The 60,948-nt window shown below is 54.2% G+C and overlaps 3 protein-coding genes across 5 annotated transcripts; 2 read left to right on the top strand and 1 right to left on the bottom strand.

Moving 5' to 3' along the window:
* The first annotated feature begins 546 nt into the window (after positions 1-546).
* Positions 547-22,087, top strand: IGF2BP2 (insulin like growth factor 2 mRNA binding protein 2). Of its 2 annotated transcripts, none has more exons than XM_066556542.1 (17): positions 547-736; positions 1,201-1,261; positions 10,048-10,096; positions 10,420-10,471; positions 10,998-11,061; positions 12,363-12,635; positions 16,226-16,360; positions 16,514-16,636; positions 17,164-17,299; positions 17,472-17,600; positions 18,120-18,140; positions 18,678-18,746; positions 18,930-19,046; positions 19,316-19,390; positions 19,600-19,731; positions 20,026-20,139; positions 20,554-22,087. In XM_066556542.1, exons 1-17 carry the CDS (start codon positions 547-549, stop codon positions 20,647-20,649), a joined length of 1,836 nt encoding a protein of 611 aa, XP_066412639.1. In that variant the 3' UTR covers positions 20,650-22,087. The 2 variants fall into 2 exon arrangements, with proteins under 2 accessions (XP_066412639.1, XP_066412638.1); XM_066556541.1 differs by having other exon boundaries at positions 18,117-18,140.
* Positions 22,088-22,822: 735 nt separating this feature from the next.
* SENP2 (SUMO specific peptidase 2) lies at positions 22,823-32,477 on the bottom strand. Of its 2 annotated transcripts, none has more exons than XM_066556530.1 (17): positions 32,332-32,477; positions 31,207-31,262; positions 30,409-30,539; positions 30,111-30,177; positions 29,360-29,438; positions 28,612-28,741; positions 28,382-28,485; positions 27,878-27,966; positions 27,215-27,272; positions 26,136-26,199; positions 25,647-25,790; positions 25,362-25,493; positions 24,808-25,011; positions 24,622-24,701; positions 23,811-23,966; positions 23,542-23,637; positions 22,823-23,039 (listed from the first exon to the last, which is right to left on the bottom strand). In XM_066556530.1, exons 1-17 carry the CDS (start codon positions 32,475-32,477, stop codon positions 22,997-22,999), a joined length of 1,779 nt encoding a protein of 592 aa, XP_066412627.1. In that variant the 3' UTR covers positions 22,823-22,996. The 2 variants fall into 2 exon arrangements, with proteins under 2 accessions (XP_066412627.1, XP_066412628.1); XM_066556531.1 differs by having other exon boundaries at positions 23,882-23,966.
* Positions 32,478-45,894: 13,417 nt separating this feature from the next.
* On the top strand, positions 45,895-53,980 carry AMOTL2 (angiomotin like 2). Its single transcript, XM_066556525.1, has 10 exons — positions 45,895-45,986; positions 46,935-47,696; positions 48,991-49,213; positions 49,702-49,846; positions 49,988-50,080; positions 50,799-51,094; positions 51,587-51,879; positions 51,994-52,205; positions 52,491-52,646; positions 52,825-53,980. Exons 2-10 carry the CDS (start codon positions 47,023-47,025, stop codon positions 52,881-52,883), a joined length of 2,151 nt encoding a protein of 716 aa, XP_066412622.1. The 5' UTR covers positions 45,895-45,986; positions 46,935-47,022; the 3' UTR covers positions 52,884-53,980.
* Positions 53,981-60,948: the final 6,968 nt, after the last annotated feature.

Here is a 60,948-nt window from a genome sequence, read left to right as displayed (position 1 = left end):
TAAATATAAATAAGTGTTTCTTATATATTTATTTTCTTTGGTTCCTGAGCGATTTCCTCTCTCTGAAGGAACTCCTGAAGGGTTGGGGCTGTTGTGGTTTCCAGGGCAAAGGGGTTGGAGCGGTGTGGGGCAGAGGGAGGGACTGGGGGTGATGGGGTACGGTGGAGTGCAGGGCAGAGGGCTCGGGGATGATGACGGGGTGCGGGGCTTTAGGGCCAATGGGGTTCAGTGGGTTCCAGGGCAGAGGGGTCGGGGTGCGGGGGCCCGGGGGTGCTGGGTGCGGTGCGTTCCCGTTCAGAAGGGCGGGGGGCCCGGGGCCGGTCCCCCCCAGCCCATCCCGTGCCCGCGGGGGTCTGGCGGCTCCACCTGCCCCCCCGCGGGGCGGCCCCGGGGCCGGGCCGGGCCGGGCTCCGCCCGCCGCTGTCGGAGGCTCCGCCGGGCCGGGGCCGGTGGCGCAGAGCGGGACCCTCCCGAGCCCGCGTCCGTCCCGCTCCCGGGAGGGGAGGAGCCGGGGGGGCTCCCGGGGAGGAGCCCGGGGGGCTCCCGATGAGGCGCCGGAGGATGAACCAGCTGTACATCGGCAACCTCAGCCCCGCCGCCACCGCCCAGGACCTCCGGCAGCTCTTCGGGGAGCGGCAGCTGCCCCTGCCCGGCCAGGTCCTCCTCAAGTCCGGCTACGCCTTCGTGGACTACCCGGACCAAAACTGGGCCATCCGGGCCATCGAGACCCTCTCGGGTGAGCGACCCCCCCCGCGCCCCCCACATCATCCCCGCGACCCCCTCATCACCCCCCTCGCCGCCCCCTCCCCGGGCATCTCCCGGTCCCCCCTTCCCTCCCTCCTTTCCCTCCTTCCCTCCCTCCTCCCGCCCCGGCTCTTCCCGACCTCGCCTCTATTTTTCGCTGATTTTTTTCTCCGATTTTATTGGGAGCCCCCGGGGCGCGGCGCCCCCCGCCCCGCCGCCCCGCCGCCCCCCGCGCCCCCCCGGGGACCCGATTACGAGGTGCCCAACCCCAACTCCCCGGGGGCGCCGAGCGGGGGGGACCGGGGGGCGCGGGGGGCGCGGAGACAGCCCGGGAGGGCCGGGGGGTCGGGATGCGGTGGGACCCGATCGGGTGGGATGGGGTGGGACGGGATTTGGCGGGGGGACGCTGCTGTGCCCCATCCCGGGGGGATGCTGAGCGCCCCGCTGTCTCCGCAGGGAAAGTGGAGCTGCACGGCAAAGTGATGGAAGTGGATTATTCCGTGCCCAAAAAGCTCAGGTAACCCCGCGGTGTCCCCCCCAGAGTCCCCGCGGTGTCCGTGTCCATCCCGGCGGGACGGGGGGCGCGCCGGGCGCTCCGGGATGCGGGGCACGGGGGGGCGGGCGAGCCCCGTCGGTTTTACTTTCGCTCCGGAGCGCAGCGCGGCGGGGGAAGGAGCTGCCGGCCCACGGCCGCGTTCCCACGGGTGGGCACCCCCGTGATGCCCCCTCACCCCACGCTCCCCGCCGCTCCCGGGGAAAACAGCCGCTAATTTAGCAGGAAAACACGAGAAAACCCCTTTCCTCCCACTTTCCGCGGCGCGGACGGAGCTTTTCCCGGCAGCGCAGCCACCCGCACCCTTAGGCTTAATATTTTTTAGTCGGTAATTAATCAATTTTCCCTCTCCAAACACCTCATCTCCCCGCTTTATCCAGCCGGAGAACCCCAAAACGTGAAGCGTTTTTTATTTAATGCACCGCGGCGAGCGCGCCCTCTCATTTCCATCAGGTGCCCGAGGCCGGGCTGATGGGCACACGCGTTCTGCAGGGAAAACAAACACCGGCGCCGTGTGGCGTAGCCTCATCCCGAGGTTTATTCCACCCCCCCCCCCCCGGGTTATGTGTCGGGATAAAAGGAAACAACAAAAATAAAAACCCCATCGGCTGCTCCGGGCGGGTCATTTGGCTTCGCTGGGCGCGGAGGCTCGGCCTGGGCTGGGAGCTGGGGTACGGATTTGGCCCGGGATTGCTGCTGGGGTATTAATTTGGAAATGACGGGGGGGTTGGAAATGCTGTTGTGTAATTGAGGCTTACGGGGGGGGAATGGCTCGTGCCCGGCATCACGTGTGCCGGAGTGGGATTTCGTCTTCGGCAAGGGATCTGCACGCTCCCTACCTTCAGAAAACCATCAAAGGAGCCCCCCAGAAATCCCCAGGTGCGGCATTTCCCAGCTAAACCCCTGCAGCAGCCTCAGGATGGGCCGGCGGTGACTTTGGAAGAGGGATGGAGGCAGAAATTGGGAGTTTGGGGCGATAGTACGGAGCCAGGGCTCGACCTTTACCATGCGGCCGGGGATGTAAACAAGGAATTCATCTTTAAATTCTCCGTCGGGGCTGGGGTGCGCCTGCTTTTCCTCCCAAGTTTTACAATTAGAAAAAAGCCATTTAACTGGCCCAGAAATAAATTTATTTTACATCGCTCTGTGTTCAGCTGGCTCCAAGTTTTCTATTCCCAAGTTTCTTCCGATTATTGAGATCTAATTTAAGCCGGTGTCTTTTTATGCCCAGCTCAAAAAAAATCTACCCTGCTAATTTATATTAATATCCCCAGTTTGGGGGGCTGTGCCTTGACTCGGTAGATTATAGATTTTATTTTTGTAATGTGATTTTTGGCAGGGGACGGAGCCTCACGTGGTTGTGTTTATTCCCCCTCCTCCCTCTTTAAATTTGTAGAAAATCCAATTTTTATGGTGGTGCTTGAGTCCCGGAGAGATGCTGGGATTTCAGGGAGTGAAATGATAAAAATCCCCCCGTTCCTGAAATGAATTTGGGGTTATTGGTTTGGAGAACCCGAGCTGGGTTGGCTCCCATCCCTGGGCATTCCTGCGTCACGGGGATGTGAGTGAGGAGCTGCCGGTGCCCAGCGCTTCCCTCCATGCCCGACTTCACCTGGAATGTTTGATTTTTACATTAAAATCTAATACAGATCTATGCCATCAATAGATTTGTATACATAGAAATACATTTGGATAAGGAACTGCTGGAAAACCCCTGGGACATCTGGCCACGGGAAGCAGGGAAGGGAATTCCTTGAGGGGAGGTGCTGGCACAGGGGTTGTTTCTGTTTCTCCGAAGGCAGGAATTAAATGTGACAGTGGTGGGAAGGAGCCTGAGTCCTGCCCAGCCCATCGATTCACCTCCCACGGGTTCAAAATCAGCCCTTCTGCTCCCATCCCAGTGGTCTGGGCTCCTCTAGGAAGTATCCAACAGCCTCAAAAATGTTTGTTTCCCCTTGTATATTGTGCCTTGGGGAATTAAAGAAAAAAAAATCACTTTATATTTTATATTTTAATCAACATTTTCAATTTTTGAGTTCTTTTAAAATTGATATTGAACTCAGCAGAAGTAGGGTATACTTTCTTTATTTGCTTGAAGCAAACCCACTCCAAGAGTATTTTGCTTTTGGAGCGTGGCTGTGGGGGAAGCAGCAGCATCTTCCTCCTTAAAGATTGGTTGTGTATTCCTAAAATCTTAAAAAAATCGTGTTAATGGAGAAGAAAGATGGAAAAGAAAGAACATACAAAGTTGTATAAAGAAAGAGCATTTTAGAAAAATGAAAATGTGAAAAATGGGAAGCAAAACTTAGCTAACCCAGTGCTGACTTGTATACAAGAATTGTATTAATATGAGGAGTTTAAAAAGTAGCAGAGCTCCAGTTATTGTCCCCAAACCAGTCAAATTTGGGGGGTTTTGGTTGTGAAGGTGCCTTTTAATTTCTTCTTGTGCCATAATTGTCAGAAATGAGAAAGGAAAGCACGAGGGAGATGTGAAGAGCAGTGAGGGGAGCCTGGAAATCACTGTAATATTAAATTATTATATACAAATACATCATTATGTCTAAAACTCGGGTGGTTTTGTCCCAGATAAAGGTGGCTGGAGGGGGAGAAGTGCTGGTGCCTGCCCGAGTGGCTTTGCTGGCGGTGATTTTGTGGCACTTTCTCCTGTTTCAAAAAGAATTACCCTTAAATAATTCTCTTCTGAGCATCAATTCAATTCTCATTTCTGCGTGGTTTTGCTTTATTTGTTATTTACTTATTTCCCTGTGCTTTTCAACCCAGAAATGTTGGTGATGTTAAAGCTTGTGATGAACATGCAGGCACTTTGTTCTTCCTCTGGACACCCCGTCTTTGCTTTCCTTATCAATAATTGCTTGTTGTTAGTGAGCTGCTTAATTAGCAGAGAGGAATTCCCGTTGCTTTGGCAGGAAAGGGCCCTGGAACCTCCCCAGGTGCGTCTGGAAATGCTCACGGGGAGCAGAAAATTGAATTTGGGGTGCTGGGAGTGGGGCTGCTCTCAGTCCTAGCCCTGTATCCTTAAATAGATACATTTAAAAACTTTTAATATGTTACATATTGATACAAATTAATAATGTGCGGTGGTGTGTTTAAAGTATTTGGTATCTTTTATGTAGATATAAATAAACGATATTACATGTATAAAGACACTACATAAAAGGTACATATATATATATTTTATAAGTATAAAAAATATACTTCTAATACCTCATTTTCTGTGAGATATATGGACTAGATGAACTCTAAAGTTCCAACCCAAACTATTCTATGATTTTATATTTATGTATGTTTATATGAAACATTCATATAAAGATATTAAATTGCATAAAATACACAAAATATTCCTATGTAGTATATAAAATTTTATAAGAAGACATATTTATGTACAAAAAGAGAATTTATATATATATTTTTAATATATAGACATACTTATAAAGTTGCCAGGGCAATGTTGGTCACATCCAGGATGGGAAACCCCCCTTCTGCTGCCCACTGGATGTTTGCCCAGTTTCCCATAGGTCTGGGATGCTGTTCCCAATGGGCTGGCCAGGAGAATCCCCTTGGAACTGATCCTTTCCCAGACTCCAGCGCTGGCTCTGGACAGGGGTGACGCCAGTGCTTGTTTTATTATTTTATTTTATTTTATTTTATTTTATTTTATTTTATTTTATTTTATTTATTGCTCCATTTCATTTCTATTTGCAGGTGTGGGAGTTGGTAGTGTTTGAGTTTTGGTTTTCTTTAGATTCCTTTCCACGTGGGTCTTTGCTTCCATTAATATTTTATCCCTTCTTTCCCCTGTTTATTTACCCCCATTTCCTTTCCCTGATTTCTTTTCCCCCTTCTTTTCCCTCCCATTCTTCCCCCCCTCTTTTTCCACTTCTTTCTTTCCTCCTTCTTTCCCCCATTATTTTCTTCCCATTTTTCCTCCCCTCTTCTTTCCCCTATTCCCCTCTCTTCTTTTCTCCCCCTTTCTTTTCCCCCCTCTTCTTTTCCATCTTCTTTTTTCCCTTCATTCCCCCTTTCCCCTTTTCTTTTTTTCTTTTCTTTTCTTTTCTTTTCTTTTCTTTTCTTTTCTTTTCTTTTCTTTTCTTTTCTTTTCTTTTCTTTTCTTTTCTTTTCTTTTCTTTTCTTTTCTCTTTTCTTTTCTTTTCTTTTCTTTTCTTTTCTTTTCTCTCCCCCCCTTTCTTTCTCCCTCTTCTTTCCCTCTTTCCCTTTTCCTCATTCTCCCTCTCTTCTTTCCCCCTCTTTTTTCCCCTTTCCTTTCCCCTTTTCCCCCTCTCTCCTTTTCCTTTCTCTCCTTTTCCACTCTTCTTTCCCCCTTTTTTTCCTCCTTTCCCCCTTTTCCCCCACCTTCCTTTCCTCCTCTTTTTCCCCTTATCTTTTATCCCCTTTCCTTCTTTTCCCCTCTTTCTTTCTTTTTCCCCTTTTTTCTTCCCCCCTTTCTTTCTCCCTCTCATTTTCCCTTTTCTCCCCCTCTTCTTTCCCCCTCCTTCTTTTCCCACTTTCCTTCCCCCATTTCCCCCCTCTCTCCTTTTCCACTCTTCTTTCCCCCCTTCTTTTTTCTTCCCTTCCCCCTTTTCACCTTCCTTTCCCCTTTATCTCTTCTCCCCTTTCCTTCTTTTCCCCCTTTTTCCTTCCCCCTTCTTTCCATCTCCCCACCGCTCCCATTTATCGATTTCCCCATCATTTTTACCCACTCTCTTTGTTTTTTCCCCTCCTTTTTTGTACCTTCTCCTTTCCCCCCTCCTCCTCCGGTCGCTCTTTTGTTTTCCCCGCCGTGTGCGGTGACAGATGGGCCGGATTCCCGATTCCCGTCCATCCCCATTGTTGATCCGCGCACGGGGCCGGGGCTCTGCGCTGCTGCCCGGCCCTTTTCCAGCCCGGGATTTTAATTCCTTAAGAGCAAAGCCCCCGGCTCGGGAGGGGAACTGGAGCAGCCGCAGCCTCCTGGCAACTGGTGGAAACTGGGGCAGCTCTTTAATGCTCTGCACCGCAGGAGCTGCTGCTGGGTGGGCTTGGGGGGCAGCAAAACTCCTTCAGGACAGCCCCAGTAAAGGCAGAAAATAGCTGTAATAATGAGCAATCACAAATCCAGCAGCCACTTCCTCCCCTGCCTGGTCAGGGGGCTGTGGCTGGCTCAGGCTCCGAGCTGGAAAATTCAGCTGGGACAGAGTTTGATCCCTGCCTGATGATGGGAATCTTTTTTTTTTTTTTTTTGGTAGATGTTTTCTTGCCTGGGACAAATATTTCATAAGGCAGGCAGAGCCCCCACTGGGTTTTCAGCATGTTTTCCCTTTGCTTTTTTTCCCCAGTTCTCTTGAAAATTGATTTTTATGGAAAACAGGAGGTGGCAGAGCATGTTTTCTTTGCCCTCAGCACTGATCTGAGGTGGAAGGTGATAAAATCCCTTTAAGCTTTATTATAGTAAGATATTACAAAGTGTGAGTAGGAAAAAAATCTGTGTTTTTTAAGGCAGAGAGTGCTGAAGCATCCCTTATATTCCACTATTTTTTATATATATATATATAATAGTGGAATATATTTATATATTTTATATTGGAATATATTTAGTGGAATATATTTATATATTTTACATATATATCTATAAAATAGTTGAATATATGTATTATATATATATATAATACATATATATACATATATATATGTATATATAATATATACATACCATTATATATTATTTTTCTATATTATTGTATGATATTACTATATAGCATTCTATCACAATATTACTTTATTACTGGATTACTTTGTTGAGGTTTTATTATTATGTTATAGAGCTTATATTGAAGCCAACTTGTTTGTAGTTCCCAAATTTGTGGGAGACAAAGCCCCTCTGGAGCTTCACCTTGACTAAGGGATGGGTGGGTGATCCATGGAAAATCCAGGCTGGGCTTGTGGATGTTGGGCAGGGAGCTGGTGGCTCATTCTCATTTCACAACTTCATGACATTTTTATGCTTGTCCTTCTGTGTCCCTGGATTCCAAGGGGGTTGTTACCCACTATTTGCCTGGAAGCCGTGCTGGAAAAGGGGGGATTGTGCCAAAACCCCCTCAATCCTCCTGATCCTGGGGAATAAACCCCAAGTTTTAAGGCTTTCCTGTTTCACTGCATGATTTCAGCAAGTGCAGGTAGCAGTGGTGATGCTGGCAGGGCGTGGATGGCTGGGGGTTGGTTTTCCATCCCCTTTCCCTGCAGGACTGTGATGCCAGCCCCATGACTCTGCTCTGGTGGATGCATGAGAGGACACACAGCCCCATCCTGGATTATTTCACAAGCCCACTTTACCTCCTCACTCACTGCTTGATCCTCCCTGTGCTGCCAGCAGCTCCTGCCACCCAAACCCTGCTCTGGGGTGGAGGAGCTGCTTCCTCCTCGAGCTGCTGGTGAGCAGGACTAGTTTGGGATCGATTTAGAAGGGAAAAAAAAGCAGCTGAACCTGGTTTCTTCAGCCCTTGAAGCTGCTGAGACAGCGGGGTGGGTGTGTGGAGGTAGGGAAGAGCCAGAGGGCTGCAGCTCTCCAGGTTATCTGAGGGCACTCACTACAGCAGGGCCGGTTGCATCACACAGCTGAGTGTTTTTCCCCCATCTGGTTATTAGGATTTATTTCATTCCTTAAATTCCCACCAGTCTGCTGCAAAGCAGGGTGGGTGAAACGTGGCCATCACCAGCTCCTGTGCTGGCGTTCTGTGCGTGCCCTGGAGTCAACCCCTGGGCTTTGGGAAAACGAAACTAAAATAAAATATAAAGGGGGTTTCTGCCACAAAGTTCTCCTGGCAGTGGTGTTGGGAATGGATGAGTTATTCCCATGCCCCTGGGAATAACTCATCCAACCTGTCATGGCTCCAGACGTGCATCCCTGGCTCCATCAGTGATGGCTGTGTGTGGTCCAGCACTGCTTCACCCAGGTGTGGAGTTACAAGAGAGCCATGAGCACACCCAATAGGAGTAATAACCTTGTCTTAAATGTTGAGTGGTGATGTTGAGCTGCTGGGAATGCTGCCCATGGGAGCTGAAGCCTGAGTGCCCTTTGGGTGTCTTTAAATGCTGTGCTCTGGTTTGGATGAATGTTGGAAGTGGGAATATGCTGCCATGTCCTGTTGGGAAGTGGGGATATGTGGCACCTGCTGTGGTCCTTCTGTCTGGGTGTTTTGGGAGGGTGAGGCAGCACCTGGGGAGACCAGGGCTGCTCTGGCATCTCTCCTGCATTTCCCTTAGCAGAGGAGTAGGGAAATTATGGCTCTGGAGCAATTCAATTCAAGGCAGGGCTTTTCCAGGAGTGGCAAAGGGATTTGTCCAGCTGCTGTGCTGGTTTCTCTTGGATGTGCCCCTTCCAAGTTCCCTGTGTCCCCTGGGCTCCTGGGCTTTGGGGACAGGTGGGCTGAGCCAAATGAACCCCAAATGGGGAGCAGCTCCTCCATGGTCCAACCTGGGCCATCCCAGTGGTTCCCACATGGGAGAGGAAGGTGGCTGTGGTGATGCTTTGGCTTGGAGCTGAGCAGTGGCACCTTGGGGTGGAGGTGCCCCTGTGGGTTTGGGTCTGGGAGGTGGTGGGAGTCACTGGGCAGTGTGTCCAGCTCTCTCCAATGGTTTGGGACTCGCTGGGATTTGTTCAGGCCCTCTGGCCTCACAGTGTGGCCCCCATCATCTCAGGGGTGAGATGTGTCTATTGGAGGGCACTCAAACTCCCAAAGTAGGAAAAGTTGTTTGTGAGAGATAGTTTTCATTTTTCTGTCTAACGGTGTAAAAGCAGCTTTTACCTAACACAGGTGTTAGTTGTGTTTCACCTAGGAATAGATTGTTATGCTAATGAACTGCTCACACTAGAATTGTTTGCACATGGGAACTTGCAAGGGGCTAGCCTGACAAGGAGAGCAGGCTTGATGTTTTGAAGCCTTTCTTTCTGATTTTCCTCCTTTGTGGCAGCAGGGTGGCTTGTGGCTCAAGGCTTGGCTGGATCCTCCATGGACTGGGCTGTGTCAGAACTTACCACTGCCCAAGCACATCCCACAGCCAGGCTGAGGAGATGTCTGGGGGCTCTCACCCTTGGGAAGCCTTGGCAGGGCTTCCTGTGCAGCCACAGCCAGGCTGGCAATGAAGCCATTGCCAGCTTGGGAATGCAACCACAGTTTGGGAATTAAACTGTGTCCAGGCTGGGAATGGAACCACAGCCAGGCTGGGAGGGAGCCATGCTGTCATGTGAGTTTGGAAGTGCCATGGACAAGGCTGGGTGTGTTGGCCATCTCCAGGCTCAGGCTTACAGGGATATTTATTTGGGTTTCCCTCAGGAAAGCAGCCCCACGTTGCTGGGAAGTGGTGAGCCTCAGCTGGATGTACTTTTGAGAGTTCCCCTCAGGGTTTAGCAGGGCTGGCCCTGGCCAGGCTGGGGTCCTGTTCCCAGCCCAGAGCAGCGTGGGCAGGGCTGTCTGTGCATCCCTGTGCGGTCATGGCTCTGCAGAGGTTCCTTTCAGGAGGTTTCCTTGGAAACCTGACAGCCAGCACGAGGAGGGAGCGTTCCAGAGAGAGCTTCAGCCCCAGTGGTGACCAGGGCACAGCGAGGAGAAATGGCTCTCCCTGGGGATGAGCTGCCCTGGCTCGGTGTGGGGAGGTGGGATGCTTTGGGAAGCTGTTACAGCTGCTGATTCCCAGAGAGGCTTTTCCCTCTGCTCTGAGGTGCCTGCAGACCCTAACCCAGGGCTTTGTCTTTGCAGGAGCAGGAAGATCCAGATCCGAAACATCCCTCCCCACCTACAGTGGGAGGTAAGAAGTGGCTGATCCCAAGAATCCCAAAAACATCCTGTTCATCTCCTTCTCTAGCAGCATGAGCTGTGCTGCTGGAGCACGTGGCCTGCATGTGGGCCACCCTTTAACTTCCCAGTAACCTCAGGAGGGAGCCTGAACTGAGCTCCAGCTCCTGCCTGCTTTTGGGTGGCAGGGCTGGGGGCCAGCTTGGAGTGCTGGGTCATCCCATTTTGGAATGATGGGATGCAGGTGGGTGGTGCTGGAGGGTGTTTGTGGGTGGGGTGGGCTCCTGCCCTGCCTGCTTGGGGCCTCACCTGTGCTGTTTGCTGCTCTGTCCCTAGGTGCTGGATGGCCTCTTAGCTCAGTATGGCACAGTGGAGAATGTAGAGCAAGGTAAGATGGTCCAGCATGGTCCTCATCCCTGCAAAATTCCCAGTGCTGCTCCCCAGCTCTGCCCAGGCTGCAGGAAGCCCCCTGGGTTGAAACCTATGGATAACCAGACCAGCAGCACTGGTCTGAAATGCTGGATAACCAGACCAGCAGCACTGGTCTGAAATGGGTTTTGGACACAAACCCTGCTGGTGGGATGATGTGGGCCATCCATCCACCATCCAAGGGAATGCTCCTGGTCCCTGAAAAATTGAAAGCAGAAATGAGCTGAGTGTAGCTTGGGATCCACTGGTGGGTCAGGGATGTCCAGCCTTGCATTCTGCTTGGATCCAGCCTTGGATCCAGCCCAGTCCTTGTGCTGGGGGAAAACAAAGGGTGCCCAGGGGAAAACACAGAGTGCCCAGGCGTGCCATGGCACAGGCATCTCCCTCCCCCCATCCCAGCTGTATCCCCCCCTCTGGAGCATGCTGACAGCAGCAGTGACACCTCTCCCATCCCTGCTCCAACTCTGCTTCTCTTGCCCCCACAGTGAACACAGACACAGAAACTGCCGTTGTCAATGTGACCTACGCCACCAAGGAAGAGGCAAAAGTGTGAGTGGGGTTTGGTTTGGTTTGCCCATGATTTCACACCACACCAGCTTTCCCAAGGAATCCCAGGTATCTTCCAGGCTTCTCTAAGCTGTCCCACCACTGGGCTGTCCTCTGCCTTCTCCCCTGGCATGGGAGATGGGGTAGTACCCATTATTTCGAAGTGGAAGTACAGTTCCAAACAAAATGTTTTGTTCCAGTCTTGTAGAGACCTCAGCCCTGTGCTGGAGACCAGCCAGTAAGTAGTGAGCTTATTATTATTAGTGGCCAGGGTATTTTTTATATGGTCAAGAGCAGATCCCAGGCCACAAAGAGCTTTTGTGAGTCCATTTGTTGATGGATGTTCTGTCAGCTTCCCATCTGAGTTGACCCATTGTGGCATTGCATAAGTGAGGACAGAGATGGGGACAGTGATCTGCTGGTTCAGGAGGGCAGAGGAAAATCCTTCTGGTTCCTCCAGCCTGGCTGGATGTGCTGTGGACCACAGATAAACACGACATGAGTGTCTTAGATCATGGACCCACAATGATCACTGAGTCCAAATCCTGGTCCTGCACAGGACAGCCCCAAAAATCCCACCAGGGTCTTGGGAGTTGTGGCAATAATGGAAGACAGAGTTTCCCCAGCACAGTGCTTAATGCTTTGGGGTAAGAGGCTTTTTGGACTTAGGAAAAGGGTGGTGGAGTTGCAGGAGTCCTCAGAAGATGTGGAATTCAGGCCTGGAAGGAGCTGCTTGTGATCTGTCAGCAGTGGGATGTGGTAGGAGCAGGGAAAGCTGGAGCCAAGCAGGGTCATGGCAGATGCCAGCGTGGCCAAACATCACAGCTGAGGAGGGGCTTGGGGATGAAGAGTCCAGTGCTGCCTCCCAGCCTCATCCAGCTGGGAAGGGAGTTCCCAACAGAGGGGGCACCACGTGCTGCATCCTTCTCCTGGTGGCTCAGAGCTGCTCTGTCACCTTTGCCTTGTCCAAAGAGCCTGTGAGACCATCCCCGTGCTGCGTGGTAGCTCCAGGCAAGGACTTTGCCCAGGTGAAGGGGCAGGTCCCTGGGCTGCCATCCTACCTCTGCTGGGGAGAAAAGTCGTGTGCCAGCTTTGGCATGGCCCATGTGGAGGGGAATGATGTCCCACCAGGTTATGGGGCTTGCTCCTCGTGGGAAAAGTGTGGGGCTCTGGCTTCCCATGGCCACATTCTCCAGACTGGGGAGGAAGGAAGATGCAAGTTAAGAACCATGTTCTGCATGAGGTGGGGGTGCTGGAGGTGTCCTGGGGAGCCCCTCACCACCCCTGCACCTCCTGCCTTGCAGAGCAATAGAGAAGCTGAGCGACCAGCAGTTTGAGAACTATTCCTTCAAGATTTCCTACATCCCGGATGAAGAGGTGAGCTCCCCTCCGCCCCCCCAGCGATCCCGCCGCGGGGGCCACTCTTCCAGGGAGCGGGGCTCCTCCCCAGGGGGCTCCTCACAGCCCAAACAGCTCGAGTTCCCACTGAGGATGCTGGTGCCCACGCAGTTTGTTGGTGCGATCATAGGAAAGGAGGGCTTGACCATAAAGAACCTTACTAAGCAAACCCAGTCCAAGTAAGTACTTCCAATGGTTTTGTTTCCTTCCCTAGGGTGCTGTAGGTCCCAGCTCGGGTTCTCCCTGCCCTGGGGGCTTTGGAGTGCCAGCCACTGCTGGTTCCTTGGGGTGGTGGCAGAGCTCAGGTGCTGAACCATTCCCGCTGGCCAGGGTGGTCTGGGTGCTGCAGGAGGGGGATGCACACTGGAAAAAGGCCTGGAATGAGTTCCTAAAGCCTCATGAGAGCAGCTGGGGATGAGGCTTTAGGGAGAAATGGCAAGTTTGGGGATAAAATCCTAAAGGTGAATTCTCAGTGCAGTGGTGTGGTTCTTGGGATTTGCTCATCCTGCTCATCCCATGTGGGCTAGAGCTGTTGAGGGGAAAGGGACACTGTGGGAGCACTGCCACAAGAAGGATGGGCTTTTGTAACTGTGTGAAGCCTTTTTTAGCCATTAACATGTTTATTTTTGAACTAAAAAAGGAAAAAAAACCAAAAAAGTGGGGTTGTCTTGCCAAAGTTTTCCATGTTTCTCTTGTTGCTATTCTGATCTCACCGCTCATTCTCTGCATGGTTTTCCTGCATGGTTTGTTCCTGCCCAGGTGTGTTTGTGTTTAACCCCAAGCTGTCTTCTCCTGTGCTCATCATCCTGAACCTGGTGATCCCATGGGACGTAGGAGTCCTGTCCCAGAGCATCCTAGTTCTCAGAGGAGTTTTCAGAGGCAAATCTTTGGTAGTAGTGTGGCTGGAGGTAGAAAGACGAGCCAAACCCTGGTGCTGGGTTGGCAGGAAGAGGTTTGTATGGAAAGGGGGCAGAGGAGTAGGGAGAGGAGCTCTTGGAGCCTGGCTTGCCCCAGGGCATGGTAGCCGTGAGCAGATCCTGGTTGGCTGCAAGCCCTTCTCCAGGTGAGTCCTGCTGGGATGAGCAGCAGGTGTAGCTGTGTCCTCACCACCCAAGAACAGAATTTGTCCTTTCCAAGCCCTGAGCCTCGCAAGGAAGGTGGGAAGGTGCCAGTTTCTCCCAGCCATGAAAGCAAATGTAGTTGCTTGGAGCAGTTTCTGCCACTGAATTGTCCCTCTGGTGGGGTGGCTCCGTGTGCCTGCCCTGAAGACCCGGGTCATGGAGGAAGGTCCTGCTCAGTGCTCTGCCCTCTCCTGCCCTGCCTGCAGTGAGGCACTGCCTCTGCTCAGGCTTGGGTGAAGGGGACCCTCAGGAATCCATCCCAGGCAGTCACAGGAGCCCCTGTCCTTCACTTTGGGTGTCATCCCACACTCTGTCCCTGCCCAGGCCACCCTCATCCACCGGTGATGATCTGAGGGTGACATCCTGTTGCCCGGCCCCTGCTCCTCCCCAGAGCGATGCTGCCTTCTGGATTCCTCTGGTCACGTTGGATTTCACCCCTGGTTCCACACACAGAGATCCCAAAGATGCTTCTGAGCCCCAGGAGGCAAAACAGTCCCCAAGCTGAGCCATGTTTTTCCATGAAGAAACCCAGAGCAAGAGCCCACCCCAGCAGGTGACCTTCCACAGCCCTTGGAGCTCCATGAGGAGAGGATCATGGCTACCCAGCAGCCATGGCACCAGGATAACCCTACAAGCACACTGTTGTCCACCTGGAGAGGGCTGTCCCTCATGGCAGCCACTCCCTGCAGCATTCCCAGCCCACCCTAAGGTCTCTTGGAGGCTTTTCCTGCTGCACTGTTGGCAAACCCTGTCCCCGCAGCCCTGGTCATCCCTCCCTGCGGCACCTGGTGATGGGGTGAAGGTTCTGAAAGTCCCCTTCTCCATCCTCCTGTTGGAATGGAGCAGTTCAGCAGTGGCACTGGGATGTGCTGGGAGCTCCAGAGCTCTTCCTTCTCCAGCTCTCTGGGGTGGGACATGCCTGAAATCAGTGGCCCCTTCCTGGCATCCCTTCTTCTCTCTGTCAAGTGAGCTCGTGCCCACACATCCAGATGGGGGATGTGTCTTCTGTGCTCATCATCCTGAACCTGGTGATCCCATGGGATGGGTTGGTCAGCCAGGAACCTGGCTTGTGCCCCTTTCTGAGGCTTGTCCAAGGTCCTCATCACCTCGATGCCTCCATTCAGCACTTCCCTGGCACTTGGTCCCTCTCTGGAAGGAAGGCTCAGCCATGTTCTTCTCTCCACCAGCCTCAGCTGCTGTGTGGCTCCCATCTGTGGGGCTTGTTGGGATTCCTCATCAATTCCCCCTACCTTGGGAGCGTCAGCCTGGTCTGTCATCACCTCATGTGGCCGTCATGACCTGTTCACCCTGTCCCCATCGAAGGGGTGGCAGCAAGTGTCCCTGTACATGCTGGGAACGGATCCTCCAGGCCAACCTGAGGGAGCTCCATGGCTGGGAGCACCATCTGAAGCCACAGAAGATCTGGAGAGATGGAGCCTACAAAGGGAATCACGCTGTCTTCCCTCCCTGTTCAGTGCTTGGATGGAACCACTCTGGGTCCCTTTGGAGCAGGCAGGGAAAGCTGCTCCCCTTCCACCGTCCATGTTCCAGCGTGCTGGCTCTTGAAGAGTTGACCTGTGCAAACCCACCTGGACCCCTCAGCATCCCAGCATGGCACTGTGTGGTGACTCTGCCCCGCAGCCCTTGGCCTGGCACGTACAGCAGCACCCCGGATGATCCCATCAGGACAGAACCTCGGAGACGTGGCCGGAGGGCACCCGCCGTGTGGGAGCTGAGTGCCGGCAGCATTCCAGAGTGGCTGAGCTGCCACTTCCACGCCTGCTCGGAAGATCTGGCCCTGGCTGCAGCAGTGGCAGGGACACCAAGGTGGTGGCCCATGGCAGGATGGCCGCACGGCATCACCCTCCGGCGGGAAGAGCGCGTGGATCGCGCGGAGAAGAACAAGGGTTCCTCCCCCTGTTGCCCAAGGCGCGTGGTCGAGGTGCGGGAGTCTCCTACCCTGCTTTCCTCTCTCCCTCTCTCTCAGGGCTTTGCCAGGTACGGTTGAGCGTGAGGAGCGAGCTGGAGGCCGTGCCTCCTCCCGCCATGAGCTGAGGGAGGACCAGAGGAGTAGAGCACGGTCCCTGCCGCTGCGCACGGGAGCCTGCTGGTCCCCCCGGGAAGGGCGTGAGTACCAGCGCTGTTGTTGCCGGGTGCCTCCGTGTCGGGACAGACAGACGCTGCCCACGGGTAAGTGCTCTCTGTGCCCAAGGACGTGCTCGCTGGACAGCCTCGGGTGTTGTGCAGAGAGAGGCGGAGCTCGGCAGGGCCTCTGATCCCGTCTCCTGCTCCAAGCGGGGCTGGCGGCAGAGATGATGATGATAGACCAGGTTGCTCAGGGCTTTTGTCCAGTTGAGGATTTGTTCTGCCCCCCTCTATGCATTGGTTGATGTTGTGACACCCCTCAGCTTCCAGGACCTCGGGTCCTACAGGCGAACGTGGTCCAAAACCGATCCAAACCGCCCGAAACCAAGCACTGCCTGGGCTTGCGTGAGCCAGGTGCTGATAGATGCAGCTGACACCCAGGTTCACCCCACAGCTTGAGCAAGTGTTGAAATGAGTTTTTCTCAGCTCCTGAGCTCTTAAAACCCTCTGTGTGACCCCAGACCCATCTGAGGGGCTCCTCTCTGCTCATTGTTTCACCGCAGGGTCGACATCCATCGGAAGGAGAACGCCGGCGCTGCCGAGAAGCCCATCACCATCCACGCCACGCCAGAGGGGTGCTCGGAAGCGTGCCGCATGATCCTGGACATCATGCAGAAGGAGGCTGATGAAACGAAATCGTGAGTGCTCCTGGATCGGCCAAAGCATGGTGGGACACGGTGGTGGTGGTCCTTCTCCTTTCCAACACATCCTTAGTACCTGTGGCTGGAAATTTCGGTGTTGCCTGACTAGCTGGACCTTCAGATTTTATTTTTTTTCTTAATCCATTTTAGAGCAGAAGAGATTCCCTTGAAAATCCTGGCACACAACAGCCTGGTGGGGAGGTTGATTGGCAAGGAGGGCCGCAACCTCAAGAAGATTGAGCAGGACACAGGCACAAAGATCACCATCTCCCCGTAAGTTCCTGTGACAGGACTGGGGGAATGGCTTCCCACGGTCAGATGGCAGGGTTAGATGGGATATTGGGAAGGAATTGTTTCCTGTGAGGGTGGTAGATTGCCCAGAGAAGCTGTGGCTGCCCCTGGATCCCTGGAAGTGTTGCAGGCCAGGTTGGACAGGGCTTGGAGCAATCTGGTCTAGTGGAAGGTGTCCCTGCCCATGGCAGGGGATGGAACTGGATGCACTTTCACAATCCCTTCCAACCCAAACCATTCCATGATTCCATGATCCAGCGAAGTCCTGGTGGACGCCAGGCCACCCCATTCTGTCCAACATGGAGCTGGAAAACAGAGCAGCTGTGCCCTCCCATGTGCATTCCCTATCCCAGGTGGATGCTCCTCATCCCAGGTGTCACACAGGGAGAGGGCGCGTGGCTCTCACTCTGTCCCGTGGGGAACTCTCAGCTGTGATTTGAGTTCTCCTGGGGTTTTCCTTGACTTGAAGAAGGGATGTGACCATGTCTCTGGATTGTCCTGTGGGGCAGCTTGCAGGACCTGACCATCTACAACCCTGAGCGCACCATCACGGTGAAGGGCAGCACCGAGGCCTGCTCCAACGCCGAGGTGGAGATCATGAAGAAGCTGCGCGAGGCCTACGAGAGTGACGTGGTGGCCGTCAACGTAAGCCCAGCCCTCCCCCGTGCCTGCTCCACTGCACAAAAATTCACAGTGGAGATCAATGGGGTTGATCTCCCAGTCAAAACAACAGGGGTTGGGCCTCGCCCATGCCTGTGTTGAGAAGCCCAGTACTCCTTCACCTTTCACACCTTTCTCCGTATCTTTCCTTTCCCAGCAACAGGCCAACCTGATCCCAGGGCTGAACCTCAGTGCTTTGGGCATCTTCTCCACAGGGCTGTCCATGCTGCCATCCCCCCCTGGGGCCCGGGGGGCTGCAGCTGCCACCCCCTACCACCCCTTTGCAGTAAGTGTGGCATGTTCCTGGTGCCTGGGGCTCGTGGGTTTGGGTGGATACTGGAGCTGTAGGAGCCACCTCATGGGGAGCTCTGACTCTCAGCCATTTTGGGGAGGATGCTCATTGCAGCAGCAAAGTGGAGAGGACAGGGAATGAAGGTGGCAACCACCGAGAAGATCAGCTGCATCCCTGTGTTGTGCTGCATCCCTGCATCCCTGGGTTGTGCTGATCTGGGTTCCACCAGTGTTTAAGGACTGGCTGTGCCCCAAGGGTGCTGCTCTCTGAAGAGAGCATGGGAAAACGATGTAGGTGGTCTTCAGTCCTGACCCCAAGCCCACCACTGGCCTGAGGTGACAGTGGGCAGGGATGGTGCAGTGCCAGGAGAACAGGATGGCCAAGGTGCTGGTGGAGAAGGTCCATCCCAGGTCACTCAGGCACCGTGGGCTGCCTCCATTGGTCCCTAAATAATTTATTCTGAGCTGTGGGTTAATTTACCTGTGCTGTTTTCTTTCCCTGGAATGCCAGCAGCAGAGCGGGCGGAGGAGGACGGTGAGTGCTGGGAGGATGTGGGGGTGTGTGGTGGCTCTGGAGGGCTCCAGGAGGGTTGGTTGGTCACTCTCAGCCTGTGGAGGGCAGGTGCTGTGCCTGTATCCACAACCTCTGGGAGAGAGCTGTGGGAAGTATTTATGGGTGTGATGGAGAGGAGAGGGACAGGTCTCCTGAAGGGCAGTGTTTGGTGTGGGGTCCTTCACCCCAAAGCTTTGTGTGGCCTTTTTCAAGCCCCCTGGTGAGGCCAGAAGGAGATTTTTTTCTGATACAAACATCAGCGGGACAAAGCCAAAGAAGCAGCAGTGGGGAGGGACTGGGGTTAACTGGGAGCTCCCATCCCCATCCCAGCCTCGTGCTGTGCCATAGGCACAGGATCCAGGCTGCAGCTCATCCCTGGATGTGCCTGTGGTCACTGTGTCCCTCGTGTTGCTCCTGGTGCTGACACACTCCCCATGTCAGGGTGGGGCTGTTGGGAAGGGGCTGGCACCTTGAGGACATCACTGATGTCACTGCCCCTCGTTTCCTCTCCCACCACAGGGCTCCTCAGCCTATCTGTCGAGTCTGTACGGAGCCCCCCCAGCTGGAGCCTTCCCCCATCAGCACCCTGTAAGTTTCCCTTCCCCAAAAGTGCCATGAGGTCTTCCTTGGGCACCTTGTGGGAGGGCAGGACCACAACTCAACAGAACCCAACCTGGCCCCCCACCTCTTCAAGGCTGGAATGCTGGCAGGGGGAAGCAGCCCCCAGCCCAGCTGTTCCCCTGACCCTCTGGCTCTTCCTGCCCTTTCCAGCTGCCGGAGCAGGAGGTTGTGAACTTGTTCATCCCAACACAGGCAGTGGGGGCCATCATTGGGAAGAAGGGGCAGCACATCAAGCAGCTGGCACGGTTTGCTGGCGCCTCCATCAAGGTGAGTGGGAATGAGGGGCTGGGTCGGGGCTTTGTGCCTCAGTTTCCCCTTCCCACTGCTGAGGGCAGAGAAGGGAGCCCTTGGTGAATGGTTTTGCTCCCTAAATGAGTAGAAACCAGTCCTGCAGCGTCCTGATTGTCACCGCTGCTCGGGTAGGGGGGTGTCTCTGCATGGGGGGTGTCCCTGCGTGGGGGCACATCCCACAGAGGGGAGGTCTTGCCAAAGGAAGGGTCACACTCACACTCACACTCCTTCCTATCCTTCTGCAGATTGCCCCAGCAGAAGGTCCTGATGCCAGTGAGCGCATGGTGATCATCACAGGGCCACCTGAGGCTCAGTTCAAGGTACAATGGTCACAGGGGGGGGGGCTGGCTTGGGGCCATGGGTAGGGGCAAGGGGAGAGCATCCCTTTGGTCCCCACCGTGCCAGGGGGGCTTCTCAGCTTGGGACCACAGTTTTGGGACCACATCATTACCTGTGGGAATGAAGGGCACAGCAGGCCACCTCCAGGATGCTGCCCACCACCTCTGTGTCCCTTTTGTGCCCTCTCCAGGCCCAGGGGCGAATATTTGGGAAACTGAAAGAGGAAAACTTCTTTAACCCGAAAGAAGAAGTGAAGCTCGAAGCACACATCAAGGTGCCTTCCTTTGCTGCCGGCCGCGTCATCGGCAAAGGTGGCAAGACGGTAGGTGAGGGTGTGTGGGGTCCCACCTGGCCTGGGAATAGAGGGCTGGACATCCCCTGTCCATCCCCTGTCCATCCCCTATCCATCCCATCACCTCTGGCCGGGTGCTCTGTGGTATCAGTGATGTCTCAGTCCCTTTGTCCTGGGGGTGGCTCTTGGATGGCAGCCATCCCAAGGGGACAGGGTGTGAGCCACAGCAGCCTGGTGCCACGTCCTGGCTCAGAGCTGGGAAGGCACCAGCAGTGGAGGATTTTGGCTCCTCCACAGCAAAACCTGGATCTCTCATTTGCTCAGGTGAATGAACTGCAGAACTTAACGAGCGCAGAAGTCATCGTGCCGCGAGACCAAACCCCAGACGAGAACGAGGAGGTTGTCGTCAAAATCATTGGGCATTTCTTTGCCAGTCAGGTAAGGTTTGGCCATGGCTCTCCCAGCATTCCCACTTTGAGGAAGGCCACCAAGCACAGTGTCCCCTGAGCTGCTCTGAGTGGTTTCTATGCACCCAGGATGCACCAAAGGGGTTTTTGGCTGCATTAAAACTAAAGATTGGCTCGATTCAGCCAAAATCTGTGCCTTGGACATGGGGTGGGAATGGCTCCTGCATCCCACCTGGGTGCCTCTAACCAGGCTGGGTTCATGACTGCGAGGGCATGGTGACACCTCAAAATCTTGAGTGATGGAAGAACAAGCCAAACCTTCGCTTTAGCAAGGCAGAAGTATCACAGAATCACATGCCTGGCCTGGTGTTAGAATCTGTAGGGTTGTGGTGCTGTAGGGTTGGTGGGGGCTCAGCTCTGGTGTTGTTTCTTGCCCCCTTGCCAGACTGCCCAGCGCAAGATCAGGGAAATCGTGCAGCAGGTGAAGCAGCAGGAGCACAAACACGCTCAGGGAGCCGCGGCCTCGCAGCACGGCAAGTGAGGCTCCCGCCAGCACCGCCCGACGAATGTAACCCCCGCCGCCACCGCCGGCCCCCAGCAGGCCAGGGGACAAACCAAAGAGCCCCGAGCCCGCCGGCTGGCAGCCCGGGGCACGGGGGGCTCTCTCCAGCCCGCAGCTTCCGCCTTATCCACCGCCTCCCCCGCCGCTCCCCCGCCGCTCAGTCGGACTAACACAGGCACAGAGAGGTGGTGTTTAGTTTGGAATTCTCCCCAAACCTGCCCATTCCACCCCCGAGGAGCTCGCCCGGCCTGGGGGGGCCGCGGCGCTCGTTAATTTAGAATTAATATATCAGTAACGGAACTAACGCCGATTTTTAAGTTTTGTAAGATTTTATTTTTTAACTCACTTTTTAAAAATTTTTTGGGGGAGGGGGGGCTGTTTGTTTTTAGCAAAAGCAGGCTTTTCTAGAGGTTTAATGGCAGGAGCTGGTTCATTGGTTCTCTAATGCACCGTAGAGCAGAGCTGTAGGATTGCCAGCAGGGAAAAAAATACTAAATAAGTGTTAAAAAGCAATTTCTGAAGGGCTTTGAGAAGAGCAGGGCCTGTAGGAGCTAAGAAGATTCCTCGTGTAGGAATCGTTCCTCTCCTTCACACACCCTTTCCTCTTTGCTTTGGACTCCAAAAGCAGGGTTTGCATCCGTTCTGTCCCCCCTTTCTGTCTGTCTGTCCTCTCTCCATCACTGCCCAGCACTGACATTGCTGGAGAATGATGGGCAGCGCCAGCCCTGCCCGCTTTGGACTGGGATCTTTGGGGAAAAGATCCCTGTTGCAGGGAGAGGAGGGGGAAATGGGTGAAAAAAACAGATTTACAAGAGGTTGTCAGTCCAGGGCTGGAAAACCCAACCAGCAAAATTGGCTTCAAATGAAAAAATAACCCAAATAAACCCTCCCAACACACACACACACACACACAGAAAAACTACCTCAGGTTTTCGTACCTCAGCACCTTGCGCTTGTGTTGCCCTTTTAGAGATTTTTGTATGCCTTGTAAAACTGATAGTTGGAGCATTTTTTTATTTTTGTAATAAAAAAAATCGAGTTGGAAAAATGATCTCGACAAAGTCAGCTGCGAGGTGGAAGAAGGAAACCATCCCCCGTGTCCCAGAGCTCTTCCGTAGTCTCCTGCAAGCCGAGAGCCAGTGGCTGTTCCTTCGGAGAAAGCTTGAGAAATGGTTAAAAAGAACAAAAAAAAAAAGGGAAAAATAAAAAAAGCCAAACACAATAAAAAAAAAAAAGGGTTTAAGCAAATCCAAGTGATGGATGGAAGCGGTGAAAGCCGACAGGCAGAGCAGGGATGGGAGCAGAGGTGCCAGCGCCGCTCCTGTGGGCTGCGAATCCGCGTTTTCCTCTACTGCAAAGTGTTCTGTGAAAACCAACCTGAGACACCAACAAAGAGAAATATATCCAGCTAACCAGAGCCTGAGCCTGCTCTCTGTTGCTTTCTTTGGGGTTCCTTGTGGTGGTCACATCTGGGAGTTCCTCCCTGCTGCCCAATTCCCTGCTGCCAGGGAGGGAAGGGCTGGATGGGAGTTGTAGGCATTGCCAGGGGTAGTTTTACCCTGGGACGTCTTGCCATCACAAAGCCACCTCTCCCTCCTTGCACATCCCTGGCTGGAACATCCACTGGGGAAAGGCACCAAATGGGGCTGGGATGGCCTTTGGGGGGGCAGGGTGGGGCTGCCTGGGATGCTCACAGGTGCCACAATGAGACTCCAGAGCCAGGCTCTTCCCTCCCACCCCTCCAGCACTGGGAATGGGGCTCTGGTGGCACCTGGGACAGTCAAAACTGCAGCCCCAAACAGGAGGAACCAAAGGGAAGGGGGAAAGGACACCTCAAACACTCCCAGCTGCTGCATCCTCATGCTCGGATCTTCTGCATCCTCAGGGAAGATTAATTATCCCTGATTAATTATTTGTAAGGATAAAACACAAGTGTCTTTGGAATTGTTCATCCTTTGGAGAATCTGCCCTGAGATTGTGCCAGACTGAACCAATCAGTGAAAGCAAAGAAAGACAAAGCCCCTCTGCAGGGATCTTGTGGGTCTTTGGGTCAGGAGCAGCACAGAGATGTCCCCAGGGCCACCAGGAGAGGAGACAGCCCCTGTTCTTCTTCAGATGGGGAGCAAGTTAAAAACCACACAGAGACAGCAGATCAGTTTTCAATTAAAAAATAAATTACTCTATTAACAAGTAACCTCCCATACAATAAGGCTCTTACATAAGTTAATATTTATCTTATCTTACTCAAACAATAAGAAATAAATACTACTCTTTTACAGAACAGTGTTTTCCTAACAGTGCATGTCTCCCAGCAGCTGCTGATGGATTATTTCCCACACCATCTTCCTGCGGAAATAAGGCATGTGTTCCTGAAAAGAAACAGGAAAAATCCATCACATAGGAAGCCAGGGGAGAGAGGCAGGAAATCTCCATTAACACCCAGGGAATTCTTGAGTGGGAAGCTGCTTTTGAGCACCTGTCAGTTGGGTACAAGGTGGGTTTCACACCAGCGTGACACAACCACCCAACAAACGCCCACTTTTCTTTACAGTGATATTTAAAGATCACCAAATTGGCAAAAAAAAAAAAAAAAACAGGGGGAAGTTTTCCCAAGTTTTCCTATTTCACCAAGAGCTACAAAGGCCAGCTATCCCAAACCCCTGGCTGCAGCATCCTGACATTGGAATGAGATGGTCCTTAAGGTCCATTCCAACCCAAACCACCCTGGGATTCCACAATTCCACGATCTTGCCCAAGAATCAGACACCAGACATGAGGAACAACCCTCAGCCCCTGCCCCAGCTGCTGTGCAGCTTCCCTGGCTCCCACATGGGTGTGGGAAAGGCTGGAGCTGTTTGCAACCCCTCTCACCGGGGTGAAGATGATGGGTTTGTCTCTGGAGATGAAATCGGCAAATTTGCAAACAAAAACTCCACAGTCATTTCCATTATTTTGTTGAGGGATTTCCTGAGGAATACAAAAACATGGAGAATTTTTATCTGTCTTGAAAGAGCAGCAATTTGGTTGTAGCACACATTTTACCCACACCTACTCCTGAAAACCTATTTCCATAATCCCTTCACCACTCCCAAACCCAAGGAACAGGCCCAGTTAACTGCACATCATCTCCCTCTGCTTGCCTGGGAAGTGTTAAATCCTCTGGGACAAGGAGTTCTAGCTCCCATTCCAAATCCAGGCATTGCTCCCATACCTCTGTGCCCATGCTGTGAAGAGTCCACTCAGAAGCAGTCAATTCAATGTTTCTTTTTTCCCTGCTTTCCTCTTCCAGGTATTTTCTGTTGAAAACAACACAAAAATCACTTTTCATCTCCCTAATTTAGGGCAACAACAACAAAAAAAGCTGTTGAAAGGTGTCAGGAAGATAAATTGCAGTGAAATAAATGGCAGAGGACCCTCACAGCAGAGGATTTAAGGAATGTGGAGGGGAAATTGCCATCTTAGAGACACAGTGAGGGCTGTGAGCAGGGCTCCCCAGGGCCCAGCCCTGTGTAATGTCTTTATCCATGACCTGGACGAGGGGATTGGGCACCCTCAGTGCCTTTGGAGGTGACACCAAGCTGGGTGGGAGTGTGGAGGGCAGGGAGGCTCTGCACAGGGCTCTGGGCTGGTGACAAGGTGAGGATCAGTCATGGGATGGGCTCAATGATCCTGGAGGGCTTTTCCAACCTCAGTGATTCTGGGATTTGTCTCTGTGGGGCTGCTCTCCTGCTCTCACCCTCCAAAGCTGCTGGATGAAGGGTTTTTAGTGACAAAGACATGTGAGGATGTGCAGCACCTCTGACACTCTGGAGGATTCAAAACACTGAGCAGAACAGAAGAGGTACCAAGTGAGGAGCACCATGGGACAGGGCAGAAATACTTCACATGGGGGAGAGGAAAAGGCCTCAAAACCAACCAGAAGGGATAAAAAAAGCAAAAGCAGCTACTCACAAGACAGTTTTACAAATGTGGTCTCCTTTCTGTCCCAAGGAGTCAAAGTATTTGATGGTTTTCTCTCGGAGGTCCACAACCTGGGGTTAAAAGGTGACTTAGACAAAGCACACCCCAAATACTAAAGGGCTTTTCTTGCTAGTTTTGTTCTCCCCATCCCCTAAATAATGAGCCAGTTTGACTCACCAGCAGTGTCCAGTGAATCCTGAGGTGAATAGGCACCAAGATGACATCATGCTCAAAGATATCCACACCCTTAGTCCATTTCTTTACTCCCTTGTGGCTTGTAGAGCTTAGCTTGGAATAAAAGAAGGTATTAAAAGCATAGACTGCTGGATATCCTTCCTTCTTGCTTCTTTCCACCAGAAGACCCATGTAGAAATTCATGATCTGGAACAGAGAGAGGCAAAGTGAGATGTGAAATAAGACAATAAATTAAAAAGAGAGCAACATGTCCTTGCTGGCCACCCCTGAGCTGAGAAAACTCCAGCTTGGCAGCTTTTGCTCCCAGAATTTCACACTGGAGGACTTGTGCTGCTGGTTAAAGCCCCCACACCCACTCTGATAACCCAGACTGACTCCTGGGAGCTGCATCATCCAAGTGAAAACTTCCAGAAACAGCAGCCCACACAGTACCCAAAATAAGGAGTGTACAGCTATTTCTGGGCTCTGCAGTGGAGCTCCTGGAAGACTCCTGTGCCCAGGGAGGGGGGATTTCCCAGAAGTGCAGGATCCCATACCCTGTCATTGAGCCAGCCCAGGGGCTGCAGGGTGCAGATGTCCTCACGGGTGACAGTGAGCTTGAAGGCCCTGCTCAGGATGTCCTCAGGCTCACCACTGTCAAAGGCAGCAGAGATCTCACTCTCCATGGCCTGGAACAAAGGATTCAATGGGGAAGGGCTGGTGGAACAGCACGTGGAGCACACCAGCCCCCCAGAAGGCTCCAAGTGCAGCCCCAGTGCCAGAGCAAGGAGCCTTGCAGGCTGAACCAGGCACAGCACTGGCTTGCTGCTGAGCACAGGTACCTCTGTCAGTGGAGCCAGATCATCTCCTGGCTTTTCTAGGCATGGCAGTGGCTCACTGTCCACAAAGAAGAGGTCTTTGGACAGGACAGGTGTCACATGGAACTGGAATAACTTTCTTTGGGGGACTTCGGCTTCACGCTGGCCCTGCCAGGCACAAGGACAGAAATCAGGGAGAAGCACAAGGGGTTTGCTGGGGGACAGGGCACAGAATCCTGCAAGAAACTGCAAGGGCTTGTGTAAACACATCCCAGCAGCAATCCCCAAAGTCACACTTGACTGGTGACTGCATTCCAACTGTGCCCAGAGAGGCAGGGCTTTCCTTGGGCTTGGATTAACATCCCCAACAAAGCCTCCACATGCAGGTATCAAGCTGAGATCAAGGTATTTCTGATTTCCACACTTCAAATTTTATTTTGGATCTCAATCCTGAGCAGAGGTGAGTTACACTTTCCAGAAAGCCAAGTGAAGCAGTGACTAACTCCAGCTTACCACTGAAGCAGCTCGTTTCTCTCGCTTCCCCTGTCCACGAGAGTCTTCTGGTGGTGTGTAGTAACTGTGAGAAAATAGAGAGAAGTGAGCTGGATATCCACACTGCCCCATGAAATTCTCCAAAATTCTGCATAAGAAATGCTTTCTCAAGGCTGATTCTGACACATGACATCTCAGTCTCCTTCCCCACTCCTTTTGTAGCAGCCAGACCAGGATAGATGAAAAGCTGGAAGCTTCACAAACTTTCTTCCACCATCAGATGGCAAACTCCTTTTTTTTTCTCAATTTTAATCTTTGGAAAACAGGGAAGCAACCAGCACTTCCTCTATCAAGTGCTTTGTGACCTCCTGGTGACAAATGCCACTCCACCAGTTATTCCCTCTCTTCCCTTGAGCTTAGGGGACAATGCCAATTTAACTCAGGACAAATGCACAGCTCAATACAGTGCTCATGTCTAAGGGGGAAAGAGAAGAGGGACAAAATCACCCCAAACCACACCTGACACAACCAAACCTCTGTCCCCATCTGCATTCTCTCTGAGAGGAGGAAGAGGAGGGCACCAAGCTGCCACACCAAAACCCCTCCCTGGAGCTGCAGCCAAAAGTCCCTTTCCCTTCATTCCTGCACTCCCATCCTGCCACCACAGAGTCCACTGGGCCCTGCTGAGGGACAGCAACGCTCCATTTTTGGTCCATTCCAACCCAAGGCATCCTGCAAGCCTCAAAAACTGCCTCAGTCCCCCCAGGCTTTACAAGTTCCCTACTCCTTTTGCTCAGGATCCACAGGAAATGCAAAGTCAGCTCATTAATGGTGTGGCAGAAAGACACTCAGGAGAAAAAACAGATTCTGCAAACCCAAGGACAACCTGGGTTGTCACCCTTACTTCCTTCTCCCCCCAGCACATCCCACAGCTGCCCAGCTGTGACAGGGGAGCTGTGGATTTGAGGGACAACTGGCTGTGAGCAGTTCCTCAAACCAGCTGCTCCTCTGCCCCAGCACTGAGACACTGAACAGGATTGGGCTTCTGGAGGCTGGCAGAGCCAAAAGAAACAAGAGCCATGGTTAGAAGAGACTCTTACCTGATCATGACACCCCTCTGAGGCAGCTGGGGGCTGAAAACATCCCCATGTTTGACACCTGCAGGGAGAAGCAGCAATATGAGAACAGGGAGGTGATTTCCCATTCCAGTAGCTGCACAGAGCTCTGAGTTTCTGGGTGACATCACAGACTTTTCATCAGCATTTTCAACTCAGAAGTTCAAACTCTGGCACCTGCTCAGAAATCATTTCAATCCCGATATGATCATGTCACAAAGTCCAAGATATAAAAGAGTTAGTGATGAAAAAGTGTTTAAGTAATGAACAGGGAAAAAAAAACCCTGGGGCAATATTAAACATACAAGTAATTAGTTTACTTGTTTTGGAAGCTCTGCTTTTATGGCAATAGTCCTGTCTAGCATTAAAAAGGGATTCAAGTATAGCTCTGAGGGTGCAGAGTCAAATATCCCCCTCCCCTGGTACAAGAAAAGCAGGTAAAACTGGTGCTACAACCTTCTCCTGTGCAGTGGGGTCACATCCAGCTACAAACTGCACTGCCACAGTCACAGCTCTCAAATACCATTTTAAACCAGTTCTTCCCCTTCAGGAAAACCCTCACAAACCCAGTTTAGCCAATACTGAGGAAAATGCCCTGTTTGGGCTGGACTTGTACCAACAGAGTGGAGCAGCCCTGGGGATACTCACTGGTCCTTTCTGGCACAGGTAGAGAGGCACCTCTGGGTTTCTGTTCTTTCAGGGGGCTCCCAGTCATCCCTGGTTCCTTGGTTTGAATTCTTTGGTGTAGCAGAAGAAAAGGACAGAGTTTTTACAGGTGATTTGTTACCAGTGCACCTCAATTCACTGCAGAGCACACGGCTATTTGTACACAACTGGCTAAATGAAAGCAACAGAAATATATAAAGCAAAATTAGGCTGTTTAATCCTTAACAGAGCCATGCTGTCACTGGTTCCAGGACAAGATGCAAAGGGCATTTGAGGAGTTTACATCCAGAAGTTTGGCCACTTTCAGCTCATGCATACTGAACATACAAGAGTCAAATTTTCTGTCTCCACTATTCCAAAAAAGACTCAATCATTACATTTGATTTGGTCCAGAACCCTGAGAGTAGAAAAGATCAAATTCTCCTCCCCTTCCACATACAACAAACTCACCACCAAAAAGTTAAGGGTTATTTTGCTCATAATTACTTGTTGAGTCTTGCTGACCGTGGAGAAGTGAGTCTTCCAGAATATTTCTCTTTGAACAGACTCAAGAGCTCTTTGTATTTCTTATTTTCTGCTTGCTGAACATCCTTGGAGAAGGGAAGGAAAAAAGAGACTTTAGCAGGCATTCCCAGCCCTTCCTTTTGTCTCAGCCTAACTGTACAGAAACTCCACAGCTGTTTCATCCCAAAACAATTCCCTTCTCCCCACTTTACCTCTTCAGCAGCACACAAAGGCCTCCTGGTGCCACTGACTCCTGGAGAGCTGGGACCTGGCTCCTTAATGGGGGGCCTGGGTGTGACAGGGCTCTCCAGAGCAGCTCGGATGTGGTTATTCCTGCTCAGGCTGCAAACACCAAAGGCAGAAGAAATGGTATTAAGAGACCATTCAAAGCTCCTGATTTATTAATTAGGTTTTAATTAGCACCTCCTGATTCAAGGAGGCTGCCCAGGACCATGCTGGGTAGGGTTTTCCAACATCTCTCTAGGTGACCTGTGGCAGTAGCTGAACACCCTTAGAGGAAAAACAGAAAAGGGTTTCCCAATGGAATTCCCTGGGGAAATGAAAATTCTCTGGGGAAATGAAAATTCTCTGGGGTTTTGGGGGATTTTTTTTTGTAGTAGTTGTGGGTTTTTTCTGTTTGCATTCCTGGTCTCAACCTCTTCCCAAGTTCAACACTTCCTCCTATCACAGGAGGTGAGAGTGTTGAACTTATTCATCTTTCTCTGATCTCCTGAGTGCATCAACTGTCTGGATTTAAAGAGAAAGCTTAAAATTGGTCAAAGGCAAGAACATAGCTAAGATCTCACCCAGTATGGCAGCTAGGAGGAGTCCCAGAACATGGAAAAATGTTGCTCTGTGGACACAAATACAAATGTTGGGCAACAGAGGAAGTTCAAGGATGAAAGTGAAAGGCAAGAAACCCTAAAAAGCAGAAGTGGAAGAAAACAGAAGGTTTTTTACCTCAGATATGGAACTCTCTTGCAAAGAGAGGATGGTGGTTCCTCAGTCAAGCACGGGTTGGTGTCACAAGGCATTTCGTCTGTGGGAGAAGAGCACAAGCCTCAGCAACTGGTCAGGACAACAGGAGTTGTATAAGTTTAAAGAGCTTCACCAAAGATTAATTACTCTCATTTCATCCCTCATGTTCTAATATTATTTGTGTTGTGTTGCTTCAGGATATTTTCATATTGGTAACTACAGAATGTTGCCAGCCTACACCTAATACAAAAGGGTTCTGAGGCTCTGCTACCTAAAATCAGCATTTACAACAGTTTCCTTCTGGCAAGCCAGCACTGGGACACACTAGAATGGCATCCAAGGCAGTTAATAGCCAGGATCCACAACCACATGAGCATCCTGGGATAAACCACTGAACATCCCACTTGGAAGGGATCCACAGAATCATCCAGCCCAACCCCTGGCCCTGCACAGACACCCCAACCATCCCACCCGGTGCATCCCTGAGAGCATTGTCCAAAGGCTCCTGGAGCTCTGGTGGCCTTGGGGCTGTGCCCATTCCCTGGGGAGCCTGTTCCCAGCCCTGGCTCCAATCCAGAAGCAATAGCAGGATGCAGGGAAGAAACAGAGCTCACCCTCCACTACTCCTGGTGCTACCCAGATATTTTGCATTCAGCAACCAGCCCACAGCCCGGGCAGAGCTGCCCAGACTCAGAGCAGCAGGAAAAAGGAAAGGATTTGCTGTCAGCCCTACCAGGTTCTGTTGTGTCCTCATCCTCTGCAGATGTTACAAATGAAGAGTCAGAAGAAATGTACACAACCTGAAATAAAAGCAAGTACCAGAGTGAGCATAACCTGAATGTGAATCCAAGCAAGCACCTCCCCTTCCTGAAATTCAGTCAGCTGTGTTCTGACTCAGAGCCCATGGTTTTGCCCATGGGGTTGCAGCAGAGGGCAGGGGCACTGATGGCACCACTTCTGTATCACAGGCTCTCACACCTGCAGGGATTGTGGGAGCTGATCCCTGAGCTCCCCTCAAAATCCTTGCTCACCTCATCTTCAGACTCAGAGAAGGAGAAGTCATCTGTCTCTTCAGTCTCCTGGCTTCTACTTGTTGCCTTCTGTGGCAACTTGGCAGCCACAGAAACCTCTTCAGGCTCCTTGTTAGCCCCAGAGAGACATTCTGAAAAAACCACACCACCAGGCCATAAGGAATGGGACTGGAAACAGGGCTTGGGACTTCTGCTTACACCCAAGCCCAGCTCCTTGATCCCACGTGAAGCAGAAAACTCATTTCAGCAACACTGCAACAGCCCAGCAGCACCCCCACCCCATCACTGGGTATCTTGTTCCCAAGTAGGAATTAGGGAGCTCCACATCCCCCATGGAACAGCAACAGCCTTGACTGAAAGTGCTCTTTGTGCTGCCCTGCAGGGCTCAGTGCCAGGGAGAGATGGGATATGCCCTGCCCCAGCCAGGATTCATCCTTGGTGCAAACACATGGCCTTCCCAGGGTGGAAAAAGTTGTCCCCTGCTTCTCTTCCTGCCTTCATCTGCCCAGGATCTCCCATCCTCCACTTGGTTTGAAAATCCCAGAATCATCAAGGTTGGATAAACCCTATAAGGGCATCAAGTCCAACTGTTCCCACAGCACTGCCAAGGCCACATCCATGAACATTGGGACACACCATCGATGGGCCCAGGTCCCATAAGACCCCCTGAAGCCACAAGAATGGCTCAAAACCCCTCAGTTTCAGCAGCAGTCCTGAAGTACCAAATCCAGAGCTCCCCAAGGTACCCCAGACCCAAGGAAAATCAGACATATTAAAGCTCTCTGTGAGGGGCTATACCTGTTTTCAGCCTCTTTGCAGGGATCTCCTCAGGATCTTCCACAGATGACAGAACACTGGGGGAAGAACAGACAGAACAATGTTTTGCAAGCACAATTCAAGTTCCAAAGGGGGATTTCCTATTTCCCCAGGATCATCTCCCAGAGAGCTGATCACCCCACTAAAGCAGATCAGGCCTCTTTTTCTCCTTCTGTTAATGCTTCCACGTGCTTTGTGTTCGTTCCTACCACCAAAAAATGCCTCAATATGTAATGCTTCCCTCTTTCCTCCAGGAAAGAAGCACTCCAGAGGTCACTAAGCCATCCAAGTTCACGGCACTCAAAGGAAAGTTTAGGCAGAACAGGAAATGCGAGGTGGGAATGCCAGCCCTGCTCACATCCACTCCAGCAGCGTCCTGCTGAGTCAGCACGGGCACAAACCCTTGAAACAATCACCAGCCTCACCCTTTCACACCCAAGGATTTTCACCAGCTGATACCATCGTTAAGTCCGGTAAAAACGTCTCCTTTAGGAACAGAGCACAAAGAACATTCCTAATTTTATTTTTTTCTCCCCCAGGAGCTAATTCCTTCTGAGCTGCTCCTCGGTGCAAACTACCGGCACAACACGCGGCTCCTTGCAGAGGCACTCCCTGGTCTCTGTCGCTGTGATGATGGGGCCCTAAGGGAGGTAGGGAGGGAGCAGCTGCCCTCCCCAGCCCCAGAGCACACGGTGCCATCCGTACATCCCACAGAGCAGCAGGCACCCAGGGGCTTCGGCCATCGCCCCCGGCAGCAAAATGGTTAACACGTGGGCAGGCAGCCTCCTTTTATCCACCTCGCACCCCCGATGCATGGCGTGCCCCCAGCCCTCCATCCCCACGGCCGTGTGTGCCCTGCTCCACAACACATCTGGCCTAAATCCCCAGCTCCCCGTGCCGGCGGAAAGGGAACGAGGGGTTATCGGCAACACCTGGGACCCACAGCCAGCGAGCACCGGTGTCTGCGCCCCATAACCACCCCCGCACCTGTGGGCCGCCTCATGGGCAACACCTGGCCTTTATCAGGGACTGCCCCGACCCACACGGGGAGCCTCGGGCCGAGCGGCGGGGCAGCAGAGGGGCAGCAGCGCGGCGGGAAGGGCTGACCTGGCGGGCGGTTTCTTTCGGCGCGGCGGCTCCGGCCGCGGCTCCGGGCTGAGGGCGAGGGCCGGGGCCGGGGCCGGGGCCGGGGCCGGGGCCTGGCGGGCGGCGTCGCGGAGGGCGCGGAGGACCGCGAGCAGCCATTGGTACATGGACCGCGCGCACTTCCGGCGCCGGGCCCCGCCCCGCACCGCCAACGGCGGCCACGCCCCGCCCGCGGGCCTGACGGAGCCGCCCACTGCACCGATGGACCCGCCCACAGCCCGAATGGACCCGCCCACAGCCACACACGCCCCGTCCGGCCACGCCCATAGTCCTGATGGACCCGCCCACAGCCCCACAGACCACGCCCACATCATACGCCCCGCCCCCTGTTGGCCTCGCCCCGCCCCTTCCGCGCCCCGTGGGCTGCAGCCATGTGCGCGAGTGTTCCGAAACATTCCCCGGCCACAATTTGGGCCATTTCTGCCCATTCTGCTCCTGCCCCGTCCCGTTTTCTCTCCCCCAGCGCTGCCACGGCTGGGTCAGGGCCTCTCCCTCTCCTAGAGTCCGGAGGTTTTGCCGGCTCGGAGGGTCAGGAGCTTCCCCACTCCGAGAGTCGGCAGCTTTGTCCCCTTGCGGGGTCAGGAGCTTCTGCCCTGGCACACTCAGCTTTCCCTACCCCGGTACTCGCTCCTCGGGCTTTGGTGGGGACGCGGCGTGGGGAGCTCGCCGAGGGTCCCTGCGGGGCGCTGGGACTCGCTGCCGATTTCCCGGGGGGCAGAACGCCCTGCATCCCAGGAAAAGCAGGGACTGTCCCCTGTGTCTCCCGGCCCTTCCTCTCCGTGCCCCCGCTGCGGAATCCCCTCCCCGGCGCTCACCGAGCCGCGCTGGGCTCATTTCGGTGGTTCTTGCTGCTCGGCATCGCGCTCCCCTGCTGTTGTCGCGACTGAACCGCGACCGAGCGGCTCGAGCCGCGGCTTCCAGCGCGAGGCGCGGGCGGCGCCCCCAGAACGGCCCCGCTGGGTCATTCCCGATGGTGGGATGGCAATGGCCCATGTGCTGCCCATCACGGAGAAGGAACTTTTTTTGGGAGCCCAACCCAGCTGAAGGGTCCTAAAGTAACAAATTGCCCGGGGATATGTAACACTTTGCTGATAAATTGGTCTCTCCTGGATAATGAACGCGTGCAGCAGCTTGAGCCAGCCGTGCAGTAATGCTTTGCTCCTTAATACTGCGTCGGCGTTTAGTTTTATTCCCGAATTTCGGTGGCAAAAGGGGTTTTTAATGCTTTTCATGTTGGCTCCAAGCTGGCTCCAGCATTTTCCTCAGGAGCAAAAGGGATGTTTGAAGGAAAGCAGGGAGGAAAAGGGGCAGATTGAAGCGTTTTGGGGCAGCTCTGCCAGCAGGAGATTCCGCAGGGAATCTAAGGGAGAGTGGGGTCTGCGTTAATTAAAACGACCTTCCTGGTTATTTTGGGGGTTTAATTTCCAGGTTTCAGGCCTCAAGGAAGGAGGCTGAGCCTGGATGCGGAGCCCAGCAGAGGGCACGGCAGCCTCACGCAGGACCTGCAGAGCCGCCCGTCAATCCCTTCCTCCTCCTCCTCCCGGGATAGTGGAAGGAGAAGGATTGTAGGGCTGACAAATTGTTTTTAACGCCTGTGATTGGATTTTTGCGTGCTGGGGACTGCGTCCATGGGATGGGAGTGATCACTGCGCATGCAAGTCCCTGTAACCTGTGCAGCTGGAGGAGTTTATCCCAAACACAGGATAACTAACATGGAATTCTGTGAGCTGGTTGGTTCTCTCTTCCACAGTGTTGATATGCAGACTATCACAATCTCTGAAACATCAATAACCAAATCCATGAATAAATTAAACTTTATTTAAAATAATGCCCCCAGACTGAGAGAACCTTCTTCTTTTCTTTCTTCTTTTATTGCTCTCCATGCAGCAAAAGTTTCCCCCCTTTTTTCCCCCCAAAAAACACAAGGAGTGCCTGTGTTGTAACTCCTGCCATGCCTTCCCAGAGCAGTTTGACGTCGGCTGCGTTTCCCAATCCCTGTATTTTTGCAGCTGCTGGCTCCCTCCATGACTTCATCCTTATTCTGCCCCTGAGCATCTTGCTCAGAGCACTGACGTGTTGTGACTCAAAGTGATGATATTTGATGCATGCAAACCAAAACCCAGTCCCTGGCTGTTCAACAGACCTGGATCACATCTGTCCCATCTCCTACAACAGAGGGGGAGCAGAGAATTTCCATAAATAATTGCTAATGATGGCTCATTATTTATGCATTGCTCAAAGCCTCCCTACCTTCAGTGCAGCTTCCGTGTGACAGCAGTGGGGCTCCAGTCCCAAATTATTGGGATAACAAAGTAATTCCACTGAGGAGGTAATTTGGGAAGTGATGGGTGGTTCTAGGCACACAGGTGATTTTAGTGATACAAAGAAAAATAGGTTTAATCTGTCTTTTAAATCCCTTTATTTTACGGGAGTGCAGGTGGAACAGCTGTGCCTGCAGGGCAGGGGGTTAACCTGGATGGAGGGGAAGGAAAAGAAGGAAAAGGGAAGGTAAGGAAAAGAAGGGAAGGGATGGGAAGGTAAAGAAGAGGAGGAAAAGGAAGTGATGGGAAGGCAAAGCCAGGGATGGGAAGTGAAGGCCTGGTGAGGGAAAACAAGGGAAAGGGGAAGGCATGGCAAGGTAAGAGAGTGGAAAACAAGGGAAAGAAAGGCAGGGGGTGGGGAGGAGTGGGAAGGCAAAGTAAAGAAAGGCAAGGCAGGACAGAGGGCAGGTGAAGCAGCCTGGGCAGCTCTCCCAACCCCATTCTGAGGATAGGATGGGAAGTTCCACCTGCCCCAGTATTTCCCCACCTCCCCCTCCCAGGCCCTCCCAGCCAGGAGGCAAAAGATGCCCAGGATGAGCAGCCTGATGCCAGAGGTCTCCTGGAAGAGCTCAAAGGCATTTCCACTCTGAACTTGGGAGCCCTTGGGAATTCTCCTGGTGTGAAGACAGACTCCTCCAGCCTGCCCAGTGTCTGGGCTGGGTGTCAGCAATGGCCCTCCTGATACCAGGTGTCCTGAACCCCACACTCCAGGGAGTTTATCCCTGACCCTCTACAGTGTGAGCAAGGGATTATCCTTGCCAGCACTTCCTTCCAGACCCACCACTCTTTGTGCTGTTTCACCAGCAGCTGCTGGATCCCTGGTCCCTGAGTTGTGTGTGGTGCTCATCTCCCTTGGGATGGCTTCTCCAGTGACTTTAGATGGGAGTTGCCAAGCTGGAAGGCTCAGAGCACTTGGAAAAGCCCTGGAAAGGGAAGGTGCTGTCTTCTGGGAAAGGGTGGCACACTCAAAACAGCCCTGGCAGTGTTCAGAGAATGCTGAAACCATCCACACAAAAGCCAATGTTTACTGGGACAAAACCAACTCCTGAGGGCTGCATCCATGTCCCAGCCATGAGCTGGCTGCTGGAAGGTGCAGGACTGATGCTGGTGGTGAGCAGGGGAAAGAGAGGAGGAGCACAGGGAGCTGCTCACAGGAATGATATGGTGTGCTGCAATGCAAACCCTGAATCATGCAAGCCATGATCCCACACCCACATCCCATGGAGCATCCCCACAGCCATGGGAAAGCCTGGGCTGCAGGAGGAGGGCTGGGGTGAGATTTTGGGGCAGGCAGCTCCACTCGTGCCTGAGCATGGGCTGCACTTTGGGATAAGGAACAGGTTGCCTGGGAAACTTGTGGCTGCCCCATCCCTGGAAGTGTCCAAGGCCAGGTTGGACGAGGTTTGGAGCAGCCTGGGACAGTGGAAGGTGTCCCTGCCCATGGAAGGGGGTGAATCTGGATGGGCTTTAAGGCCCCTTCTAACCCCACCCATTCCATGATTCTGCAATCTCAAGCATGGTCTCCCCTTTAACTCTCACATTCACCAGGTGATTTATTTCCCTGCCAGTCCCTCTGCTCTTCCAGAAACCATCCATGAGTGCAAGCCAGAGCATCCTGCTGGGACAAGCCACTGGCAGCTGGATTTGGAGCAGAAGTGGACAAACCATTTGTAAGAGGTGAGGTCCAGTTCCACTCTCTGTGGTGTGGTTTGCAGAAAGATGAGACAGGAGCCTTTATACCCTTTCAGAGGGAGGATATTTCCAGCTCATAGCATTGTCTGAGCCCTCTTGCTTTCTCACCTGCAGGGACAGGACACCATCCCCCTGAAGAGGCTGTCCAGAGCCACATCCAGCCTGGCCTTGGACACTTCCAGGGGTAGCAGTTCCCTCCTGCCTTTCTCATGGCCCTGTAAAATCCATAGACCAAAATGTCACTGTCAGACAGCAAAGTTGTGGCTTCTCCTGGGCTGGGATGTGGGACTGGAGGAGATGGGAGCGTTCCCACTCTCTGCAGAGCCTTCAGGGCAGGATGGGAACTGGCAGGTATGGACACAGCACGATGAGCACCCCTCTGAGCCCGGGGGTGTCGGGGCTGGAGCTGGAGCAGAAGCTCCCCCTGCTCCCCTGAGCTGGGATTCAGCTCTCTGTTGATTCAGAGCAACCCTGCCTGACTCACCCAGGAGCTGGGCTGAGCCTTTCCAAGGAAAAACTCGCATTAAACTCTGCCACAAGGCTCTGGCGACCATATGGAGCTGGGAGAGGGGTGGGGGCCAGCCCTGACCTTTATTGTAGGGAGGGCAGCACCACTGACCCCACTCCCTGCCCCCCAGGGGTGGCTGTTCCCAGGCCACTCAGGTTGTTCCACAGGGCTCGCTGCTAAATTAGACAATTAAATCCTTGAGCCCAGGTTTTAGTGTTTCCATGTGCAGCCAAGTATCTTAATCTGGGCTGTTTGGGGAATTTTTATCCCGTGGATCCCTTGGTATGCCTGGAATGTTTGCTTTTCCTACTGTGTGCGTGTGTTTGAGGCACTCCTGTAAAAACAAAAGCTTCCTGCCTGCCTTGTAAATCTTTCCTTGATTGGCAGAGTGGCCTTTGGTGATTAATCAAGGGGCACGACGGGGCTGACACCCTCCAGGAGCTGGCTGCTCCTTGCAAATCCCCAGCACGGTGGTGGGGACCTGGGGAGGGACCCCAGAGCTGGCTGCTCTCCAGAGCCGTGTGGTGACACGGGTTTTCGGTAAGAGCCTGGGAGAGGAAGGACCAAACGGAAATTCCAGAGAGCTAAGGAAATGCTCCAGAGGGCCGGGACTTCAGAGGCATTTTCTATTGTATCATCGGGATAAAACACGCGGCTCCGCTTGGAGGGATTCGCTCCGCGGCCAGCCAAGCCTTCCCACCTTGGCTGGGCTGGCAAAAGAGAGATTTGTCCCAACCAAGCCTTCCCACCTTGGCTGGGCTGGCAAAAGAGAGATTTGTCCCAACCAAGCCTTCCCACCTTGGCTGTGCAGGAAAGGAGGAGATTTGTCCCAGCCAAACCTTCCCACCTTGGCTGGGAAGGAGGACATTTATTCCAACCAGAAGAGGACGCTTATTCCAACCAAACCTTCCCCCCTCAGCTGGACTGGGAAGGGGGACGTTTATTCCAGCCAAACCTTCCCACCTTGGCTGGGCTGGGAAAAGAGAGATTTGTCCCAACCAAACCTTCCCAGCGTGGCTGGAAGGGGAAGGAGGATGTTTTTTCACACCAAACCTTCCCACATTGGCTGGGCTGGGAAGGAAGACATTTATTCCAGCCAAACTTTTCCACTTTGGCTGAGCTGGGAAGGAGGAGATTTGTCCCAACCAAACCTTTCCGTCTTGGCTGAGCTGGAAAGGAGGAGATTTATTCCAGCCAAACCTTTCCACTTTGGCTGAGCTGGAAAGGAGGACGTTTATTCCCACCAAATCTTCTCACTTTGGCTGGGCTGGGAAGGAAGAGATTTATTCCAACCAAACCTTCCCACCTTGGCTGGGCTGGGAAGGAAGACATTTATTCCAGCCAAACCTTCCCCCTCAGCTGGGCTGGGCAGGAGGACATTTATTCCAACCAAACCTTCCCACCTTGGCTGGGCTGGGCAGGAGGAGGTTCACCCCACCCATGGATAGAGGTTTCTCCAGGAAATGGACACAGCATAGGGGAGGCTGCAGAGAAGAACCACCTTGTTGGTGTTCCTGGGTTTCTCCATGTTCCTGTTGGAGGCTTCCAGGTGTCACAGGCTCTGCCTGGATGTGGCACAGGAGTTCCAAGTTAGCTCTAAGTCCCAGAACAGCAGAAACAGCTCCAGCATTTTGACCAAAGGGCTCTAATTTGTCCCAACTAGCTGCTGTTCCAACCCTGAGCTTGCCTGGAGCTGGCTGTGGGATCCTGAACTGGTGTTGTCTTGTGCAGGCCACACATGGGCCTGTCCCCATGTCCTCATGTCCCCATGATCCCAGAAGGGTCTCAGCTTGGGAAAACAGCTGGCAGAGCTGCAGCTGCCAGCCCTGGGGCCAGCCCCACACTCATTGCTGTAAGCAAGGAGACCTTCAGAGCCTGGTGGAAACTTGCCATGGGAGAGGTCAGTACTCAGCATTTTAGAGGAAACTGTGAGATTTAGCAGGAAGTTTTTTACAATGAGGGTGTTAAAACACTGGCAGGGGTTGCCCAGAGCAGCTGTGGCTGCCCCACCCCTGGAAGTGTTCCAGGCCAGGCTGGATGGAGCTTGGAGCAACCTGGGACAATGAGAGGTGTCCCTGCCCATGGCAGAGAATTGGATTGGGTGACCCTTAGAGGTCCCTTCCAACCCAAACCACTCTGTGATTTTCAGGTTCTGGTATTCCCACTTTTTCCCTTGGCTTTTGCCCACTGCTAGAGGCAGGATCTGTGCTGTGTGCCAGGACAGGGCCAGGGCCTGGCTGAGGAGCTCCAGGAACAGAGCACTGTCAGCAGGCAGCCAGGGAGGGTCTGTGTGTCTGTCCCAGCTGAGTCCTGGGAGGAGCACTCAGGACACACAGGAGCACTCAGGACACGCTGGCTGGCTGCTCCCTGCACCACAGGAAGATGATCTTGAAGGTCCCTTCCAACCCAAGCCATTCTGGGGTTCTGTGAAGGAGCATTTCAGCCAGGCACAGCAGTGCCAGTGCGGGCAGAGCCCTGCAGCCTCTCCCTGCTCCTGGACAAATATCCAGCCTGTTTGTCCTGCTGGTACCAGAGGTGCTGATGATGGGTCCCCCTGGAGCCTGTCTCTCCATGTCTGCCAGTTCATCCCTGCTCCATCTTTCCAGGGATTTGGAGTTGCTGCTCCTGCACTCCCACCCTCCATTCCACCCTCTGTGCTCCCTCCATGCCCCTGCCAGAGGATGCTCTGTGCTGTCCCCTCTCCACACCTGTCCCCAGCCCACTCCAGCCTCTCTCCCAACCATCATCAACAGCAGCCCAAAAACTCATGGCAAGAGGGTCAGGGGTGTTTTCCAAGCATTTTGTGTCCCCAAGCAAGGAGCCCTGTTAGCTGTGACCACCCTGGTGACAGCCCCACTGCCATGGTGCCAGGGGACGTTCAGTGCCATCAAGGTCACCTCCACGTTGTTCCCTTGTGTTCTCACCACCCCTCAGCTCCCAGCATGGCTCTGGTGTTTGGATGCAGCTGGCAATGATCCCAGAGGTGACACAGAGCTGCTCTGTCCCACTCTGTCCCACTCTGTGTGGCCTCCAGGCCCCTTTAATTCATTACCAGAGTGCCTGGAAGGCCCCAGCACTGGTAGAAGCCCAAAGGAGGAGGCAGCAGGGGGGTGAAGCAGCAAGACAGTGACAATTCCTGCTGCCTTTGGGATCCTGGGATGAAGAACAACCCTGCCCAATGCTGTCCTTCCCCTTTTTGTCTCACTCAGCCCATCCCTGCACTGGGGACAACCTGCCATTAAAGGGTCATCACTGCAGTGAACAGCCCCTTTCTCTCTCCTCAGCCTCTCCTCAGCCAGGGTTGCTCTCCCAGCATGGATATTTCTCATTATTCTGTGCTTGGGAACACGGGGCTGAGCTGATTTTGTCCTGGCTGCATCCCTGACAGGTTTTCCTCACAGCCAGGAAGATGTGAAATTCCTCAGGGACACAGATGTGTGTGCTTATTTTCATCAACAGGGACTGGGTGTCTGGCATTCCCCTGCCCCTCTGGGTTCTGCTCCCTCCTTTTACAAGGGATGGCTCCAAATTGGGGTGCAGATGCCCCAGATGGCCCTGGGGAGGGGGCACAGGCCCACCCATCCACCTGGATGTGCTCCAGGGCCAGGTGGGCAGTGAGGAGGTGCTGCTGGTGGCCCCTGCCTGTGGCACTTGCCTGGTGTCTCTGTGTCCCCCCACATCCCCACCGAGCTTTGGGGCAGGAGGTGGAGCCTCCCCTCTCCCAGCACTACAGCAGGGGGTGTTCCCTGCCAGGTGGGCAGGAAATCACACCCAGCACTTTGAATTTCTCAGGAAAAAGAGAAAATTCCTCAAAGGCGGCAAAGCAACAGTGAGGGGCTTTGCTATGGAAATACAGAGCTGTGTCCCCTGGGGGTGGTGGCTCCTGGCTTCACCTTTGTCCCTGCTGGCATCTCCTCAGCATTCCCTGGACTGGGTCCCACTGGGGCTGGCAGGTCAGGAACAAACCCCTCGCAGGAAACAGGGAAATAAAGGAAAGCAGAAAAGAACAATTTAACATCCAGGAATGGAAATGACTCAGGGGCATTAAAATGCAGGGGGAGATGAGGAAGAGGAGGGTCCTGGCCCTGTTTGCAGCCACATTTTTCCCTTTTAAAATCCCTAAGAAGGGGTTTTGTGAAGGTGCCCGTGGCATCACCTCCCTGAGTGTTTGATTGATGTAGAACTGTGGCAGGAGGTCCTGGGGATGGGGATGTGCCCTGGGTTATCCATGTGGGATCTGTAGATCAGCAACGGAAGAGGAGAGAACCCAGGAGAGAGTGGAGGGGGGGAACAGGAGGACTCCAACTTTCTGTGATCCTTACCTGGGGCAGATCCAGCATCCCCCTGAAAAAAGGGGAATCTCAGGGGTCTCATCCTGGGAGAGACACCTGAGGTGTGGAGGAGCTGGCTGGCCCCAGAGTGATGGGAACAGTGCTGGATTCATGCCTTGGGGATGGCTGCCTCTTTCAGATGGGATCCGTCCTGGTCCCCTCATTGCTGCAGCTGTGTCCCCACCAAGGCTAACAAGGTTTTCCCCTGGGTGGAGAGGGATCTTTCCATTCCTCCCCTTTCCCCTGGGTGGAGAGGGATCTTTCCATTCCTCCCCTTTCCCCTGGGTGGAGAGGGATCTTTCCATTCCTTCCTCCACTGAGGAAGAGCCATATCAGCCACAAAGCAGCAACAGGAGTGAGGGGATTTGGCAGGAGCATGCCAATCCCCCACATCCCATGCTCCCCACATTGAGGCGTGTTCCCTGTTGAAATTTTGGGAATGGGATTCACCCTATTGCACAGCAGCACCCCAGGTCACACATTCCCAGGGGAATCAGACCTGGGACACCCCAAAATGATGCAGATTTCAGAGAGAGGACAGGGAAGCTGCCTCAGGCCTGGCAGCTTGTGGGAATCTCTCCAGGAGGACAGAATCCCTATGGATGGGAGGGTGGGAGCAGGGGAGGGGCTGGGCTGCTGCCTTGGCTCCCCTGCCCATGGGGATGAAATTCCCTTTGGGGGCAGCTTGGGGAATCCTGGCACTGGGAAACATCACCTGTGCAATTCCTCGAACTCCATCTCCTGGCTGCACTCTGAATCCAGAGTTTGGGACAGAAGAAGCAGGTACCTGGAGGAAGCTTTAGCAGGAAGATTGCCATGGAGAGGTTTGAGGGGTTCAGCGTGGCCATGGGACACTGTCACTGGGGCTCAGTGGTCACAGGACGCTGTCACCACTGTCACCATCTCCCCAGGAAATGTGCTGAGGCTGCAAACCTCCCCTCCATCCCAGGCACCTTCCTCTGCCCACAATGCCCCAGTTTTCCAGGCTCAGCACGGCCGAGGGCTGAGGCATTTTGGGAGCCTGAAGACAGCCGAGGTGATCTCATCCCACGAGTATTTTCTTGGCTCCCTCTCCCGGCTCCAACGCCTCGGCGATAAGGCTGGGCTGAGGTCAGTGGGAGGGTCTGGCATTGCGGAGCCGTGTGTCACCCCGCCCAGCCTGGGACACGGCACCTGCGCTGCCCTGCCTCCAGCCACGTCCCCTAGGCCTTGCCCCATCCTCCAGGATGCTCCACCTGGGAACAGGGTCCCTGCAGGCAGCCAAAGGTGCCCCCACCACTGCCCCCAGGTCCAGCTGCTGTTTCACCTTCTCCCGGGGAAAACAAAAAGGTTGAGGCTTTTCTTACCTCCAGTTTTAGACAGAAGGAGAAGAAAATCTTCAGATCACTTTCCAAAGGGGTGTTATCAGCCCAGGAGGGGTTTCCTGCTGCCAGAAATAGAGCAGTGTTAAGATAGGAAGGGAAGCAGGATGACACAGACATAGATAAGGCCAGGGGACAAGCCAGGAGAGGAATCCTGGGTGCTGGGGGAGCTGGGCTGGGAGCCCCGTCCACCTGGGAAAGAGCAGGGCAGAGCCACTGCTGGGCCCTTTTGGAGATGCTGCTGCTGGGCTTGGTGTATTGGAGTGGTGCATCATCCATCCATCCATCCATCCATCCATCCATCCATCCATCCCTCCATCCCTCCATCCATCCATCCATCCATCCATCTATCCATCCATCATCCATCCATCCATCCATCCGTCTGTCCGTCCGTCCATCCATCCATCCATCCATCCATCATCCATCCATCCATCCATCCATCCATCATCCATCCATCATCCATCCATCCATCCATCATCCATCCATCATCCATCCATCCAACCATCATCCATCATCCATCCATCCATCCGTCATCCATCCATCATCCATCCATCATCCATCCATCCATCCGTCATCCATCCATCATCCATCCATCCAACCATCATCCATCCATCCATCCATCCATCCATCCATCCATCCATCCATCCATCCAACCATCATCCATCATCCATCCATCCATCCGTCATCCATCCATCATCCATCCATCATCCATCCATCCATCCATCCATCCATCCATCCATCCATCCAACCATCATCCATCCATCCATCCATCCATCCATCCATCCATCCATCCATCATCCATCCATCCATCCATCCATCCATCCATCCATCCATCCATCATCCATCCATCCATCCATCCATCATCCATCCATCCATCCATCCATCCATCCATCATCCATCCATCCATCCATCCATCATCCATCCATCCATCCATCCATCCAACCATCATCCATCCATCCATCCATCCATCATCCATCCATCCATCCATCCATCCATCCATCCATCCATCCATCCATCATCCATCCATCATCCATCCATCCATCCATCATCCATCATCCATCCATCCAACCATCATCCATCCATCCATCCATCCATCATCCATCCATCCATCCATCCATCATCCATCCATCATCCATCCATCCAACCATCATCCATCCATCCATCATCCATCATCCATCCATCCATCCGTCATCCATCCATCATCCATCCATCCATCCATCCATCCATCCATCCATCCATCCATCATCCATCCATCATCCATCCATCCATCATCCATCCATCCATCCATCCATCCATCCATCCATCCATCCATCATCCATCATCCATCCGTCCATCCATCCATCCATCCATCCATCCATCCATCCATCCATCCCTCATCCATCCATCATCCATCCATCCATCCATCCATCCATCCATCCATCCATCCATCCATCCATCCATCCATCCCTCATCCATCCATCCATCCATCCACCCATCCATCCATCATCCATCCATCCATCATCCATCCATCATCCATCCATCCATCCCTCATCCATCCATCCATCATCCATCCATCATCCATCCATCCATCCCTCATCCATCCATCCATCCATCCATCCATCCATCCATCCATCCATCCATCCATCCATCCATCCCTCATCCATCCACCCACCCATCCATCCATCCATCCATCTGTTTACTGATAGAATCACAGAATCACAGACTGGTTTAGGCTAAAAAGGACCTTAAACTCATCTTGTTTCACCCTCTGCCTGGGGCAGGGATATCTTCCACTAGACCACGTTTCTCCAAGTCCTGTCCAACCTGTCCGTCCATCCATCCATCCATCCATCCATCCATCCATCCATCCATCCATCCCAAGGTGTTGGGCCTGGGCCCACGTTTCCAGACTCTGTATGTACCTGGGGACACAGAGACAAGTTCTGTGCTCTCGTCTCCTCCCCACACCAAACTAGACCCTCACTCGACCTTCAGGGTGCCAATTCCAACATTTCAACCTTCATCCATGAGGATTTGACTGTCACTGGGAAAACTGGGCTGATTCTTAAGCTTCCAGGTGCTCCTCTTCCTCCAAGCACTGACTCCATCTCTCTGCATTTTCTTTCCATGCTCCTCTGCCTTTGAGTCTGGTACCTGCTACACATTGGAGATTTATTTTTCCCCCCATTTTTGGGGAGACAACCCAGAGGTAGTGAACTGTGCCTGCAGCCCTGTGTCTGCAATTGCACCCTGGGTGCCTTGGGGATGATACCAGCGCGTGATGGAGCAGAAAAACAAGGAGAGGAGGCTGGAGATCCCCATGTCCCCCTCCCAGATCAGCTTCCCGGCTCTGTGCCAGTCAGAAGATGCTTTTGAGTTCCCTCAAAAGAATGGGAGCTTAATGTCCCGGAGCTAATAAGCAATTTTCCCCTGCACCTGCCTCTCCCCGCCGCCTCCCCTCCGGCCATCTGCCGTCTCTCTCGGGGCCTCTGGACTCTGCACCGGCAGCCTGGGGCTGGGATGGGGCTGGTGCTCCACTGCTTTGGGGCTGGGGGTGCTCAGTGTCCCCCCAGAGATGAGCCAGAATGTTTTGAAGGGGGAGTTCAGCCCCTGATGGTTTCCTGCATCCCTGTGTCCCCCCAGGGAAGGGGGTGGCAGAGCTCAAAAGGAGAAACTGAGGCTGGGAGAGCAGCAGGGGACACGCAAAGGTGCCGAGGCAGACACGAGCGGGCAGGAATTGCTGCATCCACAGGGAGCTGGCATCCTCGGCCAGGGGGGTGTGAGGATGGAGGACACAAGGAGGGAGGAATGCAACGAGAGGGATGTGAAGAGAGGATGCAAGGAGGGGGAAGGTGAGGAGGGGGGATGCGAGATGGGGGATGTGAAATACGAAGAGGGGGGCATAAGGAGGGGGATGTGAGGAGGGGGATGTAAGGAAGACACGAGGAGGAATGTGAGGTGGGGAATGAGAAGACAGGGGTGTGAGGTGGGGGATGTGAAGGGGGGGATGTGAGAAGGAGGGTGTAAGGAGAGGGACACGAGGAAGGGGGATGAGAGGAGGGGGGATGCGAGGACGCAGGATGGGAGGCGGGGGGATGCGAAGAGGGGGAATGTAAGGAGGGGGGATGCGAGAAGGGGGGGCCCGAGGGGGCAGAGCAGATGGGGCCAGCAGGCTCGGGGTGCCCCGGCCCCACAGACAAAGGCTGGGGCAGATTTACGGCCCGGGACAGCTGGCGGGCAGAGCCGCCCCCCCGGCCGCAGCTGCCGCTCCCGCTCCCGGCCGCGCTCCTGCGCCGGCGGCGGCCCCGGGGCGGAGCGGGGCGGGACCGGCCCCACATTCCGGGCATAGCAAAGCCCGGCCCGGCCCCCGCGGCCCCGGGACGCTCAGAGCCGCCGCAGCACCGCTCCGCTCCGCCATGCCCCGGTGAGTTCCGCCGCCGGGACCCCCGACCGGCACCGGGGACCCCCGGCACCGGGAATTCCCCGGCACCGGGACCCCCCTGACCGGCACCGGGACCCTCCGAGCGGCAGCGGGACCCCCCAGCACCGGGAATTCCCCGGGACTGGCACCCCCTCCCCCCCGGCACAGGGAACCCCTCCAGCACTGGGACGCCCCGACCGGGATCGGGACCCCCGACCGGCACAGGGACCCCCCCGGCACGGGGATGCCCCTCGGGGAAAGGACGCTCCCCCGGCACTGGGAATTCCCAGCAGGGATCGGGACCTCTCTCGGCACCGGGACCCACCCGGACCAGCAATCCCGGGACCGAGACCCCCTTGGACCGAGATCCTCCCAGCCGGGACTGGGGCACCCCCCTGAGGCTGGGATTCTTTGACCGGGATCGAACCCCCCCGGCCCAAGGAAGGCCCCAGCCGGGACTGGGATCCCTCCATGGGAAAAGGACGGCCCCAGAACCGGGACTCTTTTCGCTGGGACCGGGACTCGCCCGCCGCCCCCACTCCAAAGGGGACCGGAATATTCTCCCTCCCCCACGGAAAAATCCCAGGACCCTCACCGGGACTGGGACACTTCTGGACACAATCCAGGATCCCCGGGTCCGGGGATGGGGGGTCCTATCCATCTCCCGGTGGCTCCGTGCCCGGTCCCGTGGGGCCGCTTTATCCCCCGCTTTATCCCGGGCCAGTGCCAGTCCCGGCTCCATGGGGGACCAGCCCCGGAGCCAGCCCCAGGTGCGGTGCCGGTGCTTGGCCACCCCACTGCGGGGGCTGCTCCTCTCTCCCACCGCCGCAAAGGGCTCCCACCCCTCCGGCACGTCCGGGCCAGATTCCTGGCAAACAATCCCGTGTCCACCAGGATCCGGACCGTCCTGCCCCGGCTGCTTCCCAACAATCCCGTTTCTCCCTCCCGCAGGTGTCTCGGCGTGCCCAGTCGCTGTTGAGGTCCCCCGGGACTCCTCTTCTCGGGTGGAAACGTGGCTCTGCCGCCGGCACGGACGGACATGAGGACGGCGGAGGACTCGAACGGCACGGTGCTGCACCGGCTGATCCAGGAGCAGCTGCGCTATGGGAATCTCACGGAGAACCGCACTCTGCTGGCCATCCAGCAGCAGGCCCTGCGTGGCGGCGGCGGCGGCAGCCCCCGCTCCTCCCTGGAGAGCCTGAGCCCGGAGGAGAGCCAGATGGTGCAGCAATCCACGCGGCAGGAGCCGCAGGGCCAGGAGCATCACTCCGACCACGTCTACCTAGAGAACAGCGTCTACCGGCTGTGCCCGCCCAAGGGCGAGGAGCTGCCCACCTACGAGGAGGCCAAGGCTCATTCCCAGCTGCTGGCATCGCAGCGGGGAGCGGGAATCCGGGCCGAGAGCGGCGCTCGGCGCCCCGACGAGGGGCTCAAGGAGCTGAAGCACGGCCACGTGCGGTCACTGAGCGAGCGGCTCATGCGGATGTCGCTGGAGAGGAACGGGGCCAAGGCGCAGAGCCCCATCAGCGCTTCCCACAGCTTCCCGCAGCTCTCCCGGCAGCTCGTCCCCCTGCGCGGGCAGCAGCCCGAGGGCACGGAGCCGCGGGGACCGCCCCCGGAGTATCCCTATGTCATCCCTTCCCAGGATGCTTACCTGGCTGAGCCCCGAGCCTGCTCCCGGGAAGGTCCTGGATTTCAGCATCCTGAGATCAGGTAAAGCTGTGGCCCCTGGGCTCTGCTTTTGGATGTGTCTCAGGAATGTTCAGGATGGATGCTTGGAAGGGCAGCGGGGGCCCAGAGCAGCTGCTTTTGTCCTCACTGGCCCAGGCTGTGGGGGTCTGCTGAGAGCCCCCCACTCTGCTCCTGTCCCCAGCTGCCCCAGTGTGGCTGGGCTTTTCCAACCAGTGAAGAAAATCCCATTCCCACAGCAATGGGAATGCCTCCTCCCCATGCACCAGGAGGGAGCTGGGGGTAACTTAGGGAATAATCCAGGAGCTGGAAGCAGCCCAGGAAACAGCTAAATGTGGAATAGGTATGGGGCAGGGTGGAAGACAAATATGCTCCCTGCTCCACGGAAAGCCATGCCATGGTCCTGAGCTGGGAATGTCCATGATACTTGGAATTGCTGCTGAGCAGAGCCTGGGCTGGTGCCAGGTGGTCTGTAGTCCCTCTGGCAGCTCAGTGCCTGTGGCAAAGCCCCAGGGTGACTGTGAGATGGACATCTGGGGGTCCAGGCATTGCCTGGAATTTGAGGAGGACTGGAAACAACCTCTTCCAGTGTGGAAAATGATGGGAAGAAGGGAACTGGTGGCTCAATGTGAGGACACACTGCTCCCAGCCCTGCTGATCTATCCAGGCAGAGAGCGATAGCATCTCCAGCAGGAAAACCTTCTCCTTCCAGGGAACAAAGAGGGGAAGGGGAGCTGCGAGGAAGATGTATTTATTCCTCCTTGCTCCTATATCATCCCGCAGGAATGCAGCCCTTGGCGGGCAGCCCGCGGGGGAGCGCGGCAGGGCCGGGCCGTGCTCAGCCACCCTGCTCCGGGCATTCCAGGAGGGATGGTGAGGTGGGATGCTGGAGCAGTGGCACAAGGGGCAGCCAGGCTGGCCTGGCTCCTCCCAGTATAAAAAGGACACATCCACAGTTTAGCAGTGAGGACCTGTGTCAGGAGCCTTTGCTTTGCACAGAAAATAAGGAAAATTCTGGCTTCCAAGGTGGATCCTATGCCAGGCTGCCTGCAGCATTCCCAGCAAGAGAGGGACCTGGGGGTTTGGGAGCCCATCCAGACCCACTGGCCAGGTCCTGGAGGGGTCAGGTCAAGGCATCCCTGCAAGATGGGATTGGTGGCTAGAGAGTGAGCGCTTCCCAGCTCTAAAAAGCAGGATAGGCACTTCCACCTCCTTCGAGGTGACTTGGAGGCACCAGCACGTGCTTGATGGGATGCTGGAGCTGCAGCCAGCTCTCCCACCCTGCCAAACCTTGACACCCCCTCCTCGCTCTCTGCAGGGTGCTGCCCACCTCGGTGCCAGCCGCCTTCCTGCCGCTGTGCCCGGGCGCGCTGGGTCCGGCGGGCGTGGAGGCGCTGGTCAGCGCCCAGGCGGTGTCGGCCGGCAGCCGCCTGGCCCGGGCAGACGCCGTCCTGCGGGAGAACGAGAGGCTGCAGCGGGAGAGCGAGAAGCTGCGGCGGGAGCTGGAGAGCTGTGCCGAGAAGGCGAGCCGCATCCAAAAGGTGAGGGAATGATGGCAGCTTCCCGTGTCCCTTCCTGCCCGGGGCGATGCTAGACCAGCTGCTGTGAAAATTCACCCCCTTTAGTGATTTAATTCTTTCTCCTCCTCCCTCTGGCGGCTTGCTCCCCTCGGAGCAGCTGCAGCACGGCAGCCGGGGCTGGGGAGAAGGAGCCCATTCTCCAGTGACCCTCTCCCTCCGCCTGTCCCCCCATCCCAGCCGCCACAGAAAGCCCTTTGTGTGGCCGTCTACAAGGGGCGGCTGTTCCCCGTGGCTGGGCTATGGCAGAGCCAAAATATGTGGAGAAACTCTTCCATAAGAGAAAAGACCAAAAAAACATCAGTTTCCCCCCCAAAACAGTGCACTTGGGGTGCACTGAGCTCCTCTGGCAGCTCAGGTTGGGCTGAGCAGCCTGGCTGGGCTTTGGCTGGCATGTGCCTTTCCTCATTCCATGAATATCTAACCCTGGCTTGTCCCTTCCTCCACCCCAGCTGGAGAACGAGATCCAGCGCATCTCGGAGGATTACGAAAACCTCGTCAAGGCGTCTTCCAAGCGGGAAGCCTTGGAGAAAGCCATGAGGAACAAGAGAGATTGTGAGATGCGACGGCTGCAGGATTTCAACCGAGACCTGAAAGGTGAGGGACCCTCTGTGTCCCCCTCCCTGTGGGTGCTCTGTGTCCCCCAGCTGTTTCCATGGGAAACCAGGCTTTTCCCCTTTCCTCCAGCCAACACCTTGCATTTAAATCTTAATTGGGTTTTTTTTTGTTTTGAACCAGAGAGGTTGGAATCGGCGAACAAGCAGCTGGCTAGCAAGAACCAGGAAAACCAGGAGAGCAACCAGGCCAGCGTGGCCAAACTCCTGGCACAGAGTAAGTCCCGGGGGATGGACACCCATCCCTGCCCGGCTCCCCGGGCGTCTGCGAGCAGGGCTCGGCTGGAGGAGGCGGCGGGTGTCGGGGCGGCAGCTCTCGCCCTTCCCCAGGGAGGATGGAGCAGTTCTTGGCGCTGGACTCGAGCCATTAATCCCGGCGGCCGGCCGGCGGCGTGACCCGCATTCCCCACATTCCTGCCGCAGCTCCGGCTCTTCCAGCACCAAGCCCGCACTCCCGCCCCACGCCAGCCCGGCCGTTCTTTCCCTCCTCCCTCCTGCACTTCGCAGCCATGCAAGCCTGGGCATTTTTGGGGGAAAATATACTTAAATTTTAGCAGAGAGACAGGATGTTGGTGTTAGTAGGAAGAATTGCATGCCCTTCCCTAAGGTGGCTGGATTCACACCAGGCAGGTTTCACCCTTCCTGAGCTAAAATTTAGGCTGGAATTAGGCTGGCAGTGGAGGCTTTTGGCCATCTGGAATGCCCATGCCCCTCGTTTGAAAGAAGATCTGGAGGAAGGGGTGGCATGGCCAGATGTTGGGAAGCAAAGAATCCCCACTGGGCTTCACAGCCTCAGGGAAGCTGAATGTCTGAGATTTGTGGGGTTCCCTTGCAGGCTACAACACCCTTGCAGATGTTGGGAAGCAAAGAATCCCCACTGGGCTTCACAGCCTCAGGGAAGCTGAATGTCTGAGATTTGTGGGGTTCCCTTGCAGGCTACGAGCACCAGCAGGAGAAGGAGAAGCTGGAGCGGGAGGTGTCCCTGCTGCGCAGCGCCAACGAGGACCAGCGGCGGCGGGCAGAGCTGCTGGAGCAGGCCCTGGGCAGCGCCCAGGCACGGGCGGCCAAGGCAGAGGCCGAGCTGCGGAAGAAACGAGCCTATGTGGAGAAGGTGGAGCGGCTGCAGGCAGCCCTGGGGCAGCTCCAGGCCGCCTGCGAGAAGCGGGAGCAGCTGGAGCTGCGGCTCCGCACCCGCCTGGAGCAAGAGCTGAAGATGCTGCGGGCTCAGCAGGTGGGTGCTGGCGAGGCACGGCTCTGATGCTGTTCACAGGGGTATTAGGATGAGGGTAGAGACGATCTGACTCCATGGTTCAGAAGGTTTGATTTATTATTTTATGATATATATTATATTAAAACTATACTAAAAGAATAGAAGAAAGGATTTTATCAGAAGTCTGGCTAAGAATAGCAAAAGAAAGAATGATAACAAAAGTTTGTGGCTTGGACTCTCCGTCTGAGCCAGCTGGGCTGTGATTGGCCATTAATTAGAAACAACCACATGAGACCAATCCCAGATGCACCTGTTGCATTCCACAGCAGCAGATAACCATTGTTTACATTTTGTTCTTGAAGCCTCTCAGCTTCTCAAAAGGAAAAATCTTTAAAAAAAAGACTTTTCATAAAAGATGTCTGTGACACACGGTGGCTCCAGCCAGGCACAGCGGGTGCTGCATGCTCCCAGCACCTCCTCATCCTCACTGGGGCTTTGTTTTGGCTGCTGCAGAGGCAGGCGGGCACCACCAGCGGGGGGACGCCGGAGCTGAGCGCCCACACGCTGTCGGAGCAGCTGAGGGAGAGGGAGGAGAAGATCCTGGCGCTGGAGGCCGACATGACCAAGTGGGAGCAGAAGTACCTGGAGGAGTGCACCATGCGCCAGTTCGCCATGGACGCCGCGGCCACGGCGGCCGCCCAGCGCGACACCACCCTCATCAGCCACTCGCCACGGCACTCCCCCAACAGCAGCTTCAATGAGGACCTGCTCCTGGCCAGCCACAAGCACCAGGAGATGGAGAACAGGTTAGTCCCACCTTGCCAGAGGCATTTGGCATCAAACTTTTTGGTTGGGCAGTGCCTGGATCCTCCTCTTCCCATCCAGCTCCTCTTGCAGCTTCTGCCTTTCCTGCTCTCCAGGTTGAAAGCCCTTCATGCCCAAATCCTGGAGAAGGATGCTGTCATCAAGGTCCTGCAGCAGCGCTCACGGAGGGACCCCAGCAAAGCCCTTCAGGGCTCCCTGCGGCCAGCCAAATCCGTGCCCTCCATCTTCGCTGCCTCCGCTGCCCCGAGCTGGCCAGGGGCTGGCCAGAGTGACCGGTCATCCGAGGGCAGCTCCCGTGGCAGCACAGGTAAAGAGGGACACCTGCCTGCTCCCTACCTTCACTTGGCACTGGGGACCTGCTTGCAATTTTCTCCTGTGGTTTTGGAGTTGGAGAGCTTGGAGAGGGTTGATTCCTCCAGGATCAGCCAGCAATCAGAGAATTTCAGAATGGTTTGGGTTGGAAGGGACCTTTAAGCTCATCTTGTTCCACCGTCTCCTATGGGCAGGGACACCTTCCACTAGACCAGGTTGCTTCAAGCCTTGTCTAATCTGGCCTTAAAAGCTTGAATCCCTTACCTTGAATCCCTAACAGAGTCTCCTCCAGCAGGCAAAGCCACCACTGAAGGGACAGCAGTGTCCACTGCCCTTCCCTTGCCATCCCACTCCAAGCACGGCAGCAAGGATGGCAGCACGCAGACAGATGGAGCGGCCGGAAGCAGCGAACAGGGCGAGGGCACCGCAGGGCTGGGTGAGTCCCCCCAGATGGCACGGGGCAGGGAGTAGGAATGGCCCAGCACGTGGGCTTGCCATCCCTGGGATGGGCTTTGCACAAGATCAGCAATTTTTAAAGGCATTTTTGAGGCCCCAGTTGGGTTGGGTGGGTTCGAATCCCTACGAATCCCTGTAAATCCTTTCTTTCTCTGCAGAGAGCTCGGCCGCTGCCAGAGCCCTGGACCTGTCTGACATGGTGGAGATCCTGATTTAAGGCCACCCAGGGCTGCACGGTGGCCTCTCCACCCCTCCTGCCAGCATGTTGGGATGGAGAAGTGTCTGGGAAGGAGAGGCCGAGCCGGGAGCTCAGCAGTGTCCCCTCGGTCTCAGCAGTGACTCCAGGATGTGGCAGGGTCACTGTCCCCTCAGTGCCCACACAGGTCCCTGGCTGCGCAGGGCGCGCTGGAGCCCGGGGACCCCGCAGTGGCTCCACCCCCATCCTGGCTCCATCCCAACTTCATCTCCATCCCAGCTCCCACTTCTGGGTCTTGGACATCTGCACCCACGAGGGTGCTTGGCTTCTAACAGCAAAATCCCTCTCTGGTGGCCCGAACTGTACCCACAAGCTGAACTCTGCACAAGGGCAGAGCTGGGAGGGATCCTCTGTGCGTCCCATCGACCACCCGGATCCACGTGGCCAAGCCAAGCACTGGGAGCGCCAAACTCCCATCACCTGCATCCTGCCTGTCACAGGCTTTGTGATGGGGTGACAGTGAAACACAAATGACAATGGAGGGGATGAAGGGTGGAGGAAAAGTGGAGGTGAAAGGCTCTGAGGATGGAGGCAGCAGGATGTGTCACTCTTCTCCTGGCTGTGTCCCCTGGCTACTGGCAGCTGGCTTCTGCCCGTAGCCAGCACCACCATCCTGCTCCTTGGAGCTTCCCATCCTCACCCTTCATGTAAATATATATATATTTTTCTTTATTTCTTTCCCCTTTCAACATGTGCATTTGCTGGCCAACTGCATTTTTTATTTTTCTCTCCCCAGACACGTAAAAAATGCGTTCGGTTCTCGTGCATTGTTTACAAAATGGAAAAGAAACAAAAAATTATGAAAGAGGAAAAAAATCCCCAAACCCCATGACTTAATATATTTTATATTAATATTGGTATTTCTTTTTAAGTATTTTTTTTCGTGCTGTGAACTTTTTTTCCTGCCAAAGACGACGAGTTCTCGTTTGTGCGTTTTAAGTTATCTTTAAGTATTTAAACATAAACCTGGCTGTTTCGTTATGCCACCCTATACCGAGATTGCTGTAGCATTCCACTTGGTATAACAATATTTTAATAAAAAAACCCAAATATTGATCCTTGGACTTTATTTTTTTTTCCATGCAATGCAGAGAGATGGAGGAGCCACCAGGGGAAGAGGGTCTGGGAGTGCTGACCCCCTGGTTCACATGTCCTTCCCAGCTCCCCAGGGCAGAGAGTTTTGGGGTGCAGCTGCATGGGAGAGGGGAAAAATGCTCAGGAGGATTTCTGCATTCCCCAAAATCCCATTGGGATCCCATTCCTCTCACCTTCATGGGGGAAAAGAATGGAGTTGCCTAAAAGTGTTGATGTGGTTTCCTTCCTGCCCTGGCATTCCTGCATCCCTGTGTCCTTGGTTTCTGCATCCTCATGGCCTTGCATCCCTGTGTCCTCAATCCTTGCACCTTGCTGTCCTTGATCTCTGCATCCCATAACTGCATCTGATGGGATCCTCCTCTTCCTCACAAAACCCCTTCCTGCCCTCCTAAGCTCTTGCCACATGGAAAACTGTTTAAAAGAGTCCCTCATCTCTTCCAGCATGGATGGACCTGGTCTCCAAGCTCTCCTTGGCTTTGTCAGCCATTTTTAAGCCCTTCCCACTCTGCCTGGCTCCTTGGTCTTCCAGAAGACCAGAAGTTTTCCAGGGGTTGGACTTCTTTATTCTGATAACTGTGGTGTTAATGCTTCCCAGGGAACATCCCTGGGGACTCTGCCATCTCCAGCCAGGCCAAGGCTTTCCCATTGTGCCACCCCTTGGCATTAATTGGGAGCTCATCTTTGTTATCCTGCTGTCCCTGGGGACCAGGAGCTCTTGTGCTTTGCAATGGGGTTCAGCTTGGATTATGTGGAACAACAGCATCAGAAATCAGTTTTGCTGCCAGCTCTTCCATGGAACCATGGAATCATTTAGGTTGGAAAAGCACTTCAAGATCATCAAGACCAACTGTTAACCCAGCACTGCCAAAGCCACCACTAAACCATGTCCCCAAGTACCACATCTACATGTTTTTCAACACTTCCAAGGATGGTGATTCCATCCTTTCCCTGGGCAGGATTCCTTAGGACTGCAGTGAGGATCACTGGTCATGGTGGGACAGTGATGCTGAATCCCAGCTGAGCCCCAACCTTCCCACTCAGGAATCTGGGAGAAGTATGGCTAAAAAATGAAAATGTGGGTCTTTCTGTGGCTGTGGGACAGGTCTCCATCCCCGAGGAGCAGGTTAGGGAGACTTGGAGCGATGTGAAGCTTGGAGCTGGGATCCTCCTATGCACCAATGGCTTCTCCTGTGTGTTGCGAGCAGGGAAATCAACTCTGGCCAAGCAGAAGGCTGAAAAGGACCCTGAAACGGGGCCAGGGATGGGAAGAACAGGGTGGGAAGCTCACAGGGAACTGCTGAGGTCGGGAATATGTCTGGGGGATCCTGGTGGCCTCCAGCCAGGGCCATACCTGCCCTGCCTCCCCCAGCTCCCGCGCTCCAGAGCCCGGGAAGGCCGGCAGCATTCCTGGCATACCACAGCTCTCACACCCCATCCTTTATTTACCCAAATCCGGATGCAGAGTGGCCTGGCTGCAGGTCTGGCTATTTGCAGGGAGCTTTCTGAGACCAGGGATTCAGAGAATGGGCTCCTGTTGAGAGCTTTGCCCATTGATCCTCACCCCCAGGGCTCTCAGTCTCTGGCAGTCAGAAAAAAGTACAAAGCCCACCTGTGGGTACAGGAATTGGGCTGTAGGGAGAGGATTCCTAAATCCAGCAGGTAGAGCAGGAGGTCCCAGCTCCTCCTGCCACACTTTTCGAGGAGCTGTGTGCTTTGTTAGGGATGCTGTTCAGCCAGAGCAACATCCCAAAGGAGCTGCACACCTTGGCCATGGAAGCTGCTGTGGGGGTGGGTTATCACCTGCTCTGTCCCCACAGGCACTTCTGTCTGCTCTTCCCACAATATCTCCCTGGATTTCACCATCAGCATTGCCTGGACCCATTTAACATGGATAACCCCTGGTCCTTTATCCCATGTCTGTCCTTTATCCCATGTCCCTGTCACCATGGCACAGCTGAAACACCAGGTGGGAGCCAAACCTCCCGCTCCCATCCCTGTGATCTCTGTGTCCTTGATTCTTGCATCTTTGTGTTCCTGCAGCCCTGTGTCCTTCTGTCTCCATGTCCTTCATCTCTCCATCCCTGTATCCCTGCTTCCCTGTATCCTGTCTCAGACATAGGGCTCCCATGCCCTGGCAGGGGGTGCTGGAGGTGCCAGCAGAGCTGCTGGCTGGGCTGGCACCTGCATGAGACTCCTCCTGTCATGCACATCTACATCCCTGGAGAGATGGGGAAGGGCCAGCAGGCTCTGCTCCAAGTGCCACCGGTGTCACTTTGGTGGCTTTGGGAGGGATGCCCTATCCCGGGGCAGCAGCTCTTGTGGGTGACAGGGAGATGGCTCTGCTGCTCCAGGGCTCTCTGGGGAGTTCTGGTCCCTCTGTGGTCACAGTGGGCTGGGACAAGGCCAAGGATTTCCTTGGGGCTCCCTGGCTGTCCACCAAGCCCCATTCCCAGGCAGGAACACCTCATTGCTTGGTGCCACACCACAGCAGCCTCTCTGCAGCTGTGGCTCCTGCTTTTCCTCATTTTGGAGAACATTGGAACTTGTCCTTGGAGCATCCTTGAATTTTGGCATGTCCTTTGTGTGCCCTGGTTCCTCCTCCTCATCTCCTCATGCATCCCCACTCCTTTTCCACTTGCTGAATGCTAGAGCTGAATGGGGAAAGACAAGCTCATCACACTCTCCATATGGAAAACCGTTTAAAAACAAAAAAATCCCCACCAGAATTTGGGAGAAAGGGAATTTCACCCCCTCTTCCAGATAATCCTGATCCTGGTGGGGGAAGTCTGCCAAGGCTGTGGGCCAGCCCAGCAGCCTCTTCTCAGCAAACCAGTCAGGCAAACCGGGTGCTTTCTCTCGCCTCAAGTCCCGGCTTGCTCGTGGCACCGGCAGGAATGAAGCTCTCCCCGCTGGTCCTGCTGAACCCTTCCCTTCCCCCTCCCTCCCTCTCTCATCCCACCCCTTTCCGGAGGTCCCCCAGGCTTCCAGGCTCCTCTCTGTGTCCAGAGCTTGTAGGTGGGTGCCCCCCAGGCTTTCTTCTGCCAGAGGGTCAACGCTCCCTTCCCAAATTCCTTTCATCGGGATTTGCATTCCATTGCAGAATGAGCCACCCCGAGGTGTCACCTCCCTTCAGAACCTCAGCATGTCTTGATTTCTGCATTCCCCTGACCCTGCACCCCTCTGTCTTTGATCTCTGTATCCCTGTGTCATCAGTCCTTGCACCCCTGTCCCCCTGGCTTCCCGTGACCCTGCCAGGGGGTGGCTGGAGATGCCTGCTGAGCATCAGAGGTGGCTCTGTGGCAGGGATGGGATGGGATGGGATGGGATGGGATGGGATGGGATGGGATGGGATGGGATGGGATGGGATGGGATGGGATGGGATGGGATAGTAGGATGGGGGATCGTTGTTTAGGGGTTGGCCATGACACCCTCTGGGACGCTCCATCCACTCAGCCTTGGAGCATATTCCAGCTCCGGAGCTCCCTCCCCATCATCCCCAGCCCCAGGGCCACCTGAAACCGTTCCTCCAGCACCCTTGGGAGGTGGGGACTGCCCAGGTGTCACGGTGGGGCTGCCCAGCTCCTGCCCTCACAGCCAGGATCCCCAGCCGGGCTTTGCTGGGCTCAGCAGAAGCGGTCGGGCCCGCGGTGCGAGCGCGGCGAATTCCTCATTCCTGTTCCCTGCGCTGTGCTGCCTGCCTGCCATCTTTGCATGCAAACAGTAAACAGGCTGTTATTATCCTGGATGCTTTGAATAACTGCGGCTATTTTTTCTCTTCCCAGTATTCTAAAAAGGCAAAAAATTCCCTGCGGTTTCTGAGTCAACTTTTTTTTTTTTTTTCTTCTCCTCGCTCTCTTTTCTTTCCTTCCCACCACCTCTGTGACCTTGAAAAACCAGGCGGATGAGCTCCCCGGCTGTCTCTGCTCGCACCCGCTCCCGGAGCCGCTCCCGCTGCTCCCCGTGGCCGGCAACCACGGAATTCGGGGCTGAGCCTGGAGGTGGCGCAGTGCTGGGCAGGATCCGGCCTGCTGGGCATCCTGATCATCTCCTCCCCTGCACGAGGAGCTAGGGATGCTCAGGGAGGTGTTGGGGACGCCAGAGGAGCTTGGGGATGCTTGAGGCACTGGGGATGCCAGAGAAGGATGGGGATGCTGAAGGCACTGGGGATTCTGGAGGTGCTGGGGATGCTGGAGATGCTGGGGATGCTTGAGGAGATGGAATGCTGGAAGTGCTGAGGATGTTGGAGGTGCTCAGGATGTTGGAGGCACCCAGGATGCCAGAGGTGCTGGGGATGCTTGAGAAGGGGGATGCTGGAGGTGCTGGGGATGCTTGAGGAGCTGGGAATGCTGGAAATGCTGAGGATGTTGGAGGCACCCAGGATGCCGGAGGTACTGGGGATGCTTGAGAAGGGGGATGCTGGAGGTGCTGGGGATGCTGGAGGTGCTGGGGATGCTGGAGAGGGGGGATGTTGGAGGCTCCTGGGATGCTGGAGGTGCTGAGGATGCCCAAGGAGGCTGGGATGATGGAAGTACTGAGGATGCTGGCAGTTCTGGGGATGCTGGAGGTGCTGGGGATGTTGGAGGCACTAGGGATGCTCGAGGAGATTTGGGATGCTCAAAGATGCTGGGGATCCTTGTGGTTCTGGGGATCATTGAGGTTCTGGGGATGCTGGAGGTGCTGAGGATGCTCAAGGAGGTTTGGGATGCTCAGAGGTGATGGGGATCCTTGTGGTTCTGGGGATCATTGGTGTGCTGGGGATGCTGGAGGTGGCCAGGGATGCTGAAGGCACTGGTGGGGGGGTTTAGGTGGGTGCAGCTCACATGGACATCTGGGACAGGGGCATGGGGTGCTGCCTCCTCTCTTTGCATCCCCAGGAGCTGGAAGGTGTGTTCAGGGATGGTGTGGGCAGCTGGGAGCTGAGAGGGCCATGAGAACAGCCTGACCATCCAGGCCTTGCTGGGAGCAGGTGTTCCCTGGTTCGTTCCACAGGTCCCCTGACAGGTCTGAGAATTCTTCCTTCCCTTTCCTGCATCTTCATTCTCCCTTGGAAAACTTTCCCTGGACCACGGCCTTTGGCAGAGGGTGGCAGGGGCCAGACAGAGCATGGCAGGGAAGAAAGGGAAAGGGAAGGAGAAGGAAGGGAAAGGAAAGGGAAAGGGAAAGGGAAAGGGAAAGGGAAAGGGAAAGGGAAGGGAGAGGAGGAGAGGGAAAGGGAAAGGGAAAGGGAAAGGGAAAGGGAAAGGGAAAGGGAAAGGGAAAGGGAAAGGGAAAGGGAAAGGGAAAGGGAAAGGGAAAGGGAAAGGGAAAGGGAAAGGGAAAGGGAGAAGGAGAGGGAAAGGGAAAGGGAAAGGGAAAGGGAAAGGGAAAGGGAAAGGGAAAGGGAAAGGGAAAGGGAAAGGGAAAGGAAAGGAAAGGAAAGGAAAGGAAAGGAAAGGAAAGGAAAGGAAAGGAAAGGAAAGGAAAGGAAAGGAAAGGAAAGGAAAGGAAAGGAAAGGAAAGGAAAGGAAAGGAAAGGAAAGGAAAGGAAAGGAAAGGAAAGAAAAAAGAAAAGGAAAGAAAAGAAAAGAAAAGAAAAGAAAAAGAAAAGAAAAGAAAAGAAAAGAAAAGAAAAGAAAAGAAAAGAAAAGAAAAGAAAAGAAAAGAAAAGAAAAGAAAAGAAAAGAAAAGAAGAAAAGAACATTCTGCTAGAACTAATGGGTTTTTTTTTTTGGTTGCTTGCTGAGTTTGGCAAGCAGGAAAATTTGAGAGGTTTGTGGCAGGTCCTGGCACACAGGGCTGGATGCAGCATGGAGTGAAGGGCAAGTCCCTGGGATGATGGGCCATGTCCCACCACAGGGTGCTGCAGCATGCTCTACAATAATATCTGGAGGGAACCAGGGATTAATTAACTGGCTGGAGAAAAACTGTGGTCATTAGAAGCTCATTTGGAAGCAAAGGGGCTTGGAAAGGGCACTTCCTCAGCTGGAGGGGAAACGACATCCAGCTGCAGGAGATGGAGATGGCCGGAGCCATCGCTCCAGGCAGGGAAAGCTTTTAAAACCCACCCAGCTTCGTTCCCCAGGTCTCTCTCTCCCAGTACAGTATGTTTTTTCTTTTTATTTATTTTTTTTTCTTTTTAATTAAAAAAACTTGTCTTCTTCCTTCCAGGAAAAATTGGATGTTTGGTTTCTCTGCCCACTGCAGGGGAAACATTTCATTGTGATTTTCCTTTCCTCTCCTCCCCTCTTTGGAGCTGAAACTCTTCTGAATAAACAAGCATTTAAGAATGTGTGTTGGTTAAAGAAAGAGAAGGGGCCAATATCCCACTTTCCCAGAAAAATCACAGAAACACTGAATTTTCGGGAAAACATTTGGCTTCAGGCCAAAGGAAAGTTTTAACTCCTGATACTTGAAACTGTATATGTACAAATTTTCCTTGAAACATGGTGAGGGGGAGAATCACTTTCCTTGAATTTCCTAATTTTTCATTCGAGAAGGCCGGAGAATAAAAAAAAAAAAATTATCCAAGTTTCAGGGAGAAAAACACAAACAGAGAAAGGCAGAATGTGAATTTTGGCCTTGATGGAAAATGACACAGCCTGGAAAATATTCCCACCCGCATTTTTACAGCCTTAAAGTGCAATCCTGTTTTTTTTTTTTTTTTTCCCTCTTGCATAGGGTCCAGCATGAAGTAACACTACCCAGCCTGGAGCTCCCATGGCATGTCCCAGGAATTTGTAAGCAATGTTGTATTTGCAGAGTAAACAGGGGTCGGGACAGAGGGTAGGTCAGGGCCACGTGTGTCCAGAGCCACTGGAGAGCAGCTCCTGCCACTTTTGGGAAGGGAGGGCAAGCCCCCACCACCCTGACTGGCCATCCTGGAACTCCAGGCATGTCTTGGATCTACCAAAAGTTTAGGAGCGTGTTTCCAAGGCAACCAAAACATTATTTT

Source organism: Molothrus aeneus, chromosome 10 (genome assembly GCF_037042795.1).
Source record: "Molothrus aeneus isolate 106 chromosome 10, BPBGC_Maene_1.0, whole genome shotgun sequence".
NCBI classification, from domain to species: Eukaryota; Metazoa; Chordata; class Aves; order Passeriformes; family Icteridae; genus Molothrus; species Molothrus aeneus.
Note: the sequence above shows the minus strand (reverse complement) of the source record. Positions and strands in the feature narration are given on the sequence as shown.

Bases quoted from the DNA above. Each gene is read 5' to 3' on its own strand.
- IGF2BP2 (XM_066556541.1), top strand. From the start codon at position 547: ATGAGGCGCCGGAGGATGAACCAGCTGTACATCGGCAACCTCAGCCCC. The intron at 10,472-10,997 runs GTAAGATGGTCC...TTGCCCCCACAG, and splicing joins AGTGGAGAATGTAGAGCAAG to TGAACACAGACACAGAAACT. The intron at 16,361-16,513 runs GTGAGTGCTCCT...AATCCATTTTAG, and splicing joins GAGGCTGATGAAACGAAATC to AGCAGAAGAGATTCCCTTGA.
- SENP2 (XM_066556530.1), bottom strand. From the start codon at position 32,477: ATGTACCAATGGCTGCTCGCGGTCCTCCGCGCCCTCCGCGACGCCGCC. The intron at 30,540-31,206 runs GTATAGCCCCTC...TGGTTTTTTCAG, and splicing joins TGCAAAGAGGCTGAAAACAG to AATGTCTCTCTGGGGCTAAC. The intron at 23,967-24,621 runs GTGAGTAGCTGC...TGTTTTCAACAG, and splicing joins CACATTTGTAAAACTGTCTT to AAAATACCTGGAAGAGGAAA.
- AMOTL2 (XM_066556525.1), top strand. From the start codon at position 47,023: ATGAGGACGGCGGAGGACTCGAACGGCACGGTGCTGCACCGGCTGATC. The intron at 51,095-51,586 runs GTGGGTGCTGGC...TGGCTGCTGCAG, and splicing joins AGATGCTGCGGGCTCAGCAG to AGGCAGGCGGGCACCACCAG. The intron at 52,206-52,490 runs GTAAAGAGGGAC...AATCCCTAACAG, and splicing joins CAGCTCCCGTGGCAGCACAG to AGTCTCCTCCAGCAGGCAAA.